We start from the raw sequence: 56,394 nt of genomic DNA, 5'->3' as shown, positions 1-56,394 counted from the left end.
CCAGTGTTGGCATATGAAGGGCAACTGAGAGTTGTCCGGTCCCCGCAGGGCCTGGGCTGGGGCTCCTGTCAGGTGAACACGGGCGCCCCGGCTGAGCCCCCCGTCCTGCTTCTCGTCTCTGGCGTGGTGCAGCAGAGGAAGGGTTTACTGCTAGGAGAAGAGCCCGAAGGCTGGGAAGATGGCCTTCAAAGGGCAAGAGTCTTTAAGGCAAAAAAGCTGACAGGAACTGATTATGGGAGCTGGGGGCAAAGAAGAAACACAGCTCGTAATTCTGGAGACCCCTGGGTGGAGACCACCCACAGGGCTGTGTTCTCCCAGCCCAAACCTAAGACGGGCGCGAAGGCCCGCAGGCCCGCTGTCAGGAGCTGGAGTCAGCTGCTCTGGGGCTGGGGAGAGATGTAGGGTGGGGGTCTAGGAGGACTGGGAAAGGCCTCACGGATGATCCCAGGGGCAGATCCTGTGTCCTCTCAGGGTGCCGCTCAGGGCCCAGGCTCCCTGGGAAGGGGCTCGGAAGCACCAGCCATGGGGGGAATGGATGAAAAGGTCCAGAGGAAGAGAAGAGGGGGTGGGCGGGGGGACACACACGACACACAGGAAGTCTAGATGCGGTTTCTCAGGCCCTTCCTGGGAACCTTTCTGGTTCAGTGGGACCTGCCGGCCTGCAGCATTAAAAGCACCCCCGGTGTCTCAACAGAACCACCCGGCCCCTGGCCTGCAAGGGGAGGTGTGACATCTGGACAAGGGGGAGGGGCGGTGCCTGCGCCCTCCGTCAGAGGAGCCACGCTGACCCGGACCGAGGGTGCTGGCGCTGAGCCTGGTTGCTCCTCTTACACAGAGGAACCTGAGTCAGTACCGGCTCCTTGCTGGCGGGTGGGAGAGGTTAGGGGCAAAGAGCCAAGCTGGCCCTGAAAGGGCAGCCTTGTCAAAGGAAGGTGTTCAGAAGTTGCCCGGTGCTGTGGTCACGAGGGCCTTCCCTGCAGAGCGAGAGGGCTCCAGCCCAGGCCGGGGGCTGCATCGGTTCCACGGCCACCTGCTGACCAGAGGAATACAGGAGGGCGGGAGGGTTTTGTTCAGCTGCTTCCTTTATTAGAAACAAGTGAGATGTACCAAGCAGAACAACAATGCATTTGGCATTTCTCCCCCCACCCCGGAAATGGATGCCCCTCCCACAGCCCGGAGAAAAGCCAAGACAGAAAGGTGAAGCTTCCCACTTCCCTGTTCCCCGATGTGGCACCCTGCCGGCCGGCAGTCAATATTTTTGCACTGAATTGAGTGAAATTTCCCCCACGGCGTCCCTAGGGACGGTCTGTTTGCAGGCCTGCCGTCACCTTGCAGTAGTAAACCACAGCCCCAGCTCTCCTCTGGTTCTGGGGCAGGCGGGCCAGGCCTCAGGAAGGCTGCCCCTGGGTGAGGAGGCACCGGCCAGAAATACGCTCCTGCCCTACACCCCACCCCGGCCTGCCACCACCCTCTCCCTGGCTGTAGCTCTGTGAAGCTATCCAGGCCTTTGGGCCATCTTTGGACAAAGAATTCAAGACACCCACCCCGGGCTTCAGCAAGTATGTGACGGCAGTTAGAAGGGAGCTGCAGCAAGGCCTGAAATTTTCCATAAACCGAGGTGTTGAAGTGGCTTGGTGTGGGCCGGCCTTCAAACCAGATGTCCGCATCTTCGGAAGTGGGCACGCGTGGGGGAAACGAGCCCTATGTAGTTGACCTCAGTCCAGAGCTGAGGCCTCCTTTCTCCCCAGCTCTCTCCTTACAGAGTGAGGAGGCCGTGGGAATGTGCCACAGGGTCAGGGGTCAAATGCAGAGTCAATCCAAAGGCAGGAGTGAACATCTGGAACATGGAGTCCGAGAGCCCAGCGCTGGAGGCAGAGGTTAAGGGCCACACCCGGGAAGCCCACCAAGAGGAGCTGCCCAAGGCAGGTCCCCACGGATGAGTATGGAGGCCCCGGGCCTTTCCCTCGTTGGGTTCAAGCCAGCCACGGGTCCACCATCCTGCAAGGCCCCAAACCCCAAGCACTGGTTCTCTCTGAGCTCTCTGACCTGAAGTCCTGGAACGAGTCGCGTGAAGAACCCAGGGGCTGTTTGGGCAAAAAGGAGACTAACAGCAACCACCGAGCCGACTCCCGCAGACCTGGGCGGCGGCGGCGCTGAAGGCGGCAGGGTCCCTACCAGGAGACAACGGCAGAGTCCAAGGAGCAGTCGCAGGGTTTTGGAGGGAGACACTGGGGCCTCTCCAGGAAATCTGTTTCTTCCAGAACAGGCACGGGCCTCACAGTTTCCATTCCGTGACTTCAGTCACCAAGGCAAAGCTCACTCCCGGCGCTGTCGTGCACCTCAAATTTCAGAGGCAGCTCGGGCTGGGACCTGGCCCCGAGCTGACCAAGCCTGTGACAGGGAGCTTTTCCAAGTTCCAGGTCCTGCCCAAGGTAGGAGAGTCGGGCACTCTGTTCTTTGACATCCTTAGAAGCCTGCACAGGGCGGGCTGCTCTGGGCCTTGGGGTGTGTCCGATGGCTGTGGGGCGAGCCCTGCCTCTCCGACTCCCACCGTCTGTGGAATGCAGTGCACACCTTGCTAAGAACAGCAGCTTCTTTGGTCTGGGCATCTCGGAGTCAAGGAGTCAAAGGTCAGCCATGATCAGTGCCTGCAGTTTGCAGCACGGGGACGACAAGGAGAAGGGAGGCCCCTAGAGGCCTCTGATGAAAAGCCAATCAGTGGAGTTGCTGGCTCCAGCAGCCATCTGCGGGAAGCTGGCAGCACCCCTGCGTGTGCAGGGGCAGAACAGCCCCATCCCAGGCACACGATTCCCTCCAGCTCTGGGGACCCTGCAGAATCAGCCTCTGGCATAGCTCACCAAAACCCACAGCCTGCAACACGGCCCTACAGGCCTGCGAGCTAAGGCTTCCTCCCCTCTACAAGTAGCTGAGAGGTGAAAGCAGCCAGGTGGAAGCACCCCACCCCACACCATTTACCTCCTCCTAGAGCAAAACTTACATACAAGCCTGGACATGGGTTGCTGCCGACAGTTCACAGCCCGATCCTCCCCAAGCCACTGGGCTGAGCACAACTGAGGGATGCCTACACGACAGCCGTGCGACCAGAAGCTCCATTATTCCGGGGGCCACCAGCAGCATCAGCAACCATCACCACCACCACAAAAATCCACAAAACACCATCAGTGAAAATCAGACTCAGACAACGACAACAGGAAATCATTTCTGTCGCCAAGTCCAGATCAGCGTCTAGCCACCACTCCTTGCCGCTACTCGCAGGCTGTGTGTCTCGGAAAGGAGCATGAGAGATGGCTAATGGGTTGGAAGGCACAGGCCAAGGGCTGGTGGCTGGAGGTCTGGGTATCGTCGGCCCCACGCCATCCTTGCCCAACCACCCTGGGGGCATCAGGGTCCTCCTGGCTCTTTGCTCTAAGATGAGCTAAGCAGGATTTGCACTGATGTGGTCTCCACAACGATCCAGATGCTACAAGGAGGTCAAAGGTCCCCTTCAAACTGCCAGTCACCCCAGGCAGTGGAAAAACATCATCTCACAGGGGACTGATCCCCGTAACATACGGTTGGCAACAGCTGGCTAATGAGCCCTGATTTAAAACTCAGTTGGCAGGATGACTTCCTACAGGGAGCAGGCCAAGAGGATTGCAAGAGGGACTTGATTCATGAAACCCGCTTCCACAGCTCATCCCCGCTGCCCAGGTTCAGGATGCAGAAAAGGCGCGGCCCCTGCAGGAAAAGCTCCGAGTTGAGTCAGCCCCAGCCAGGACTCCCCCTGCCGTTCTAAGAGAGCCGAGCTCTCCCCAAAGCTTGCACAGCCCTTCCACCCCAGCCCGCCTTCTCGAAGCCAGTATTCCAGCTGATTCAGAGGGGAACTGGATAATATTCCCCACATCCTCTTTCTCCTGCTCCCCCAAGAAAAGTCAATGCCTGCTTTCAGAAGGAAACAATTCACTGCACCAACGTGTTTGTCTGGCACTGGCCTGAGATTCTAATTTTGAGGAATGATCTGGATTCAGTTTTTCATTAGAGACCAAACATCCTTGTACATTTGGAACATGAAAGATATTTAAAATATTTATATATATATATATAATATATATATACTTTTATTATTCACCCGTTAATTCCATAATATGCCAATCACGAGCTAGTTTTCAGCAGTTACATTCCCTTGACCATGGCTGCATAATGATGTGATTAATTGGAAAACAGGGAGACCAGAGACACGGCCAGAGGTGACATCACGCAGCCTACGCCATTGCAATACAATCATCAAGTTCAGTGGCGGTTTGTAAAACCAGTTCAGTTCTGGTCCCTTTGCCAGGGATTCTCACGTTTGTGAAAACTGGACCAACAAGTGGTGGGGCTCCATTTCCTGGTTTGAATTCTCAGTGGCTTTATCCAGAATCTCACTGGCAACTGGTTACTGTAACACCAGCCCAACCTAGGAGAGCCAAGGGGGGAGAGGCAGAGTTGAGGTGACAGCTGTCCAAAGCCTCTCCCACTCCCCCGCCCAGTCCTGCAGTCCCAATGACTGGTGGAGCCCGCAGAGCGCCACCGTGCTCAGTGAGCAGGCTCACAGCGAGCCCGGGGCTCTCACCCAACCTCCTCTGATGCTTTATACACCAGATCTTTTAATGAAAGCAGCTGCGGCAGCCTGAGGACTACTGGGCACAAGGGTGCCCTCACCTGTCAGTCATCCCGTAAACGCCAGCTACCCCCATGGCCCTGAGCCACCTTTTGGAGCTGGCAGGGGAGGGAGGGCCACACTGGGATAAGGGCAGCAGCCCAGCAGAGGAAAACCCCCTCAGGGCCTCAGACTCTCCCTTCCTGCCTGACTGGGGGCACGCGACTCGCACAGTGTCCTGAGACGGTCCTGAAGCCCTGCCCCCAGTTGGATGCGGCAGCTCACCGGGTGGGAGGAGAGGCTGGAGACTACCTTCCTGCTTCTGCGCGGCTCTAGGGCCCATGCCCTCCGCCACCCTCACATCAGCCACTGAAAGGAGAATACGGACCCTCCTAGTCTGGTCACCAGAGGGAGGGACTTTTCAAGGGTCCAGATTGATGCTGGATCCCAGACCCGAGGTCCTGGTTCCGTTGGAGACGCCAATTCCCTGACCCACACAGGCCCAGCCGAGGGCCTGACCGCGAGGGAGCTCGGTGGGAGGCGGCACCTAGCGCGTACGTACCTTCTCTGCCCCCATGCTGGGGCACTTCCAATTGTAAAGGTAATACTGTAGGTTGCCGTCCCCTATGCCAAACTTGAGCTTCTCCAGGAAGGTTTTGTTCTCCATGAGATCCAGTGCATTGAATACGTCAAACCCTTTCTGCATGGCAGCAGGGAGAGACAAGAACAGGTGAAGACAGGTGAAAGCTACCTCACCTTCCTGCCCTTTTCTATCATATCAAAACCATCCACAGGCGGCCAGGGGAGCAATCTTCCTTCAGAAGCTCCTGCTGCTTCCATGTTATATCCAGACTGCGGCCAGCACCCCGCTCCCTGGGGGTGGTTCTTATGATGCTCTGAGCACCCTGCCCGGCCTCTCCTCGGCGTGCGCCTCAGTACACACTTGTGTACTCAGTGTCCAGGCCACCGCTCCCACTGTTCCTTGTTACACTTCCCTGAAACACTCTCGTAATTTCCACAGCCCTCTCTGGAGACCAAGCCCTGAACCTTTTCCTCTGAAAAGCTGACTCCCATGAGCCACTGGGCATTTGCACTGCTCCCTCACTCCCTGACATTCCAACTCCGAGGCCTCTGTGCACCGAGGGATTTTACGACATTTGATACGCTGCTTTGAGGCTGCAACAGACACTTCCTAAATCTCACCAGCTTGATCAGAAGCTCTCCCAGGGCAGCGACTGGCCTGTCATTGTTCAGCTGGCGCACAGTGGGCTGGGCCAGGCGCAGGCAGAACCCATGGGGCAGGACTGCCTGGAGACCTCTCCAGTGTAAGAGAAGCCCGGGCCCCTCCCCCCATGCTCTACTGTCAGCCGCTCCAATGACTCACCGCAACAGACACCGATCTCCCCATTCCCACCCTGGGGAGGTCGTAAGGAGAACACCTCTACTCCCCGAGCAGGCCTGGCTATTCGGGCTCCTTGGCAGTGCCTACCGTGAGAACAAAACTCACTGAAATAAATCAGGAGTTCAATGCCTTCACTTAGTGTGGGCGCTCCTTGCTCCCTCCTAGTTTTGAGCTGCTGGCTGAAAAGTGCTAGGCTGGTGGAGCACGAGGGGGAGGAGGCCTCAAAGCTCCCAGCCTGTGGGCAGCTACCTGCGAGCCATGCTCACCACCGCCCCACGGCCCCTTCCCTCTGATCTGCTGCTTACCATTTTGGCGAGAACGAGGGCGTCGCTCATGAGGTCTAGAAGAGGGGTCTGGGTGTGAACGTTGTAGAAAGAATAAGCAGCCTTTAGACTCTTGTGGGTCGGGTGATTCATGATGGTGGACGGAAGTGTATAAAAGCTCAGGAAATCGGTCACCTCACCGTTTGCATTCTGAAGGGCAGACAATAGGAAGAAGGCAGTGTCACATGGGCACAGGGTTCCTGCAACCTGGGAATAAAATGTTTTCTACTGCACTCCACCACCCTCAGGCAGCTCTGCCGCTCTAGATGAATGGGTGGAAACTGAAACAGGATATGCACGGAGGAGAAAACACATGGCCGGGGGAACTTGAGGACAGAACTGGAAGGAAAATCCAGGAGGGGCTATGGGCTGAACCTGCCATGATCCTTCCCCGCCTGTGGTGCCAGGGCCTTCTCACAGCTCCCAGGACCCAGCACACCCGGCCGGCACCAGACCAAGCGGGGACAGACAGGGAGTTGAAGGCTCACCTGACCGAGAGGGGCTCAGCTCTCTCTACTGGGAGTCACCAGTGGGGGTGGGGGAGGGGGAGAGGAAGGGCTCATCTTAGCCAACGCAAGCTACAACTTCCTGTCTTTAGTGGGGACCAAGCACGGATGGTCAAGGAAGTCTAGGGTGCCAACACTCCCATCAATCGCTCTTCAGTCACCGAGGCTGGGGACTCCAGCCACTTAGGGAGGACGCCTCCCCGCCAACGGGGCAGAGGCCCAGAACACCCCTCCCCACTCACCTCCACCACAAAAGTGTCGATGATATTCTCCTGGGGGTAGAACCAGTGTTCCACCTCCTCTTGGCTCATGACTGGCGTGAGGTGAAACTGCTTCAGGTACTGGGTGAGCAGCTTGTGCACTACTGCAATGTCCTTTTTTTCCATTGGTCGCAGCCCAGCTGTCTTGGGAGTCTGGAAGAAAGAACCAGAGAGCATCAGGTGTGCTGACCATGAGCACCTTGGCTCCCTCTCAAGTCCTACATGAACCAAAAACCTCACACTGTCTCCCTTCCTACCCCGACCCTGAGTCTATCCACCCAGGCCCTCGAGAGAGACTCCTCAGTTATCCCAGGCAGCTCCCTCTCACCCACTGTCCACATCCACTCCGGCACAAGTCCTGCCCCTGCAGTGTCTTTGGCCCTTTCCCTCGTGGTTAAGGCTGCCATCCTTGACTAAGGCTGCGTCAATCTCTTATCCACATGGCCCAGGCCGGCTTCCTAAGAAAACACAGCCCGTCACACCCCTCCCTGTTCCAAACTCCCTAACACAGAACACAAGACCTTCCACCCTCGGGACCAGTGGCTGTTCTGGCTGTGATCTTCTGTCTCTCTAGCCCAGTGGCTCTCAGCAGGAGCAATTTTGTCCCCAGGGGACATCTGACAATATTCAGAGACATTTTTGGTTGTCACAACTAGAGGGAGGGGTGCGATGGCATCTAGTGGGTAGAAGCCAGGGATGCTGCTAAACATCCTACAACGCACAGGACGGTCTCCGTGATGAAGAATTACCCAACCCAGGGACTTCCCTGGTGGCGCAGTGGTTAAGAATCCGCCTACCAATGCAGGGGACACGGGTTCGAGCCCTGGTGCGGGAAGATCCCACATGCTGCAAAGCAGCTGAGCCCGTGCGCCACGACTACTGAGCCTGCGCTCTGGAGCCTGTGAGCCACAACTACTGAAGCCCACACACCTAGAGCCCATGCGTCACAACAAGAGAAGCCACCGCAATGAGAAGCCTGCGCACCGCAATGAAGAGTAGCCCCTGCTCGCTGCAACTAAAGAAAGCCTGCATGCAGCAACGAAAACCCAATGCAGCCAAAAATAAATAAATAAATTTATTTATTTATTAAAAAAAAAGAATTACCCAACCCAAAATGTCAATGGTGCCATGGTGGAGAAACCCTGACCACCCCATGGATGTGCTGGGGTAGGCCCAGCCCGGTGCTACTCCTGGGCCTCAGTAAAGCCTTTCTTGGCCCCTCTCCTCCGAGCCTCACAACCTTTTCCCACTGAACTGCAGCTCATCTCTTCCTACACTGCTCACTCTCCTATAGACTTAGAGCACTTCACAGACAGCCTCCCAGCCACAGGCACCATGGAAGCCTGGGCCTGGTAGAGCCTACACTGGATGCCCGCCTTGCCTATCCACTTGGACACCACTACCCCAGTACTGCCCCTGGCAGGACACTGCTGCAAGTAAAATTCAGAAGAAAAGCACAGAACTCCCAGGATTTAATCTCATGCCAGAATCCCACCCCACAGCTGCTTCTCCTTAGAAAATGCTTCAGTGGAATGAACCCATGTGATGCTCTGGAGTAAATACTGGGGCTGAGGGAACATTCCCAAAGGCTTAATACACAAAGGTGGGGTCAGCCGAGTCTGAAATCAGGGTAGAGTTAGTTTATATACCTCAGTCACTGCCTGACACAACTGCTTCCTAATGCAGGAATTGCTGCTTCTTCTTTTTTTTTTAATTTTATATCAGAGTATAGTTGATTAACAATGTTGTGTTAGTTTCAGGTGTACAGGAATTGCTGCTTTTTTTTTTTTTTTTAACATCTTTACTGGGGACAGGAATTGCTTTTAAAACTGCAGTTCCGGGCTTCCCTGGTGGTGCAGTGGTTGAGAGTCCGCCTGCCAATGCAGGGGACATGGGTTCGTGCCCCGGTCCGGGAAGATCCCACATGCCGCGGAGCGGCTAGGCACGTGAGCCATGGCCGCTGAGCCTGAGCGTCCGGAGCCTGTGCTCCACAACGGGAGAGGCCACAACAGTGAGAGGCCCGCATACCGCAAAAAAACCAAAAAAAACCCTGCAGTTCCAGGGGACTTCCCTGGTGGCACAGTGGTTAAGAATCCGCCTGCCAATGCAGGGGACATGAGTTCGAGCCCTGGTCCGGAAAGATCCCACATGCCACGGAGCAACTAAGCCCGTGCGCCACAACTACTGAGCCCTGGCACCACAACTACTGAAGCCTGTGCACCTAGAGCCCGTGCTCCGCAACAGGAGAAGCCACTGCAATGAGAAGCCCGCGCACTGCAACGAACAGTAGCCCCAGCTGGCCACAACTAAAGAAAGCCTGAGCACAGCAACAAAGACCCAAAGCAGCCAAAAATAAATAAGTAAATAAATAAATTTAAAACTGCAGTTCCAGGACCTCTAGCTGCCATAATTCCTTGCTAATCCTGATGTCTCTAGGGAACACTTAGTGACCTTGTTTCTACATGGTAGCTCCCCAAATGACACCTCAAATCCTGGACTGAAAAAGCAGCCATGCTGGGGTTCTCACCCACAGGCGGGGAGATCCAAAGACATTCTTCCAGCTGCTACACTTTAAGAACACTCTCCAGTGGCCCAAGGGGACACTCATCATGGCTCCCTAAGCTGGTTTCCTGGGCAGTGCCTAACTATGCTGCAGCGGGCTCTCAAAGCAGGGCACTAATGACCCCAATCCAGGGGTGGATCAGCCCAATCCCAGGGCGATTAATCCAGTTTGGTGGCTGATGAGTCCAGGCGGGCAGCCCTCTGATCAGCAGGCATCCAATAACTGTGCTGACACTGCCCGGAAGAGCTCTGAGGGAAGAGAAGGGATTTTAAGATCCATTAGGCTCCTGAAGACAGGCACAACAGGAGAACAAGGAGCGTCTGTCTCACTGGCAAACTAGGCAAACCGAGGCCCAGAGGAGAAAACCAGCTCACTGCAGGCTGCCTAGTCCTTCGGCGGCAAAATCTGGGCGGGAGGATTGGGACTGGAAATCTGGGCTCCCCTCACAACCTCAAGCCACCTCTCCTCCACCTGACTCGGCAGAGGGAGCAGCAGATGCTCTGTGGCTCATTTCCGCTGGGTCCTGGGATGTGCTGCGTACCAGTGAGTGGATTCCTCTCTCCATTATGCTTCACTTAGGCTAAAATTACACGGAATAGGTGTTCTCTGAGTCTGCCAACAGATGGCAGAGAAACTAGCCCAGGTGTAGGCTCAGGAGAACAGAGGAAGTCCAACTAAAATAAAAACCTTGCTACAGATAACAGAACGACAGGATGGAAAGGCTAGGAACCCAGAAACTACGGGTTGAGTTGCTTTTCTGGTAAGAGCCCCCTCCACCCCCCCCCCCCAGGCCCCGCTCCTTTCCTGCTGAGGGCAAGGCTCTCCTTGGCCTCCCTCCTGCCCCTGCCCAGGGCCCCGAAGCACCACTGGCCTCTGGAAGTCGGTAGAGCTTCATGGTGCGTTGCATGGTCATATTTCTGCTCAAGTGGGAGAACTTCACTTCAATCAGCTTCCGTGGGTTTAGGGACCGATGCCAGTACCTGTGGGGACACAATGTCCTGTCCTCAGAGGACTATGGCAAGTCTCATTAAAAGGACAACAGCGGAACTTCCCTGGTGGCACAGTGGTTAAGACTCCGCGCTCCCAATGCAGGGGGCCTGGGTTTGATCCCTGGTCAGGGAACTAGATCCCACATGCACGCCGCAACTAACAGTTCGCATGCCGCAACTAAGGAGCCCACGTGCCGCAACTAAGAACCAGCACAACCAAATAAATAAATATTAAAAAAAAAAAAGGACAATTGCACAGGGATCTCAAGATGGCCGGCAGGTGGCGTAAGAGACCCGTCGGGCCCCACTTGAGCCAGTGGCGTCGCCCCAGATCGCCAACCTCCCCACAGTGAGTGCAGAGTGGCCACAGCGCTTCCTATATTTTCTTTGTCAAGTTCACAAGCCACTCCTCTGTAACAGTATTTGTCTGGGAACAGCGATCACCACTCCTGGAATCAAGTCAATGGAAAAGACTTCTAGTTCTCTGAATGTTTAGCCTCTGCCTCCTCCTTTCCAGCATTTGTCTGGTGTTTTCACTTTTGAAGTTCTTAAGGCAGAGTATTCAATTGTTTCAAAGAACTTTCGAAGGCAGAGGTTGTGCTTGGTGCACACAGGGATGCTCTTTCGGCCCACATAATATTCAAAACAAAATTGAGCCAACCATTTAAAACTTTAGGACATTTACCATAAAGATCCAGATTTGGCCTCATCCTTAAAAACGAGAACAAAACCCCAGCAGACTGACCCCCACCATTTCCAAATGGAAGGAATCGGCGGGACCTAAGAAAGCCTAACCCCTTTGGGCAGGGCACGCTCTGTGCACACTGCTGCTCCTACAGCCTCCCACCCGGCTCCTGTGGGGACCACCGCCCACCTCATCAGACACCAGAGCAGGAGACGCTCTAGGGCACACGCGGAGGGGCAGAACTGTGACTCACAGTGACACAAGCTCCTCAAACTAGAGCAGGCATGTCGCCGTTTCTAGGACCTTGCAAAGAAGAGATTTTTTTACCTGCAGGTGCCAACAGGCTTTGGTAATACGACCCCGGCAGTGTAAACAGCTTGGAAGATGCCCTCCAGGTGCACCCGCCGGGTTATCTCACGGATCAGGACTGGAGCCACCCTCTTGGAACGCAGCTTCTTGTGGACACACAAGAAGTTGATCTCTACCATCTTCTTCTCTCTGAAGAGGAAGGAAAAAACCCAGGGACAAGGCTTTTAACAGGCAAGGTAATCCTGTCCAGCACATGGAGCGCCCTGCAGAGACCGGGGCCCTCAGCACAGGCTTGTGCTCTGCCTCTGCCTGCATTCAGCAGTCGGGACTCGGACGCCCTCCCACTGCCCTGCTCTGCTGCACCAGGCAAGGGGCCCACTCTCTAAGGACTCTGCCTCCAAAGGTAAGTGGCACTCAAGCAAACTCCTTTATTTAAGGCACCACAGCATCTCCCTGGTGAAGCCCCAATAGTAGGCTGGCGGGGTCCCACCTTTAGCCGTCAGGAACCCCACAGAGTAAGTCAAGGGTTATTCTAGGATTGCAGGGGTTCTGACTCCCCCAAGAACCCACAGCCTCTAAGCCCAGAAGGCTGTGGTAGATGGTTCGGACATTTCCAGGGAAAGCAAAGAGCAGAGCTTGAAGGCCCCGTGACCGTGTGGTGGTGAGTCACACCCGCCACTTCTGAAGCGGCGGCTTGAGTGTGTCAGTCCGTGAGTGGCACAAATGCAAATGCTGAACTGCTGGTCAGGGAGTGCACCGGCCCTCAGGGTGGGCTCCTTCCAGCCCAGGCCACAGGCAGGAGCACCAGCAACAATTCAGAGCCAGACAGGTGGTTCCTATGATGAATTTCTTCCCATGACCCAAGTTCCCTCCCTTCGTGGGAACTTCCCTCTTTCTTCTACGGTAAGTATGTGCGTGTTTCCCCCCCACCTTCCCAGACCAAGCAGGATGGTGAGGATGCGGGGGGTAGGAGTGGCGCTGGTGCTTACGTGTCATAGATATGGATGTTTGCCGGGATGGCGCTGATGAACCCAACCAGTTTCCGACTCGAGACCACTCGAACCCCACAGTGCCACTGGGGGAGCCAGCCAGGCGGCCGGAGAGCCCTAGAGGAGAGACGGGGGTGTAGCCGTGGTGCTGCTCGCCAGCGGCCTTGGGGGACTGTCTGGGCTGCGCCGCCAAGTCTGGTTCTAAGCTCGTGCTACCGCCTCCCTGAGTGGGGTGAACAGCTCAATTCTCCTAATTCTCTTTAGGGCCAAACCCTCCTGGACACCAATGGGATGGAGCCACAGCTCGCTCTTTCTGCTCAGTCCACTTGGCCTACTTGCTCATCCAACCCAGGGCTGTCACAGTGAAGATTTCATCCTGATCCGGTTTCTTTGTGCTCACTTACTCTGACAGCCCGAGCCGGAGCACCGGCCTCCCTGGCTTTGAGTCCAGTGGGTCCCATGGTCGGGAGCTGGCTGTGGAGCCTCTGGAGCTCTGGGCTCCACCTCCCCAAAGCACCATCACCTCCTCTCTTTCCGCTTGGCCAGTCTTCCTTTCCCTCCCATTTCAGGCAGGCCCCCACCGTGCTGGCCTCATGCCTCTACCTTCCCGGATATTAAACGAGGCCCGGGAGGGTGGGTGGCCCAGCCAGGCGAGGTCATTTTCATACTACTGAGCATGCTCAGGACATGGATAGAAAACGACCTCTTTTCTTTTAAATCTTAGCAGGTCTCATCCCTCCCTCCCTTCTTACATAAAGTCACTATACAGTAGACGATCTTTTCTTCTGGGTACCAATTCCATAAAGAAATCCCTCACCCAGTCATTCTGTCTTAAATAAGGTTTTGATTCTAAGCTCCACGAGAAGCAAGTCTCCTTCAGATGCAGAAACTCAAAAATCGCATACTAATTTGTCATTAAAAGGATGGCTCTTAGCAGGGATGAAAAATCTGGTGCCCTGTCGTTGTTCTGCTCTATGCCTGGCTCTGGAACCTTAATAAGAAAGCCCTTACAACTCACCACAAAAGAAATTCGGGAGAATAATCAAATCGGAACATGTTGTCATCATCTTCCACGTAATTCTCATTCAGGAGGGTGTAGAGTTCTTTCAGCTGCAGGGAGGAGGAGCTGCCTTAGAGGTATTCTGCCAGGGGTGGGGACGAACTCCAGTACCCTGGGGCTCCAAGCCTTTCAGGACAAGGCAAACTACCAACAATTATGTTTCATCTCCCAAATCCTTTTCATGGCAGGGACTCCTGGAACAAGCACCCTAGTGCTTAATAGGAAACTGAGCCACCAAGGGTAGAGTGGCAGACTTAAGTACATGAAGGGGCAGACCAAGAATGTCATCCAACTAACCAACCACTCCATCGTTAAGACAAGGGACTGAATAAATGGATGAACAAGAAAAATGAAAGCATGAAGGAAAGGTATCTGCCTCGGGGAGTGGCAGGGGTTAACTCTCAACCTGCCAGAGAAGCCAAGAGCTATTTATGTGGAGTCGTGGGCAGGCCCCAGGGGCAACAGATGGGGGCTCTGCTCAGACCTGCTTGGCTCAGCTCTTAAGACAGCCCTTGAGGAAGGCCTGAGTAGAAGCCGTCTCGATGTGACTGCAGGCCTGTTAGTGAAAGTGGCAGCCGGTCCACACTCCTGGCCCACCCAGGCCTACTCACCACACCACGGTCCCCCAGGTCCAAGGCATCCCAGGCGAAGTCCTGGGGCAGTGTGTAGGGCTCCTGGCGGATGCTGTCTTTGTCAGGTTCCACGGGACCATGTGTGTTCACGACTTCCCCTGGAAGAAGAGCACAGCCATAAGCCTCACCCTCGGCTTCCTAGGGAAGGAAGGGGCTCAGCTCAAAGACTGACCTCAGCAAATTCCTCCTATCCCTAGGAGCCCTCCATCTCAAGGACACTCTGTTCCTGGCAACTGCAGACCATCTCTCCAGCTGCCCTTGGCCCCTAGCTGAGGGCCAATTCATGGACAAGCTTAAGAACAATCAGCGGGATCCAAGGTGGTTGGTTTCTTGGACATTCTTTTAAATCTCCCTTTGGTTCCTGAATGACAAACATTTATCTTGACTAGTTTGGCTCCCTGCCTCCTGGTTGGTGTAGAGTGCTGTCATGGCCCTGGCCCAGGCCCATCGACCTGGATGGATTTGTAAGGAGTTGCAACAAGGCCGCTTTTGTGTCAACAGCAACAACAACGTACTGGGCCTATTCCTGAGCTAGACAATGGCGTCCAGGCGCCAGGCTCACTATGGGCCCCGCCAGCCTTGGCTTTGAACAACGTGGGCCAGTTAACTGCTGCTGCCAGCTCAGGCCCTCGGTGTTTACAGAGCCCTGTGAGCGCCTTCAGGCTGAATCACTGAGTCTACACCACGCTGCTGGGAAGTTACCCCCCGATGGGACATCTCCACCCAGGACGGACACCCTTCCCCTGTGGAGTACATAAGAAGTGAGGGGGGTACTGAGAAGACAGAGCCCTGATTCCCAACCCCTGCCAAATCAGACCTATCTGATAAACTCAGACAAATCAGCCACTTAACTTTGGCCCCTGGAATTATTTGGCCCTGGCAGATTCTACAATTCAGAGCTCATTCATATTCACAACTTAGAAGAATGAAATGTTTAGTACATTTTGAAAACAGTCTTTTCAGGGGACCACTCAGTACACGGCTCCCAGCACAAGGCTCTAGGCACTCAGTTCATGCTTTTACTGACATTCGGACTCCTGGCCCAAACACACCATTCTAACGCGTAACAGGAAGCTGTGGACCCTCCCAGTGACAGATCTGTGGGGCAGGTGTAGTGGAAACGGCTGCATCCAGCCGTGAGCTGAGCACAACACCATCAGGACTGACCGTCTAACTCTCGCCCGGCACATTTACTGAACACCAGTCAGACATGGCATACCAGGACAGAGCTGAGAAAAGACAAGGTCCCTGGCCTCACAAGATACACCATCTTCTGGGGAAATATTCAAGAAATGAGTCATTACCAACGTGCTAAGGGTCACAAATTGCAAAGTACAGGCAACAATGGGGACACAGCAGGGAAGAATCCAGCTAACTCTTATTTATAAGCTGCTCCCAAATACGTTTCCTTGGGAAAGCGGTTATATATTTTTTCCCTGGTTTAGAAATTGGCCTTTTGATTAATTCATAAAGCAGCCCTTGTGACTTGGTTTAATATAAGTCAATCCACTTTCAATTCCCTGCCACGTATAACTTTTTGAGCCTACCAAGCCAAGGGCTGGACCCTTGGAAGGTACCAAGGATTTCTACTCTAGTCTAGGTGCTAATCAATTTTCCCTATCTTGTTTTGAACTTATACCCTTTGCAAAAGACGTTTTCACTTATCTATCTTTGGTAGTGTTGGGTCTTCACTGCTGCACACGAGCTTTCTCTAGTTGCGGCGAGCAGGGGCTACTCTTCGTTGCGGTGCGTGGGCTTCTCGTTGCAGTGGCTTCTCTTGTTGCAGAGCACAGGCTCTAGGTGCGCGGGCTTCAGTAGTTGTGGCACGCGGGCTCAGCAGTTGTGGCTCGTGGGATCTACAGCACAAGCTCAGCAGCTGTGGCGCACAGGCTTAGGTTGCTTCGCGGCATGTGGGATCTCCCTGGACCAGGGTTCGAACCCATGTCCCCTGCATGGGCAGGTGGATTCTTAACCACTGCACCACCAGGGAAGCCCTCCAAAAGACATTTTTAAACTTCAGAACTTTTTTATCAATTTTTTCCCCCTAAATGATTTCATGGACAAGACACTGGTGGTCTTTGCCACTACATGACCATAGTCTCAAGGCCAAATCATTTCATTTAGGCTGGTTACTAGGTCCTGCATGCACCAAGCATTTCCATTTGCGCCTTCACCATGTGTTCACAGAATCCTAGAATGCTCCAGCTCTGGGGCAGGAGCTGGCGAATGAAATGGACGTAGGTCCTCATCATCATGGGTACCAAAGAGACAAGCAAGCAGGCACCTGTCACTCAGTATAATGAGAGTCCACGACAATGAAGTATGGTAGGAGGGGGAGGGGTCAGGAAAGACCTCTCAGAAGAAATATCTAAAGATGTGATCTCAAGGATAATTAGGAATTAGGCAGGAGTGGACTGGGTGGGGCAGGGAGGGTGGGTACACTGAGGGAACAGCACAGTCAAGGCCTGGAGATGAAGTGGGGGGAAGGAAGGAAACTAGGAGAGGAGGCTGAAGAGGAGAGCGGGGACCAATCGTGGAGGACCCTGCGAGCTACTACCGAGGCTGGACTTCATCCTCAAGGCTGTGGGACATCCTGAACGGGTCTTTAAGGGGGAGGGGAGGGAGGAGTGACATCCTGAGATTTGAATTTTACAAAGAGCACTCAATAAGTGCTCGTCAAGTGACATTACTGAGTGAACTTTTATACAATATTCAATTGGTAAGTCTTCATCTACGTGTTGACAAACCAGCTCTCACAGGTTATCTCAAGGCTGTGTGCCATCTGCGAGACATAGCTGGCGAGGCAGAGTCAGAGCAAACACCGCGAAAAGCAGCACTCTGAGCAGACTCGCGGCTCGGGGCGCCAGTAAGGCTGAGAGCGGCCCAGGGCTCCTGCCTGCCACCTTCCAATGGCTCCTGAGCGCCTCTGGCTGAGTCGGTGCGGGCTGCTCTGCAGAGCACGGCAGGAATGCAGCCAACTGTCTCTAGGCCACCATGAGCCAGCGAGCAGCTGAGGAGGACACTGGGAACTCTGAAAGAAAACCCTGGACCTTCAACAGGTTTCTTTCTGTACACTCTACCCCCAAATGCTCTCTCTGCCTTCCGACACCGAGATCCAAAACCAAGCGCCACGGTGCACCTGTGAAGGACTTGGGAGAAAAGAATGTGAGATCTGGGAGACCTTAAGCCTAACGAGCAGGACAAGGGACAAAGTGGGGAAGCTTCTCTCTCAGGGCCCGGGGCAACCAAGTACGCGTCCGCCTTCTCCCTTTCTTCGGGAGAGTTACTTTTTAAACTAATCTAACAGTGGCCAGATTCCACCCCACTAAGGTCAGGCAAAGTAAAAGGATTCCTCACCACCCCCCGACTAGCGCAGGAAAAGGGGTGACTGAAAAAGGAGAAGGACATGGTCTGAAAAGGGAGATCAAAAGTTGATCTGGGAGCACAAAGAATTGTTATACAGCTGAAGACACTGGCTGTTTACAGGCCTTTCAATGGTGAACTTAGGATGATTTTTTAAAAACAAATACATTTATTTATTTATCTGTGGCTGCGTTGGGTCTTCGTTGCTACGTGCAGGCATTCTCCAGTTGCAGAGAGCAGGGGCTACTCTTCGTTGCAGTGCGCAGGCTTCTCATTGCGGTGGCTTCTCTTGTTGCAGAGCATGGGCTCTAGGCGCGCGGGCTTCAGTAGCTGTGGCACGCGGGCTCAGTAGTTGTGGCTCATGAGCTCTGGAGCACAGGCTCAGTAGTTGTGGCACACGGGCTTAGCTGCTCCGCGGCATGTGGGATCTTCCCGGACCAGGGCTTGAACCCGTGTTCCCTGCATTGGCAGGAGGATTCTTAACCACTGCGCCACCAGGGAAGTCCCAGATGATTTTAAACTCCTAAAGAATTCTAAGTCTTTTGAGTGAAATGCAATCTAACTCTCACCACAAGTTGGGGAGTGCTGCAAACACAGTACACTTGATATGCTTGAGTCTCACAATTATCAGCCCCCAGTTAAGTGGAAAAAATTAAAGCAAGAAGCTGTAAATCACTCTACCCTAAGGACAGTCAGAAGCAGAACTGGGGTGACACCTCAGCCACGTGGACCAACTGATGCCTATAATGTGGTACTTTCTATGTGCTGACTCACAGACACAAAGGAATCCTTTATTTGGACCTGACTGACCGCGGACCTGAAAGGCAGACTGGCCAGAAGCTTGGAGTGATCACTCTTCCCCAGAGCCCCACACCACACACTGCCCAGAAGGCACATCGAGGAGAAACAAAACAGCCCCATTCCACCTTCCCGAGGCCATCTAGGTCCCTGTGAGCAATAGTGTGGCTTTGTCACGAGCTTTCTGAGAACAAAACGGGAGTACTGTCTACATACAGGTGGAGAAACTGAGGCAAACATCAAAGAGTAAATGAGCTAAAGCAGAAGAGAAGCCCATTAATCCCAACTGGCCTCTTCACCAGGTTCCATGTCTATGAAGAATGGAGCAAAGTCACCCATTTGCAAATTCTTAATGAAAAATAAAACCAAACCAAGACCCCATCTGAAAACAGCCAAGGTGCACAGCAGCCCCCCACCCCGGATGCCTCTTCGTGCAATTCACTCAGAGGTGGAGCGTGTGGCTCTCGATTCTTCCTGCTGCTTTGTGGGGGAGTGGTCGCCGGGGCCCGTTACCTGTAATACCCTAAGAATAGTATTGCTGTGACCCAAAGCCTTGTTGGAGGGCTTAGCCAGTGGCCTGGGACCTGGCTGACCGGGACAGCTCAACAGACCTGGTGGATGGGTGAGGGCAGGGTTCTAGAACAGTGCCTGCTGCTGATTCACGACTCACAACCATCCAGGCACTGCCTTGCTTTGCACCCTCTGGGGGGCACGTCTCAGCTTGCTTCTGGATTGGGACTAAGCTGTCTACAAACTGCATCTGCTCCAGAGCAGAGCTTCTCAAACTTGCAGAGTGGACACAAATCCCCTGCACGTTCTGATTCTGCAGGTCTGGGGCTCGAGATTCTGCATTTCTACAAGCTCTTAAGCAATGTCCATCCTGCTGGCCGGAGGGGCACACTCTGGAGTAGACGACTCTCCTTGGGCACAGCTGCCCCTCTCCCCTCACCAGGCTTTCATTCTGCCCTCACCCCGCTCTTCCCCACCAAACACACTGTCAAACCTCACGGTGTCACTGGAGGGGAGCAGTAACATGGACAGCCTGAAGGTCACTCATGTTTGTTGTTAACACACGTTTTTCTCAACATACCTACTTTCCCAGTCACACAGAAAATAGGAACTGGGCTATCAATGGGTCTAGGGGCATGATGCAACCCACTGCAAAAACGTTCTGTCAGTAACACCCTCTGAAGTCAGCCGTCAAGGTGAGCTGTGGCTCAGTCTCAGCAGGCATCTCTAACTCTGCTACGACCAGTCTCTTCCAGAATCCTTTTATTTTCTGCCTGCCCCGCTCCTTTGAGAGTTCATCATAGCTTTCCAAAGAGGTGCCGACCAAACCTGCATGCGGTATTCCAGGTGGAATTAAACTATCACTGGGAAGCAAAATGTCAAATTATTTCGCATCTATGAAGCACGCACTGTCTGAGAGACAAGGGGAAGAGGCTGGGGACTGGTCCACTCCAGATTAAACACTGCCCAGATAAACAAGTCTCCCCATAAAACCTATGTGGGAAGACAGGTCCATGAGCGCACATCCCCACTCACCATGTGCCAACGCCCTGTTTTTCTTTGTAGATTTATACTGGATGATGATGCACTACAAGGACCATTACTTGTTCTCAATATGTGTTACTGTGAAATGATAAGGTCCCTGGACAACAGCCTTTTCTGAACTGCACTGTAAAGACTATCCTCTAAAAACCACCACCAAGGAACAACAGAACTCTCTCGTCCTCCCTCACAAATCCAGCACAGAACCCTCAGCACGGCTGAGGCACATCCCTCGCCCCTGCCCTTGCCCTTGCCTTTGCCTTCGTCTGGGGAAGAAAGCGAATACATACCCAGTTTGGGGACGGGCTGCGTGTCCCAGAACTGGTAGCTTCGTTTGCTAGCCTCCTCCATGGTTTTCGCAGGTCCCTGACCTACTGAAAAGAGTTCAATGGCCTTCTGTATTTCCTGGATCCTCTCTGCTGGCAAAGAGTTCATCTGAACAAGACAAAGTTGGGGAGAGAAAAGGCCCATTATATTAATAAACACTTTTGATTCATTCAAGTCCAAGAGTTAAGGGGGTACAACTCAAAGAAGCGGTGTGGTTCCTGAGAGATCAGCTGTTGAAGTACAAGTGGAGAAGGAGTGGTCGACGACGAGCAGTATGATAGGGAGGTGCTTCCTACAGGGTTTCTCCTCTTCTTAGTCTTACGGTGGTTGACGGCAAAACGTGGCTTAGCGTAAAATTTCAAACAATGCAGAAATGTAAAAACACACAGAAGATAAAAAACCCAACAGTCCCATCCCTCAAATATAATCCTTGTCATCAACAGTCTTAAATTTGGGAGGTAGGGTGAGAAGAGGCAAATATAATTTCAGACTTTTTTGCATGCAAGTTCCAAACACACACACAATTTTCAAAGACTCAAATTGGATCGTACAGTATTATTTTACTGACTGTTCTTCTTCAAACACTATGTCTTAGAGACCATTCCACGCAGTCACATGGACCTGCCCATTCCAACAACTGAGTCCCCTGCGTGCACAGACTACAATATATCTGGCCAACCCCCTACCAACGGCATTTTGGTGATTTGAGTCTTCAGTTTTACAGACAATGCTGCAATGAACTTTCTTCTACATCTATTTTTGCTCACTGAATACGTATTTCTACAGGATAAAGTCTAAGAAAGGAGGCTTGCTGGGTAAAAGGAGATGCATGTTTGAGATTATATATATTGTCAACTTACTCTCTAAAAAGAGAATATCAATCAACCCAGTGAACAGTGTATGGGCGTGTGTTTCTCAAGACCCTCATCATCAGATTTACCAAATCTTAATCTCTGCCAATCTAGGGGAAAAAAAATGTTGCTTTAATTTTCATTTCAAATTTAACCATCTTTTCATATAAAAACCTTGATTTTTTTCTCTGTGAATGGCCTACTCATTTCATTCTCTTAAATTTACTGATTCATGTATTGCAAGTATTTGCCCAGTTTGTTGTTTACCTCTTGACTTTTACAGAGAAGTTTGAAATTTGTCACTTTTTCTTTTATGGCTTCTGGATCTTATGTCCAACTTAAGATTATACAAATACCCATAACTTCTAACACTTCTACTTTCCGACATCTTTTTTTCATCTAAATTGTGAAGGAAAGAGAGAATATAAACCAATATATTTACATTGCTTATTCCTGGGAGGTAGAACTGGAAATGATTTTCATTTTCTTCCTCTTGCTATGTTTTTTTCTAATTTCTTTACTATGTATTCCAACACTCTCATAAAGAGAAAAACAGAACGGCTATACAAATGGTGTTTTGTTGAGATTTTCTAATCTCAAAGTGAACCATTTTGATAAAGGTTTCAGTTCAAACCCCCCTGGAGTCATCCAAACACCCACCCCCAGACAAACAAAGAAACCAACAAGAATCCCTAAAGCCAAAGCATGGGCTTGGGCTAGGATTCCTGACTGAAAGACCTGGGTAAACCACCGCCTCTCGTCTTTAAAATGGGAAGACCCCCACCTACCCTGTAGAGAAATTGAAGGTTGGGGTTAATTTAAACCATGTGCCTGGCAAGAACCCAGCTGGCCAGCATGGTGGTCAATAACGGTAGTATTTTTTTTTTCACAGTGGGTTTGGTATTGAAAATATCAAAAAAATGACTTGAAGCCATATCTCAATAAGGTAGGAGATTCAAGTTGGAGTATGCCTTTGGAGGCAAGAAGCAAGGGGCGGGTACACTGGAATGATGAGACTGGACTTCTCGTGAGGCCTGTAAACTGAGGCAATTCTGAAAGAATTATGGGTATGTTTCGAGCTTCCTCCAGGGCCTACTTGGAAGAGGACAGCACTTACCTGAAATAAAAGCTTTTCTTTTTTTAATGTGGCTTTATTTAAGAAACAAAACAATCCTTACCCATACTTCTGGGTTTTGTGTCGGTGTGTCAGTCTCAGAGGTAAGCTCTAGGCCAATGGTTCTCAACTATGGAACTCAGAAATGGGCTCTGTGGGAGTCTCAGTTCTCATTACAATAACTGTAGCATCAACAGAATGCTTGCAATATATAAAGGTCCGCCTTAATAGGAACAGGCCTTTCATTCTCATAGTGGTGGGGACTGAAGACAGAAAGGCCGAGAACCACTGCTCTAGGCCACAGGGGCGGTCACAAGGGAATCGCTCTGTGGCACGCGGCACAACACCCCATGCAGGTACGCACCTATAAATTCTGAGGGGGCACCAGGCTTGGGAGTCAATGTCTAACGTGCTGTGCCTTTTAAGGTAGGATAGCAGTTTCATCACCTAGGTCGAGGGCAGCAGAGGGCAGCAGAGGGATCCAACTCCTCCCTCTCGAAGTAATACCAGTGGGGACTGTCAATCCACACTGTTCCTATACATTTAGCCCAACACCCTCTCATCTGAAAAAGCGACTCTGTCACCAGAAAACAGAGACTCCTTGTTACCTTCACAGGCTGATCCTGGGCTGAATCTGTCTCACTGCCTTTCTCTTTCTTCTTTTTTTGTTTCTTTTTCTTCTTTTTGGCTCCAGTGTCATTGGCTGGACTCAAACCACTGTAAGACAAAGTAAATACTGATGCAGGGTTTTTAAAAAATCATCTGTTTTGAGCTACACTGACAAAGAGCTTTCTGTAGAGCCAGACCCTCCTTAATCAAGCCCGTTGGCTTCAGAAGCAGACCAGAGAGTCCAGGGCCCAGAAGGGGCACTTGGAGGACACCCGCAGACACAGCTCTCCTCTCCACTCCCACCAGAGCCCAGGGAGGGAGCAATGTGCAAAGGATGGCCTATTTGTTTGAAAGGACCTTTTCTGTTCTTGCTTTTATTTTATGCGGTTTATTTTCTTTCATTTTTGGCCGCACCACGTGGCTTGCGGGATCCTAGTTCCCCGCAGGGATCAAACCCGGGCCCACAACAGTGACAGCGTGGAGTCCCAACCACTGGACAGTCAGGGAATTCCAATGGTTATTTTCTTTAGATTGCCAGGTTGCTGGCAGCAAAGGCAAATGATAATTGTTAACAGGGCATTCATACCACCAACACTTCCTTAGAGCCTGGAATTTAAAGGGATGACAGCCCAAAGTGGTCTTCTGGAAACTCTCCCTCGCTTCTGCTCCCACCCTCCTGACGCATTAGGTTTTCTGAGTTGCCCCATCTGGACCTAAAGCACAAAGCAGTACTGGAAAGGGACGAAGGAACAAGGAAAAAGGTAGTTTAATGTGGCTGTGATCTGTGTCCAAAATAGTCAAACGCTCATGAGAAATGCCTAAATCAGGCCTGTAGGACTGAGAACAACCACCAGCCGGCTCAGACTGGGTGACCACCACCAGCAAAACACGGCACTAGGAATCTTGGGAAAACAACAGCAATGAACAACCAGCCACCCCTGCTAAGAGGAGATTTACATGAAACGTGTGTGTCTGTGAACCACAGTAATGGGGATTTCTCATGCTGCTTTCCCTCTGCATGAGTCACCCAATGAAGGCAGCAAAAACAGTTTCTTAGCCACATTTAACAGTTTCCTACAGGCTTTCATTATCGTTTTCTGTATTGTCTCCCAATATTTTTGAGACACAAATCATATATTATACTGTGTTTTGCTAACATTTTCCATTCATTTGCTCCCAAATGTTTTTTCCCAATTCCTGTTGATTTTAGGATAATAGTTTTGATTCTGGGTTTCCTTCATTTTATTGATGAATTTTAAGGTTCAGCTTGCAGGCTGCTTTCCTAATTACTGGTTTTTTAATAGATTTATGTATGTATGTATGTATGTACTTATGGCTGTGTTGGGTCTCCATTGCTACATGTGGGCTTTCTCTAGTTGCGGCCAGTGGGGACTACTCTTCATTGAGGTGCGCGTGCTTCTCATTGCGGTGGCTTCTCTTGTTGCAGAGCACGGGCTCTAGGTGCACGGGCTTCAGTAGTTGTGGCTCACAGGCTCTAGAGGGCAGGCTCAGTAGTTGTGGCGCATGGGCTCTAGAGCACAGGCTCAGTAGTTGTGGCGCACGGGATTAGTTGCTCTGCGGCATGTGGGATCTTCCTGGACCAGGGCTTGAACCCGTGTCCCCTGCATTGGCAGGCAGATTCTTAACCACTGCGCCACCAGGGAAGCCCCCTAATTTACTGTTGTAGTTGGTTTTTGCCATGTCTAAATTGATTTGGGCATTGTCAGACTGGGAGTAATGCCGGACTATTACTCTGCCATCCTCCCTTGAAATCTTCCATTAAAAAGTCTAAATTAGGAGTCGAACACAAGGGTACAGTGAACCCTAATCTGCAGAATCAGCTAAGTGCAGGGTTTTATTTTAGCTGTACAGTCTAGATAATCAATTTTTCAAAGAATTCAAACAGTATAAAATACATTTTACATACCATATGGTAAGTATCATTTAAGCTTTATTTTATAATTCAGAAAGGCTTCATGGTCTTAAAGTGCCTTGGAGTTATTATGAATATTAATTATCATCTCATAGCACGTGGTACTGTACAGGGAGAAGGTAGCGTGCTGCTATTTCCCGTTGCAGAATGTCCTAAGATTTCTCTTGTCCTAGTCTGGTTAGGAGTGCTTGCATCCAGACTTCACAACCTTGCACTTGGACTAAAGTTATCTCCAGCCTTTCCTGGATCTCCCTGACATCACAACTTCTCTGCCTCCTCCTAAACGCTACATAACAGTGGGACTCACCTCTGTGAAAATGGCTTTCCATGAGTCCCTCCCACGCTTGAAAGCCTACAGTGACAGCAGCTTCTTATTCTGGAAGGTATCAAGCCCCGCTTTCCCCTCGGCCCATCACATTCAGTTCCCATCTAGCTCATCCATCCTTACTTCCCCTGCTCGGGAATAACTGCGCCTGCACCCGTGGGGCCAGGCCTCTCACCAGGCCCCTGTTGCAGAAAGACTAAAGCCAGGGAGAGCAAGTAAGGTCCTGACTTTAGTCGAAGTGTAAGGTTCTGACATCCAGATGCAAGTGCACCTCCTAGATACCATATTAATGGGACACACAAGGCATAACACGGAAGGAAGACCGATAACATTCAGAGGGGGAATAAGGTAAACACCTTAAAACCAGATGCTCAGCAAAACCCCCAAGGCCATGGCAAAGAATAGGAACCATAAAGCCATTTACAGACTGAAGATAAAGCTTTCCTCTTATTATCTCAATTTTGTTATTATGCACAGGCCTGTTCGCAGCCTATGACAAGCCTGTGTGGTTTTCTGATTCCAGAGACAGTCTCACTTCAGTCTCCGGATTGTATGCAGCATTATAAGGTTTAAAAGCTGGTTGATGGGGACTTCCATGGTGGCTCAGTGGTTAAGAATCCACCTACCAATACAGGGGACACGGGTTCGATCCCTGGTCTAGAAAGATCTCACATGCCACAGAGCAACTAAGCCCGTGTGCCACAACTTCTGAGCCTGCGTGCTGCAACTACTGAAGCCCGCATGCCTAGAGCCCGTGCTCCACAACAAGAGAAGCCACCGCAATGAGAAGCCCATGCACCACAACGAAGAGTAGCCCCTGCTCGCCGCAACCAGAGAAAGCCTGTGTGCAGCAATGAAGACCCAAAGCAGCCAAAAATAAATAAATTTAAAAAAACAAAAAGCTGGTTGATGGTAGGAGACAAAGCAGCATTCCACTGTTGATACAATTTATAAGTCCTTATTCATTTCAGCTTATGGAATGAATTATCTGGTCCCTGTATATGAATTACCATAAGAACTGTTTTTATGGAAAAAAGAATCAAAAAGGTTAAAGTGAAGAACTGCTGCATATTAACTAACTGAATACTTACTAAACACAATTTCACATAAGGAAAACAGAAGAAATTACTTCCTCCGACTGTAGACATCTTCACAAATAGGCAAAATCGCTAAAAACTCCCTTCCTGCCTTTGCTCTTGCAATTCAGTGGAGCCACTTCCGTGTAGCCATCTCTTTCTGGACCCCATTTTTGTGGACAGACCCTGGGTAGAACTCTTGTTCTGTTTTATGCATTATTAATAAAAGTGCCCAGCAAACTCCAAGACCCAAACTAAAACCAAAGAGCTACTTTCATTTTCCTTGGATTGGCTTGAATTTGCACATGCAGCTACTGAGCAACGATCCTGTCTCAATTTGTACATCAAGAATACGGAGACACCTGAAGAACAAAGGAAAGTTTAAAAAAAGTCACTGTCACTGAGCTACCAGGTATTGAGCCATATTCATGAGAACACTATGAGCTCAACATGGTTTGACAGTCAACAACCCAAACAGGAAGACAACTGACTCGGAGAAGAGACTTCCAAGGAGCACAGTAGGGTTAGCTCTCCAGGTGATTATAATACCGTTAATTATCCATAAGAAACCAAGCTCAGAGGCCTTGAGAGCAGGTCTTTAGGAAGCCAATACCATTTCACAGGATGGCTTCAATCTGGATTTGGGAAGAACCAAACCAAACGACCCCATGGAAGCTAGGCTGGTCCTTCTCAAAAGAATTTGGCTTCATTTTTAAAGGGACCTGGAGTCCATACCCACTGGGTGAGTATCCCTGGGCATGCTGGGACTCCGCAAATTAAAACAGAAATCTCTCAGAGATCTCTCTAAACCTGCCAGTCACCTTAACATACTTCAAAGGGACTGGCCAAAACCTTGGAATACAGCAAATCAAAGTCTAACTTTGGTTCATTTGGTTCCAAAATAATGAGCAGAGAATTAGTGAAACTTGCCCCCTTTTTGGGGGGGGAGGGGTTGCCTGCAGTGGAAAGGGAGATGGGAATTCACATAAAAATTTTGAAATGTACATTCTAAAGTTGATCAACTCAAGTCACTAACGACCAACCTAGTGAATATGGGATGAATGAGCAGAATGACAAACCAGGAACAGAGAAGTAAAGTAATCAAGAAATGTCATTTTTAAATGAAGGTCAAAATATTCTAAGTTCAAACATATAAGAAATCCTATGGATGCTCTGGTATAAAGTCAGGGCTGGGGACTTCCCTGGTGGCGGAGTGGTTAAGAATCTGCCTGCCAGTGCAGGGACACGGGTTCGAGCCCTGGTCCGGGAAGATCCCACATGCCGCAGAGTAACTAAGCCCGTGTGCCACAACTACTGAGCCTGCGCTCTAGAGACCGCGAGCCACAACTACTGAGCCTGCGTGCCACAACTACTGAAGCCCACACGCCTAGGGCCCGTGCTCTGCAACAAGAGAAGCCACCGCGATGAGAAGCCTGCGCACCGCAACGAACAGCAGCGCCCCGCTCGCCGCAACTAGAGAAAGCCTGTGTGCAGCGATGAAGACGCAACGCTGCCAAAAATAAAATGTAAATAAATAAATAATAAAATAAAGTCAGGGCTGGGGGAGGAGATGGAAAATGAACTTCAGTACTTATTTCTAGAAATAGAATGCAGCACCAGAGTGTGTGCTGGTGGGAGGGAAGGGCAAGCTGACAGAGAGCAGCTCGAGCTGCCAACCTCCAGATAACAGCAGCAGCGCAGGTCCATGACACAGGCCTCCTCTTAATCCTACTGATAACAAAATCCACTCAAAGGTGCGTGGCTGAGGGACAGAAGTTGTTTTCCTGGGAGCTAAACCACCAGAGCTGGAAGGAATCTCAGGGCCATCTGGCTTAACCTGTTGTTTACAGAAGAGGAAACCAAGGCCCAGGGACGTGAGGCATCAACTAACCAACTAGTACCCAGGGACAAGTCACCAATCTAACCACTTGGCCCATTCCTCCCCAAACACTGAAGTCTCATTCCCTGTGAGAATTTATCTGAGAACCTTCGAAAGCCCTAAAACAAATTGTTGCGTATCAGAGGAGCAGACAGTAAAGGCAGTGAGGAGAGGGAGCCATGTTTTATCCAGAAAGCCTCCCTGACTCCTCCAGCTCTCATTCTCATTGATGTCTATCTGTTTTAAGATTATGATCTCCCACACAATTTAATACTTTATATATATAATGTGTTGCTGCCTGGCTTCCCAATGAGATAAAAATTTTCCTGGTATAGGGACCATATCTTTCACAGCTGTTTCCCACAGCATCCCTAGTTATGCTGAGCACACAGTTGACAGTTCAACAAATATGTGCCTGACTGATGCTTTCCAGGCATAATAGACTAAAATAAAACCCTGAAAAGCTAGAACCCAAAAGAGGGTCAGCAAAACATCTTTAGCAATGTTTCCATAGGACAGCTGTGTTAACATTCTATGAAAGCAGTGGCGATGCTGTGCTCTTTTGAGCCACTGTTTGAGATTTTAAATTATCAAATTTCTTATGAAATTATCAACTTTCTTATTCATTGTCTTCTCCCTCCTTAGGACCTGTTCTATTTCTATAAGAGTTAAAACAGAAAAGCTCCACTTTAACGACTTCAAACGGTTCCAATGTCTTAAACACAGACCATGGTTTAGTTTTTTGTTTGTTTGTTTGTGGTACGTGGGCCTCTCACTGTTGTGGCCTCTCCTGTTGCGGAGTCCCGATGCGCAAGCTCAGTGGCCATGGCTCACGGGCCCAGCCGCTCCGCGGCATGTGGGATCTTCCCGGATCGGGGCACGAACCCGTGTCCCCTGCATCGGCAGGCAGACTCTCAACCACTGCGCCACCAGGGAAGCCCCATGGTTTACTTTTGATTATGAGATCAAAAGAAAAAAAGAGTTCAGAAAATAAAATTCACGACTTTTGGTTACCTGTTTTCTACCCCTAAAATCTGGAAGTTAACTTTTTAGGCTAAAATTCAAAATTTCCAGAGAAACTTAATAAATCCTAGCCTCTAACATCCTTTTGATTCTACTTGTAGACATCAGGAAATCCTTCTGCAAATCAATTTTTTTTTTTTTTTTGGCCATGCCAGTGGCTTGCAGGATCTTAGTTCCTGGACCAGGGACTGAACCCGGGGTCACAGCAGTGAAAGCACCAAGTCCGAACCACTGGACCGCCAGGGAACTCCCCTTCTGCAAATCAATTTATTCATGAGGTATGATTTACCAGCAATCCTATCGGTACAGTATTCAGAAGGCCCAAAGCCAGGTGAATGCAATGGCATTTACAAGGGGGCCCAGGTAGAAACTACATGGCATGAATCTGTATCAGCTGCCGGTCCTCGTGCTGAGACTGCAGGATCCCTTAATGCAATCCCCCAAACTTTGCAAACTCCCACCAATCAGTTATTCTTATAAAAAGCTGCTAGTGAGTCCTAAATTACTGTAAAAATAAAAACACTCTACTACTGCCATCAAGGTACCCAGGAGGCCTGTGAAAAGAACGGCAGTTTGTGGCAAGGATTACTGCTTTTACTGCCACCCTCTGCCCTCCCGGGGATGGTTAGCCAGAATGTTGAGCGCGCACAAGCCGATTCCTGTCATGAAGGAAAATTGGTTTTTACGGGTCACAAAAGCTCTGATACACTAAGTAGTTTACAGTGGGAATGAGACAGAAATGTAAATTCTACATACTCTGGGTTGGTTTGGTGAGCTAGACTGTAACCTGGCAACTCCTAGGTCAAGTCAAATGCGGTTCAGAGACCATTTTCAGTAATTTTCAGAGCAGTGACTCAATGCTGGCAGCCATTTCACACACTGGAATGAACTCTGAAAAAGATATCAGTCTATCAAGGACGGTTTAAAGGGGCCAGTCACCTCCATCGCCAACGGGCTCCCTAGTTTGGGAAAGTCCGTGGGTTATTGAATGCATCCAAAGACAGGACTCACACTGCTGGCAGAGTGAGGAGGAAGGAGTCAAGGTAGGAGGGAAAAGAAATCCAGCAAGTTCAGAATGGATCCTCCTGGGTGTCAAAGGGAGAGGTGGATTTGCAAATCCCAAGCCTCATTACAAAAGCTAAATCAGTCTTTATAAGGGAAGTCTACATGAGATAATCCATGTAAAGGGCTTAGCACAGTGCCCAGCACATAGTAATGCTAGCAACAGAGAACATTTATTGAACACTTAACAACAGTGAATCCTCCTTAGCTCCCTCTCGAAGAAAGCAGCAGTAGAAAAAATTCTGAAGCAAGTACCGACCCTGTTGAAGAATATTAGTTTCGTTTTGTTTTGTGCTCTCAAGAGAGAACATAGTGTTTGTGTGCCTTAAATGCAACAATCACAAGAGCGCCGTCCTTGGGGAACTGGAAGAGAGGCTTGCAGGGCAGAGATTTCAGATAAAAGGTTAAAAGGAAGAGCTAAAGCAGCATCCTCCTAAAGTTACTAAATTTATGGTCCCAAAACTTATGGACTCTGCGGGGAAAGGGTTAATGGCAGACTTAGTAAAGCTGGGAAATTTTAGAGCGAGCACATTAAACAATGTGAAAAATCAGCAAAACTGGTTTGCCATGAACAGCAGTCTCCCTGAAATAGGCTCTCATTTACTTTTCATTTCTTCTGCTCTCCAGTCCCTTCTCTCTGAAGCAGCTCTTGATTAGTTTCTTTTTAATTGCCACTTAATTGGGAAATAAAATTAGAACACTTATTTGATATCAGTGATGAGGTCTCTCTTTTCATTTCTGCTTTGATCTAGTTTTGAAAAACCAAAAGCTGAAGAGAGAAATTAAGAAAAAGGAACTAAAAAGATTTCTTCTTCTAAGAGCCAGATACAGCTATAAGCTGTCAAATAAATGTGGAAAGAGCCACTCTTGGAGAATCTGAAGAATAAAACAGAAGCAAGTAAGGATAGCTTTATGGAATTCCATTCAAAAAGACCTTTCTTTTCTCTTAAGTTTCTTCATAAAGGATAATATCTCATGATTAGGAAGTGAAGAAAACTTTTAAGAACCCATATTAACCTGTCCCCATGGAGTAAGAGAACAGAATGGGAAACAGACATCCCTTATCTAAGCATTCTTGATCCATGGCTTCCCAGCATCTCAGTGCTATCGATGACACTGCAGAATAAATTCTAGGAACGAATCCTACAAACAAAATAGTCTAAAAGTTTTCCCTTTCCAAAACACCCAGATAAACTTTACTTGTTTGTTATCGCACAATTAAAATCTACTGCCAGCTGATAAGATTTATTCTTTAGCGATAAGTTTCTCACTAAAAACAAACAAGAAGCAGAAACTAACACAACACTGTAAAGCAACTATACTCCAATAAAAAAAAAATTTTTTTTTTAATTTTAAAAAGGGGAAAAACCAAACAAGCAAATTAAACCCATAGGTGAATCATCACCTGCAGGGAGATACAGCATAAAGATGATCTTAGTCTGACTCTCCACTCAATTGCTCACGGTAACTTATGCCAGGCAAGTTACTGGGGAGGGGGGAGGGGTGGAACGCTACCCCTCTTTCTTTCCTCTGTTGAGTGGATTTAAAAAAAAAATAGCAGATAGAAAGACTGCAGGCAGATACATACACACACACACACCTATATACTATATGTGCACACATGTGCACATGTATGCTTATATGTATACATAAAATTTATACTCACCAAATATTTAATTATGGAAGAAACACATGACTAAAAAAATCAAGAACTAAACTTCTACACAAAGAAGGGATGTAAGAACTAGCAGAACTGTATTTCCTATTATTCCAGTACATGAACGCATTTCACTTCATTAGTGTAAAGCACTGAGCCCATCCTGAAAGGCCCAAGAGAACCAGGGTTAGTTTGAACTATCATTAACTTTTATTGCATACTGTCTTTTAGAACTGTTAGCATGAAAAGGAGATATTCCCCTTCAATTCTTTTATCACTTTTGAAAACATTTAAACTAATATTAAGTAAAGGCAAGAAAAATTTCAAGAAGCCAAAAAACAGTGGAAAACTACCACGAAAAATTGAAGGATCCTTGATATCTGTGGATTATTTCACTAAAACTGTAGTAAGGCTTACGAGACTTATTTGCGAAAAGGAAGTGTACATGTAAGAAAATATGACATCCTTCCTTCCCCTCAGTGAGGAGAAATGAAGCTCCACTAACACTGGGCTACGAACTTCAACATTTGTCATTCATTCATCCAGCAAACACTCATTAACACCCACTAACTGCCAGGCATCTCAAAGACAGGATCCCTGTGCTGAGACCTCACAGTAGGTAAGACATGGACTGGACATGAATGTTATTTAACTACTGTCATGATAAAAGCTACAAAAAAAATACAGTATGTGATGGGGGGGGCAAGCTGGGGGAAGGAGAACAGGGAAGATTTGAAGAATAAAAGGAAAGGGGAAGGCTGCTTCAGATATTATGTCATTTAATCTTTACAACTGGAGGCTAACTAACTTTCCCAAGGTCACAGGACTATTAAGTGTCAGAACCAGGCTTTGAACTCAGGTTTGAATGATTCCAAAGTCTATGCTTTTCCCATCATACCACACAGCTTCTTCCCAAAACTGTCTCCTCTGACAACTGATGGAAAAATGTTGACTCCATCCCAGATTCTAAGTGTCAGAACTAGACCCTGTCCTCCAGGCTGGGTCCTCTGTTTTTCACCTGCCACCTCCAAACTTATTTATACAGATATCTAGATTCGGGTTGCTAAAAAACTGAATTTGTTCACCCAGACCATAACCATGTACAACAACAACACACCTCCAAAGGTTTTTTTTTTAGGTTACCACTTTGTTGTACTTTAAATAAAACACAGAACTTTCCGCCAAACAGTCTTGCAAAGTGATTCATAGACTATAAACCAATTAACGAGCTACAGACACTGGTTAAGGCGACAGTTTAGCATTGAAAACTAAAAGCAACTACACACACAGCAAAGATGAAGCCATACTTTCACTTCTGAAACGAATTTCAAATTCAAGAACTCTCACATGACTGGAATCTCTACTCAGAAGGGCTGCACTTTCCCTCCTTCCTGTTCCTACTTCCTCTTTCTCAGCTCTTCCTTTCTCAGGAATCTCACACTTCCAAACAAGGCGTTCATTACATGAGATCTGTGTGCAAAAGAACACAGTCCTATAAAAACCAAATTTGACAAGCTTCCTTTTCCCCTACATTCTTCTTGTGGTTTTTAAAGCTGATTGAAGAACATAAAGCTAGATCTTTTAACCTAAGATTTCATCACAAGCCACTTATAAACCACTTAAATAATCCTTTGTTCTCCCGCTGCCTTAAGGTAGCAGAATTTCTCTTTAAAGTTTATCCAAAGGTCTCAACCTTCTACTTTTTCCTCCAGAACTACCACCAACCGATACAGCAAACGACAGGATGGCTATGAAAATCAGACTACCAAAGACTCAGCCAAAGTTATACATCCAAAACAGCCTCTCATGACTTTCCGTTAGAAAACACATATGTAAATATAGACAGGGAGAGCAAGCGTCAGCGCCAGCCACTGTTAACAATATGGAGAAAGAGAAATGATAGGGTGTGGCTTGCAAGACTGAACACTGATTTGAAAGCTCAACACTCAAACGCCTGATGCATTTATTCTACCCGAGGAACAGTTACCAGTAGGCAAGACCCTCAAGTACAGGAGATGCAGTATGAAACCCACTTCCAAACACTGTCCAAGGAAGCACCATCACTCAATTTCTAGAAGCGCCAGGCTACTTCGCAAAGTTAACAGAGCAAAGATACTGGAAGACCTAATTATGTGCTGTTCAGGAAACTTATGGATTATTTGGAGCAACAGACACGGTATACATCCAAACATTATCATACAGTAATTACGCAGGGTTTATAAGGTGAGTTTATATCCTGGGATTCTCTAGTAGTGATATTTTACAACATAATTATGGTTGGTATAGCCTGATGAATTTCCTCATTGAAGGTGAACTGCAGTGAAACGTTTTATTATTCGTTTACTGCTAATCACGTTGTTCACACACCTTATAAGAAACGTTCCTTTCGAACTGCACTGTTAGATTGACCTGTGTTGTGCCACTGAAGACCATCGTCCAACATGCTCTTTTCCTCGGACGCGCCTGAGCCACACGAGTGGAACATTACACAGAAGAACTTTTATATAATAAAAGTATTGAATGTCTCTGGGTCTTAATATACTAACCACCCACCCCTGATAAATGACAAAGACAGCAACGAATCGCCAGGCAGGATTCCAATGTCTCAGCCAATAAGAAGGTGGGGGTGGGGATACACTAAGCTCCCGATGACTTCCCCGCACCCCAGAGACCCAGGTTGTGGGGGACTGGATAGGAATTGGACTCCGAGGATCTTGTTACCCCCGGTTGTAGCTGTTGTCCTCCTCGTTCTCGCAATCGCTGCAATGCTCATGGCCGTTTCCGTTCCCTTCCATCATCTGCGGCAGCGGAGGTACCGGCGGCTTCACTGCTGTATCACTCTCGTCCGCCATCTTGAGTTGCGAGAGCCGGCCTCCGCGCCTCACTACATGGGGGGTTCCTATTGGACGAGGGGAACTCGCGCGACACTCTGGGTTTTGTAGTTTTTGTGGCGAAGGTATCCGTAGCTAGGAGAAGGTCATTCCCAGGAAACCGGAACAAGATGGACTACAATACCCAGAAATCAAGAGGGGAGGCTGTCGTGGGTGGGAAGACAGCACTACCCGGAAGTTCTGGGAGTTCGGCCGCGCGGGAAGAAAGAACGGCCCAAGGTTGGCGAGGCCCACGCTCTGCCACCCGGGCGGCCGCGTGGCATGCTGGGAATTGTAGTTCAATGCAGGTCTAGGGTTTGGGGCGTGGGCTCCAAAATCCAAGGTTTGACCTCATCCCGCCCTTGCTAGTGTCTGGGCCGCAGGTGAGCCGTTATTGGCTGCCGTTAAGGACTGTTACCATTCCCAGGTAAGTAAGAGGCCTTGAAGCCCGCGGCAGTGCCGCACTGGGAGCCCAAATGCATAGGGCCTTCTTGAAGAGCCCTTACTGCAAGAAGCCAGGTTGGCTCCTGGTCGCGTTTCCTCACTCGGGACTCTGGGCAGCCCCTGGTCGTTGGTAGCTCGAGGCCTCTTGAGAGGCGGTGAATTGTGACGTGCGGAACAGTGATCCTCAGCAAGGACATCTGACTGCTCTGTCAGGCCTTGCTGCTTAATTGGCCGGAAGATACTGAAGCTCTTCCACACCCACAGTCCCTTTCATTCTCCGCAACAACCCTTCACAATTAATCTTAATGAGCACTTACATGCCAGGCTCTGTGGTAAGGCTTTTAGTACATCTCATTTAATCCTGTCAACAAGCCTAGAATGTGGGCACTGTTCCCGTTATTCACAGACAAGAAATGTGGCCCAGATTGGTCGGTAAATTGCACAATCACATAGCTAATAAGTGGCAAAATCAGTGTACAAATATGGATCTGTCTTAGGCCCTCTGAATTTTTCACCACCACAAAAGTCCCATTGTCTGATACATCTACCCAAGGAAATCAGTTATTAGAAGGTAATTTTGACATCTTAAGCTATTTTTACCCTTGACTGAGTGGTCCACTCCCTTGGGTCTCACTCCTGTGACTGAATAATCGCACCTGATTCTTGAAGCAAAGCCCAGAGACAAGGGTCGCATTCCTAGAGATTTCCCATTCAGGTTGGGTTATGGTGGGTGGTGAGGGAAGGACAAATTCTTATCATCAGAGAGCTCCAATGGCCAAAAAGGGAAATAATCTTTGCCTTTGGGAAACTCTCAACGTGGGAAGAGGAATAGAGTAGGAAGAAATAGTTCCCATCTGACTCAGGGAAACAAAACAAATAAAACAGCTAAATATAGTTAACTTTTGGTTTTTATATCAGTGGCAAGAGCAGAAGTAAATATGATCCAAAGCAGCAGATAGCCCCCAATCATTTATATTTAACTTTGGGAGGCAAAGACACCCACTCAGGCTGGGAGCTGTTACGCACACTCATCTCTCCAGGGCCAAGACTGCTGCGATGCCTTATATGCAGTGAAGGCAAAGGGAGGAGGTCAGAGATAATAATAAAGCCTTACATGTGTCAGATGGATTTAACTTTTCTAAGTGTTTCACCTATTATACCTCATGCGACTTTGTGAAGGAAACTTGAAGAAAATCGTGCTTGCAAAAAACAAAAAAATCACAGTGATACCTAGTTGCAGACCTTGGGTCAGAACCCACTTCTGTTATTCTAATTCCCAGCCCTATATTTTCTTTTCCCACAGATTCATAGAGGTTAAACAAAGGCTAATGAAACATGACTGATGAAGAGTGATTGTAGAGGATGATGGTGCTGGTGTCTGTGGCCCCTGCCATTCTTGCAATTCGAAGCTTAAGTAAGACACTCTGCATTGTATTTCACTGCAAACTGAGCAGTTTTCGCTCAGTGGAGAGCCTTTCTGGGAGGTAGGCAGGCAATGTGACTGTTGTGACCAAAAGGGCTCTAGAGTGCAGACTCAGTAGTTTTGGCGCACGGGCTTAGGTGCTCCGTGGCATGTGGGATCTTCCTGGACCAGGTCTCGAACCCGTCCCCTGCATTGGCAGGTGGATTCTTAACCGCTGCACCACCAGGGAAGCCCCAGCAGGGCTGGTTTTATTCCTGTTTTACAGTCAGAAAACAAGAAGTGCAATGATTTGTCCAAAGTTTCACTGCTACCTAGGATGAGTTTGGACTTGAACCTGGTGTTTTAACACAAAGTCTGGTGTAGTAACTAAATTGCCTTCCTCCTTTGCCTTTCCCAGGGGGGGAACATATGGTGAGACATATGGTGAGACATATGTCTGGAGAGGTGATCAGGGGCCAGGTTACAGAAGGCCTTAAGTTTCAGGCTTATCTTCAGAGTTTGGACTTTATCTCCCAGCTGGGAAAGTTTTCTTAAGCTGTTTAATAAAGGATAAATATTAATGATATTTGTGAGGGATGGTATAAATTTAATTGCATATTAATATTTATTTAAAATAAACATATGGAAAGTAAGTTTAGTTTTAAGAAGCTAGTCAAAGACCCAGGAGTCAAAGGAGTCATCTCTATTGGACTCATAAGGTTGTTCACCAAACACAACTTGATGCAACTCTGTAGTCCAGCCACTACGCTAGATGCTAAAGACACAGGGGTGACTGAGATGCAGGTCATTGTCAGGATGAAGTGAGATTGTGTAAGCAGCCAGAGCCAGCTCAAAGTTTATTATTGCCATCCCGAATAACAGAGGATATGTGTTTGAGCCAAAAAAGCCCTTGATGGCAACACCTCAAAACTGCGAAGTTGGGGGCTCCCCTGGTGGCACAGTGGTTGAGAGTCCGCCTGCCGATGCAGGGGACGTGGGTTCGTGCCCCAGTCCGGGAAGATCCCACATGCCGCGGAGCAGCTAGGCCCTTGAGCCATGGCTGCTGAGCCTGCGCGTCTGGAGCCTGTGCTCCGCAACGGGAGAGGCCACAACAGTGAGAGACCACGTACCGCCAAAAAAAAAAAAAAACTGCAAAGGTGGAGCTTCAGTTCAGAGGAGGTTCTTGGGTTGAAGCCCCTGCAGCAGCCCTTCAGCCTTTCTTCCCGGATCATCCCAGAGCAGAGAGGCATCTGCTGTTGGCAGATTGGACCACAAGGATGCTTACTTAGAAAACAGAGCCCCCACTTGTACATCAGTAGCTCACAATACTGTAAGGCAGAATCCGGGAAAAACAGGATCATCTTGCAGGGGTTTCCTAACAATGTACCCCAGGAAGAGCTTTATACCTTGGGGGAGAGGCAGGCATCTTCCTATTCCTATCACTGCCATGGCCAGCCATGGTTACTGATGGGAGTCTGAGTACCTCTCTGATGTGTCAGGAGTAGGGAAAAGGTGGAGAACCACAAATCGAGGTTATCTGAAAGTTGTTTGGTCCAGGAAGGGAACTGGGCCATTAGATCTGGCGCTATGGAATAGGAATTAGAAATGTTTTAGTATGACCCTATGGATTAGAATTAGGAGAGATATTACCTAAGGAAAAACTTTCTAACTGCCAGGACTGGACTTCAAAGATAGCATGAAGGTGTCTCGAAAGACAGTGAGTTTGCTGACTCTGGACATGTGCAAGTAGAGGTAGCAGAGATGATCTAGACAGGTGTTTGGACCAAATGGTCCCTTTGATCATGAGATGCAATCCTATGTATTGGGTGATGTCAGCCAGTGCTGTTGATATCAAGGAGAAAGGTTTCAGGGACTGGAGGGATCAGAGAAAGATGTTGGATTACTTCATCCTTCAGTGTATTGGATCCCTACTATGATGGGCACTGTTCTAGGCACTGAGGATACTAGTGGTGAGGATAGACAAGATTCCTACCTTAAAGGAAGCGGAAAGCAGAAGTACAGTTAAGGGAGAGGGAAAGGAGGTAGAGTAGGAGTTAATTAAGGACCACCTACTATATGTGAGGCACCATTAGATGCTTTTATGTATTTCCAATTCTTTCAACAAGCAGCACAGTAGCGATTATTTGCACTTTGATTGAGGAGAGAGAGTGAGAGGTAAAGTGACTTACTAGGCTTGTATGGACATAATGAGCTCTGCGGCCAACGTACATTTTAAGAGACGGCAAACGGATTAACCTTTAAATGTCAGTTTCCTTTTGTGTAAAATGGGGATGACGGTGTCTACCTCAAGGACTGTGAGGATTCAATGAGATAATTAATGCCTACAGAGTGCTCTTAAGACCTGGCAGGTACAATGTGCTTAGAGGCTGCACAGCTAGTGATGGCCAGTCCTGAATTCGAAGCTAGGACTCTCCGGATTGTCTCCCCCAGCTTGGAAAGGCTTTGGTTCGGAGAGAGGAGTAACCCTGCGGTCCCCAGCGGCCCAGCGCTCTAGGGCTGCGCGTTTTCCCGATTCTCCTCTCCCCGGTCCCGCCCCGCCTCCCCGGTCCCGCCCCGCCTCCCCGGTCCCGCCCCGCCTCCCCGGTCCCGCCCCGCCTCCCCGGTCCCGCCCCCTTCCGCTGGCCGGACGTCCGGTCCGCGTGCGCGCGCTCCTGAGGCCTCGACTGCCCTCCGGGAGCCACCCAGTGAACGCCTGTGGGACTGGGCGAAAGGCGGCTTCCGAGGTCGGGTCAGAGGCCCCGGGTACGTAGAGCGCCGCACGGGCAAGTGGGAGCTGCCGGGCCCGGGGAGGGGCGGGCCGGGCGGCGGCTCCCGGCGGCGGCTCCCGGGGTTGCATTGCTCTCTTGGGCGCTCAGGCCACCCCGGAGAGCTGGGTCCACCCCGGAGGTATTGTGTCCCGGTGCCGGGCTCTGGGCGCACCAGTCGTGCTGCGTGGTGTAGCGTAGAGTACGCGCCTTTCTTTCAAGCCTTGGTTACAGTTTATTGAGCACATACTATTTTGCCTCCATGGCTCATTGCCTTGACAGCAGCCCTACTAAGAAAGGTGATGTTTTACCTGTTTTACAGCTGTGGAAACCGAGAAAGGTTTACAGCTAGAAGGCGGTGGAAATTGAATTCAAACTCTGGTTCAGTCCAAAGCTACTGCACTTCAGACCTTTGTGGTCAGATATAAGTTTGATTTTTGAATCCAGCGTCTGCCACTTATAGTTGTGTGATCTTGGGTACCTTTCCGACTCTGCTCATGTGAAAAATTGGAGGCATGGAGTTCCCACTTATGCATTGATGAAGAGGGCAGCCTGACCCCCTGCTTTTCTCCGCCTCCCAGCTTCGCAAACGGAGGCTTTGGCGCTTCTGGAGCTGAGTTTGTTTACGAAGTTTTCAAAGATGTTTCTCTCCCAGTTATGCAGAAATTGTCACCCGAATGAACTTTGACGTTAAGTCCTAGTTTTAAAGTTGAGGAAATGGAAGCCTTTGCATATGGTGTCTTTGGGGGCCAGCTGTGCAGATTTTGCCTAAATGAAGCAGATGGATTTGGCAGGATGCAGACAGGCCTGGGGACACGATGAAATGCTAGAGATCTGGCTGATGACGGAAAGTGGACAGGCCAGTTGGGGTGGTTCTTCCTTCGAGCCCTAAATTCCCACCAGATCCTCTTCTGTCTTTCGAACAAGGTCTGAATGTGTCCTCCTGGGTAATCTGGTTAAAGGGTTCAGAACCTCACTTAGTACCTGTGCCTTTAGGGCTGAAGGCAGGCCAGCAGTAGCAGTGAGCTTAGCTTTGTTTTGAAAACTACCCACTCTCCCATTTTTAGATTGCAAAAATTTTTCTCTGAAAGTTTCAAAGGATATGATTTTTGGTTAATTGTAAATATGGACATTTAAAAAATAAAACTGTTACATTAGGCACTTAAATCTGCAGTGGAATCTAAATACCATAGTGATTTGATTTCCCTCATTCTTTGAAAAGAATACATGAACCAGTTTTTTTTAATATATAGGGGTTTTTTTAATATATAAATTTACTTATTTATTTATTTACTTACTTTTGGCTGCGTTGGCTCTTCGTTGCTGCACGGGGGGCTTTCTCTAGTTGTGGCGAGAGGGGGGGGGCTACTCTTCATTGCAGTGCGCGGGCTTCTCATCGTGGTGCGCGCACTTCATTAGTTGTGGCTCATGGGCTCTAGAGCTCAGCCTCAGTAGTTGTGGCGCACGAGCTTGCTCCGCGGCATGTGGGATCTTCCCGGACCAGGGACCAGGGCTTGAACCCTTGTACCCAGCATGGGCAGGCGGATTCTTTTTTTTTTTTTTAATTAATTAATTTATTTATTTTTGGCTGTGTTAGGTCTTTGTTGCTGTGCGCGGGCTTTCTCTAGTTGTCGTGAGCCGGGGCTACTCTTCGTTGCGGTGCGTGGGTTTCTCATTGTCATGGCTTCTCTTGTTGCGGAGCACGGGCTCTAGGCGCGCAGGCTTCAGTAGTTGTGGCACGTGGGCTCAGTAGTTGTGGCTCACAGGCTCTAGAGAGCAGGCTCAGTAGTTGTGGCGCACGGGGCTTAGTTGCTCCGCGGCATGTGGGATCTTCCTGGGCCAGGGCTTGAACCTGTGTCCCTTGCATTGTCAGGCAGATTCTTAACCACTGCACCACCAGGGAATTCCACCAGTTTTTATTCAACGGTTGAAATTTTACATTGTTCCTTTTTCCTCCTTGAACTCGTATTTCCACTATATTTCCTCCACAGAATTTTTTTCTAGTAAAATCAATTTTATGCTCGAAGTCTTTGGTTTGCTGTCCTACTTCTCTGCAACAAAAATACGTACAAAAATTAAAACACTTTTGAAAATTGTATTGTCATAATATTAAACATTTTCTTTTGGATTGAGTTCAAAAATTGTAAAATACCCAATTGACCACAACAACTAGTTTTGATCATTGTTAAACATAAGTTTTATTTAAAATGCTTCTCTTAATAAGCCAAATGGAACTTTTTAAAAAATTCATATACGTATCCATGTATATTTGCTAGAAAGAGCAGAGCTTTTTTTTCTTTCATGCCCGTAAGCATTGAAAAAGTTGGTTCTTGTAAATAAATACAGAGGAGTTGAAGACATTTCGTTGTGGCAGTAATACTCAACTCTTTGAACATCTTCTGAGTTATGGGCCAAAAAATCACTGTGATGTCAATTACTAATGACTTGTCAGCTGACAGTTCTTTTAGGTCCTCCTTTAACTTTACTGAAGGCAAAGGTTTAGAAAGCACCGGACTCAGCAGGAGAATTTGTTACGTGGTCACTATAAACAATCACATTCTTGGCATGAATACTTATATTTTGAATTACCCCTTTGGGGTGTCAGGGGTATTTTGCACCGTGGAACAATGCACCTTAGTAAAATTTGGCATGGGTGGGTAGTTACACCTTTCTGGGAACCTGGGAAAAGATAGCCCGCAGCATGTTCCAAGTCTGATCTGTTCTCATAGGGAGACACTTGGCAAACTGAGTTGAAATTTATTCCTCTTAAACCATGTTTTTGTGTCCCTTGGAAAATCTTCATGCCTCCTCCAGTACGAAGACCACTTGGAACTACGGTGGGCAAATACCTAACTTCTTTTACCTTCCATTTCCTCACCTTTAGAATGGGAATAAGTAAGAACTGACTTCTTTGGGTCGTTGTGCTGATCAGATGGGATCCACGACGTCCAGGCACACAGGGAGCAGCTCAGACGGTGGATGGCAGCTCTTACACTCCAGTCCCTGCCTGCTGGGACACTCGGCTTCCTAGGCACTCCATGCCTCGGTTTCCTCATTTGTGAGCCCAAGATATCTCAGCCCAGGAATGTGGGGGTGGGAAGTGATGTGGAAGAGGTTTTGTGATTGTCACAGTACGTTTTCTGGAACAGATATGTTCTTATTTTAAAATAGTTACTGTTGAGTTCCTGCTGACCCATGAGCTGGACATTTTGCTGTGAGCTTTATGTACAGTATTCAGCCGATATTGTCTGAGGCCCTGCTGCTCATCGGGCCCTGTTTTAAGCACCTTGAATTCAATAGTGCTCAGATTCTAGGGAGAGAGGAAGATTACAATAAATAATCACATAGACATAATATTTGAGGGGTGATAAGTGCAGTGAAGAAAAGTGAAACACGAGGGAAACGGTGCTATTTTACATATTCACGGCAGTCTCTGATAGGGTGACAACTGAGCGGAGAAGGGGGTGAGCCGTGAGACCCTTGGGGGAAAGGACCTTGTGTGTGGAGGGAACAGCGTGTCCACAGGCCCGAGGTGGGAGTGCTCAGCACGGTCAAGGAGCAGCAAGGCAGTCAGGGTGGCTGGAGGGTCTCATTCAAGCGGGGGAGTGGTGGGTGCCTGGAGAGGATGGAGCTGTGTCTGTCAGGAGGCCCCTACGGGACTCTAAGGACTGGGCTTGAAGTGAGACGGGGACCTTGGAGGGTTTTGGCAGAGGGATGACACTATCCAACCACACTAGCTGCTGTTATGACGAACAGACTGTCGGGGAGCAAAGGTGGCAGCAGATCACTGGGAGGCTGCTGCAGTAATCCAGGAGCAAGACGGTGGGCGGGGTTGGCGGGGCTGTCGGGGGGGGGGGGGGGGGGGGGGGCGGCGGGCGTGTCTGTCTAGGTGGTGAAGCTGGAAGGTAGAGCTGGCAGGGGGCGCGGGGTGAGTTGGATGAAGATTGTGAGAGAGGAGCCAGGAGGGTGCCGAGGGTTTTGGCCTGAGCAGCTGAAAGGACGGAGGTGCCCTTCAGGGAAAGGGAGTAGACAGCAGTCACCGACGTGTCACACGTTGAGTTGGGGAAGATGAGGTGATGGGGGCATATGGTACCTCATTCAGTCCTGACGAAACCCCTGTGAGTAGTCATTATTAACCCCGTTTTATATGCAAGGAAATAGAAGCCCACAGCTCTGAAGTAAATTGCCCTAGGCCACGTGGCTGCGTTCACAGACCCTGAGATTTGGCATTCCCCGTGATCCTTTTTTCTGCATCAACACCAGTGTTGTAGTCCCGTCTAAACGACCTCCCTGTCCACCCATGAAAGCTCCCTGGAGTGATGGTGTGTGCCTGGAGAGGGCTCTAGAAGAAAGACCTGCTCCCTCCCTCCCCCCCTCCCTCCCTTCCCTTGGTGTTGGTGAGGGCTGAGGGAGAGGGAGGCTGACCGCCAGCACCTGCTCTGGGGCCTCCCTCCAGGTCATTGGCAGCCTGGAGAAGGAGGTGGTGACTTAATAGGCCCAGCAGACAAAGAGAAGAGAACTTGGACCCAGGTTTGAACAGCAACCTCTCACCAATAATGAAAGATCAGGAGCCAGGAAACTGTAGATAAAAATAGCACTTATCAGTTAATTGGAAAACAATATATTTTTGCAACCACTGCTTCCACAAGAAAATAATTGGGTCCCAAGGCAGGGAACAACTCGTTTTCATGAATGATTATATTGATCATTGGAGCAACGTGGATACATCCCCTTTGGAAAGCAATTCAGAGGAGAAGCGTGTGGCTGGTCAGACATGTCCAGGGTGAAATCCTGAGAGGCTGCAGAAGGAGGAGGAAAGAGGCTGGAAGTTCATGAGGGAGCGGGCCCTGGCTGGGCAGGCCGGTGTGGGGCTGTTGACTGGGAGATGCAAAACAAGAGAACTCGCCTCCAACCCAAGTCCCGAGCTCTCCCGAGGGAGGAAAGAAAGTGTGTCCATTCACATATCAGTTCCTTATTCTTTTTTGTTAAAAAACCCACATTATTTACTTATTTATTTATTTTTGGCTGCATCGGGTCTTAGTTGCAGCACGCAGGCTTCTCTCTAGTTGTGGCGTGCCATGTGGGATCTTAGTTCCCTGACCAGGGATCGAACCCACATCCCCTGCACTGGAAGGCAGATTCTTAATCACTGGAGCACCAGGGAAGTCCCTCAGTTCCTTATTCTGCTTGAACCCATTGGGTGTTTTGTTTGTTTGCACTTTTCTCCTGGAGGGATTTACTGGCAGTGAGCAGCATGTTCTTATGGAAAGAGGAGCAGGCTGGGAGCCTCTCCTTTGCCACTGAGGGGAGAATGTGACCCCCAAGTATTTCCCATTCCCTTTCCTGCTTCTGGAGTCATTCAGTCATTCATTCTACGCATAGTTATCAAACACTGTCAGAACAAGAAGGGAACATTGGTTGAGGGTTCCTTGTGTGCTAAGTACTGTTCTAAGTGCTTTGCATGTATGAACACATTTACTTTGCATGGCAACCCAGAGTAGGTGTCCTCAGCTCCATTTTACAGGTGAAGAAACTAAGTCAAAGAAAGCTTAAATAACGTGACCAATATCACTCACCTGGTGAGCGACTGACAGTCACTAGACACCGGGCTAGATGCTAGAGACAAAAGGGTCCAAACTGGACACAGCTTGTGACCTTGTGGAGCTTATTTTATCTAACACGTAGTCACACAAAAGTACAAAGCACAGTGGGCACAAGGGAAGGAGAGGAAATGAAGTGGTGAGAGATGTCAGAGGCCTGATTTGGGTTTGGGGGGTGGACGAGGCTGCACCGGGAGAGGTGGCCTGCTTCCTCGCTGCTTTCAGGTCCTCACTCAGAGTGACTGCTTTGGTCCCTCGTTTAAAACAATGACCCCCGTCACTCTTGATGCCCTCTCCCACTCAGCACCGCCACACATATCGTGAGCTTTTCGATGATTTTTGAGCCAGATCAAGAAGAGGATATCAAAGGTGGTCACTCTTCTGGTAGGTGCCTGCAGAGGAGCTACGGGACAGGTCTGCGTGGATCTGGGTGCCTGACTTTGAGGCAGCTGGGAACCTAAACCTTCGTTACCTCCCTGCTGAGCCTTTTTTTTTTTTTTTTTTTTTTTTTTTTTTTAACATCTTTATTGGGGTATAATTACTTTACAATGGTGTGTTAGTTTCTGCTTTATAACAAAGTGAATCAGTTATACATATACATATGTTCCCATATCTCTTCCCTCTTGCGTCTCCCTCCCTCCCACCCTCCCTATCCCACCCCCTGCTGAGCCTTAAGGGGACAGTGGGCTCTCGGTCAGTGCAGCTCTTGGGCAGACCCATCCCCCACCCTCCCCAGGCCCAGGGTGAGTACCACGTGATCGCTCTCGCTCACCTGTCAGTGCTCTGTTATTGGTTGGTTCCATTTGTTACTGTCTGTCTCTCAGAATTTTCCTGTGGGGCAAGACCTGTGTTTTCCTTTGGTTGCTGCAAAGCCCAGAGGAACTCGTTCAGCGGTTCATGAAGGAGTGAGCGATGGAGGGGCTTGTCAAATGGGAACAGCTGTTATTTGTCCAGCCCCTTTAAGCCAGGGGCCCACAGCTTCCCTGGGCATGTGCTCCTCCATCCCCTCGGCCTTCCTGGCAGAGGCCAAGCAGCTGTTAGTCTGTTTCTACAGATGGTCATCCAAGGCCCCGAGAAGGGAAGCTCTTCACTGGGTTACCCAAGGAGGCTGGGGCAGAATTGAGCCTGGAATTTATCTCTGTGCCCTGGTGGTTGTCCGTAAGATCCGGCCCCCTATTCTGCAGAGGGAAAACACCAGTGTGATCATCAAGAAATAATTTTTCTTTGGCCCCAAATTGATTTGCCTACAGACGGATGCGCCATCCTTATTTTGTCTTAATCTAAATGTAAATTAAGTTTCCATTCCCGGGGTACATTAAGGCAGGGGTCTAGACTTGGAGTTAGGAGCCCTGAATTCCATCCAGGCTCTGCTTTTAGTTGTGGTCCTGGGCAAGTCCCTTCTTCTCTGGTCCTCAGTCTTTACCATCGTAAACAAAGAGCCCATCCCAAGCCCTGTTGCACAGCAGAACTGCCTGGGTACCTCCACCCGCCAACACCAAGATCTGACTCAGTAGGTCTCGAGGCGGATCCTGGTCCTGTGTACAGGAAGGAGGTGAGGTCTGTTTGGCCACATGGTCTTACAGGCCCCCTTACCCAACTCGGCAAACCTGGGTGACCAGGTGACAGTGGCTTGCTTTCATCGATGAGGGGTCAGGGCCTTGTGGAGAACCAGCCCTTGCCCGTTCCCTCAGCTGAGGCCTGTTTTCAAGATGGGTCTTCCGCAGAAGAGGACCCAGTGCTTTAGGGACAATAGGACAGAGTTTGGATTTAAAACGCTGGTGCTGAATATCCCATTTCAAAGCTTCACCAAAAATAAATAAATAAGGAATTCCCTGGTGGTCCAGTGGATAAGACTCCACGATCTCACTGCTGAGGGCCTAGGTTCAATCCCTGGTCAGGGAACTAAGATCCCACAAGTCGTGCGGCCCAGCCAAAAAAAAAATTTTTTAATTTTTTAATTAAAAAAATTTTTAAAAGCTTCAGCTGAGTGGATGAATTTTTTTTTCCCCCCGCAAGTGAACCCTATCCTTAATTCCTCTTTTGTAAGCTGGAGGGAGACCTACCTGGGGGCAACTCCAGTCTCAGAGAGATTGTAGAGAAATGCCTTGTAAACGGTTTAATAATTTAGTTAGATCTCTCCATGTGGATGATGATTCTGGTGGATATTTTCCTCTCTCCTCCCTGGCTTCCCTGGGTGAGAATGAGCGCGGGCAGATTTAAACATCTAGGTTGGTCCCCCGCTGCCCCAAGCCACCCATCCACTCAGCCCACACCCGAGCGGCTGCCTCCCCCTGTCGTTTAGTGTGTCCTCAGGGGAAGCAGACTCATTTCAGTATAAGCTCAAGCAAACTGTAATTAGGACAGTAAATCTGCTGTTTAACCAAAAAAAAAAAAAAAAAAAAAGTCCTAGGACAGGTTTCAGGGTCCTGGACATCCTTCCTTTGATGCTGAAGGAAGGATGGGAGAGACCTGGCCTTTGATTTAATTTCTCCCAGTTTGGGAACAGAGTCCAGGACATGGTAACCATGTTTACTGAAAATGCAACACGGCTTAAAATCTACTGTGAGATCGTCTGAGGCTGCAGGAATGGGGACCTGACCTCATGAAAGTCTTTTTTTTCTTTCCATGCCTTGCAGTATGACTGACCACAGCATCCGTCCTGCACCAGCACCCTCACCTCCTTTCCAGGGCATTTACCACGTCAGTGGCAGTGCACCAAGGGCTGTAGATGTGTTTTCTCAGTCAGTCTGCGCAACAGCCTTAGGAGGCAGGTTCTGTCATCTGCATTTTACCCCCATTTTATGGATGAAAAAAACTGAGGTTGAGAGAGGCAAGTGACTTTCCCCGGGTTGCACAGCATGCAAGTGGAGCAACTGGATTTGAAGGGTGTGTGCTCCTAGCCTCTGTGCTGTATTGCAACTGCTCAGTCGGAGAACCGCAGATCACCACGCCAGGCTGAAGGCTACCTCCCCACCAAGCCTGTTTTCCTTCCCTCGTTCCTTCTTGGCATGATCCACACTTCTGTAAACCTCAGGCTTAGTGGCCACTCAGCCACTGCCTCTCACTGAGCTCCCCACCTGGGCTGCTTCCTAGATGAGAAGGAGGGATTATTACTCTCAGTGTACACCAGTCACCAGGCCTCCTGGTGCCGGTGCTAGGGTGTGGCAGGCAGGCCATTTCCTCCCCGTGAGCCTCAGTGTCCCAGACTAGAAAGCGGAGGCTGGGGCCATCTGGAGAGCCCCTTGGGTTCACCCCAGAGGGACAGGTGTCCCTTTCCTATGGGAGCTTGCCCGCAGTGGGGTACGGCAGCCTCCAGAAAGCTCTCTTTGCTTAATAGCACCCGACCTTGCTCTGCCTGCTCAGCGTTTTGATTGCTAAATTTATAGTGTTAGTTTGCCTTCTTCATGAGTGTCTTTAAAAGAACACCAGAGGCCTCTCCTGAAAGAGTTTTCTGTCTCGGGTGGACCCTGAGCTTCCCGAGCACAGGGGAGGCTCTGCCTGGCCAGCTGTGTCTCCCTCCCCCGCCTTTGCCTTGCTGTCCCCCAGCCATTTGGCTCCACACTGACCAGGCCTGCTCTGTGCCACAGGCAGGTCCTTCCAGCTTTCCTGTGCGGGACCATCGCAACCGGGGAGCTTGGCCTCCGGTGACCTCCCTCTTTCCTAGGAAGATGTTCCTGGTGGGCCTGACAGGGGGCATTGCCTCAGGCAAGAGCTCGGTGATCCAGGTGTTCCAGCAGCTGGGTTGTGCGGTGATTGATGTGGACGTCATCGCCCGGCATGGTGAGTTGGGGGGGCGGGTTGTACACAGCAGATGCCCTGGGCTCCCTTCCTTCCATGAGGCCTCACCTTTTTATAAGGCTCTTCAAGCCCTCAGAGGAGGGGGGGGGGCCTTCCCATCAGCCCTGGTCTCCTGCCCCTTACTGCCCCACCCCCACTCTTCCCTCCAGCTCCCCTCACCCTATGACCAACACCAGGGATTCTGTGCACTCTGCTCTCCTCTCTGCTTTCCCTCCCATCATCTTGTTTTTGCTGCAACTGAAAGAAGAACCCCTGGGTTCCGCCATCATTTTGCCTCTGGTCACTCAGAGTCCCCTGGCTGGGCTGGAGGCTCCAGCGAGTGACCCAGGCTCCTCTTCATGCCACAGTCGTCCAGCCAGGGTACCCCGCCCACCGGCGCATCGTGGAGGCCTTCGGCACTGAGGTCTTGCTGGAGAATGGCGACATCGATCGAAAGGTCCTGGGGGACCTGATCTTTAACCAGCCCGACCGGCGGCACCTGCTCAACTCCATCACCCACCCTGAGATCTGCAAGGAAATGATGAAGGAGACCTTCAAGTTCTTCCTCCGGGGTAAGACCCGGGGCCTGGGACGGGGTGGGGCCCAGGCCCTTCTCCTCTGCAGAAAGGTTGGCGGGGGTGGGGGTGGGAGCGGGGGGAGGAGCTGGTTATCATCCAGGCTGTTGAGTTCACTCTGCTCATCGGCATCCTCCGTGCAGCCCTGTACCAGCCCCAGAGAGAAGTGATGTCCCTCAGCTCTTAAGGGGGCTGACAGTTTAATGAGAAGAGACACTTGAGGCTTTTGAGCCATGAACCCCAGGAAGCTGATTTTTCTAATAGGGTGGGAGTCATAGTAGCTGGCGAATAATGGAGTCATAAGACCTGAGTTTAAGTCCTGGCCCTCACGGTTTCCAGCGGTGTGACTGTTGAGTGCACACACACACACACACACACCCGCGCCTGTTTCCTCCTCTGCATAGTAAGGCTGATAATGCCAACCCAGGCAAGTTCTTAGGGAGACTAAAAGTCTACGCTGTGACTGTCAAACACCACGACAATGTAAACCGTAGTCAGTCAGGTTTGGTGCTGGTTGAGCCGCCTGGGAAAGTAAGTTTGCAGAGTGTAAGGTGGGGAGGCTCCGGGATGGCCAGGGCCGGTGGGGGTGGGTTCTAAGTGGAGGATGATCCTTGGGGGCTGGGCCTCAGTGGAGAGAGCTAGCCTGGCGTGCTCAGGGACGGCCAAGTGATGCGGCAGGACTGAAGGAAGGGGAGAGTGTTTGAAAAGCTGGGGTCTGTGTCAGCCTTTCCCAAGCCGTACGCTACAGTCCAAGCACGGTTCTTCAGGATGGCGTTGGGCAGGGGTGACCTGATCTTTACTGTCCAGGATGGGGTCAGTCCCCAGGAGAAGGGGGAGAGCTGAGAGCAATGGTTTAGGATCAGGCGAGAGGCTGGCCCAGGGCCCCTACAGAGCGGCCTGTCAGCCGCTGGGCCCTGGAGCCTCCAGCCCAGGCTCCGGGTTGAAGGCCTGGCTGATTGTCTCCCGTCAGTCACGAGGCTGAGACTTTGCTTCCTGGAGGGTATGGGGGAGGCTTCTTGCTTTTCTTCGGGCTTTTGCACTGTGATCATGGCCAAATTCTCCCATGCGTCAAGTTCTCATGTACAGAGTGGGGACCCTCTCCCCACTGCTGTCCCCTCTGGCCAGTACCTCCCTCCAGAAGGAAAGGGATGACTTGACAGACATCCTTGATGTTGACCCTCCCTTCCCCGCCCCCCAGCTCTGGCCAGGCAGGAGCTGGCTCCCAGCATCCTCCCTGCTGGACCAGCTTTTGCTCCCCATCTCAGTACCTTGCCGCAGGCCTCCTCCCTCCTCCCTCAAGGGCAGTCTCAGGACTCTTGCTACCTTTGTCCTGCCTCTTGTATCTGTGCCAAGACCCCTCCCGTCACTGCCCACCCCCGCCAGGAGCGAGGCCTTCTGCCTTTCATTCCTGCCCTTTCGCGTTCGCTCCCAGGCCAGGCGCGAGTACATCTATCTGCAGGGCTTTGAGGCAGCAGTGGCTCTCCCCTTCTGAAATTAAGCATCGGATAATGTCACCCGCTCCAAAGTTCTCCCGCTGTGTCATCCACCCAACTTCCCCTCTCCCCAGCCACCACCACTTAAATAAAAGCTAGAAAGCTCTTTTCAGCTCGATAAGGTGAAAAATGGGGACGACAGCTGTGGCTTCCACAGTCCCAGTTTTCCCCTGATGAGTATAACAAATACAACTGTCAGAGTTGGTATAATCAAACGTCAGATAAGATCACCAGCTGTTGGGAGGTCTCCGCGTAGGCAGACGGATGTCTTAATAGAGTCAGGGTGGTTTGCAGAGCTTATCAAGCAGGAGGGATGTGACAGCTGAATAGCCCTTTGCCAGCGAAGCATAGAGCTGTCCGCGAGCTCCCGAGAGGGGCCGAGGAGAAAGGGCCGAGGAAGGGACGGGAGTGGAGCAGAAAAGGGAGGTAAGAGGCCCAGTGAGGACCTGGTCTCGGCCCCTGTTCTGGGCTGGACAGGAGTTGGGGAGCCAGCACTGCCAGCCTCCTTCCTCCAGGGAGCTGTAGTAATAACAGCCAGCCATCATCTGTGGAGCAGTGAGTGAGGGTCTGGGTGAGGGGCTGCTGAGGGGTTTACAGGCATTTGCTCATGTAATCCTTACCGTCTTCCTGTGAAGCGGGCCATCTGTTCACTCATTCACACAGGTGAGGTTTGGTAAGGGGCCCAAAGGGAGACAGTGGTGGCGACAAACCAAGGCGTGTCATCTGAGCCCATCTCATGACACACACACACACACACACACACACACACACACACACCCGCTTCTCACTGCTCCTGGATCCCTGCCAGCTCTTCCACACTTACACAGCGGTCACATGCCTAAGAGAACTGGGAGCCCCAGGTGTTCCTGGGCGAGTAACCCAGGGACATGCCCGCGCACAGTGGGTGAGGTTGCACCCACTTGGCCGGCCTTGGCTTGCAGTGGGAGGGCTAGTCGGTGCCTTTTACCCCACGGGAGTTACTTCTGTAGTATGAGTCATAACCACTCCCACCCCCCAGAGTCGTACCTGTAATCCTTGGCTGGGGGCGGCCTCTGACGCCGAGAAGCAGCTGCTTTCCCTCTGGGGCTGCTGCGGCCACCACCCCATAGGAGTTTCTCGTGGAGAGTCGGCAGAGAGCGCCGTGCAGGACCTGGCTCCTGGTGGAGAACCTATCATTTTTTTTTTTCTCTTTTTTTGAGGAAAAGTGGGTGAAGTAGGGCAGAATAGGCCCACTTATTCCTGGAAACTCTCTCCAGTCTCCTACAGCTCTGGCTGTGTCACCTCCCTGTTCAGAAATAACAACTCTTTGGGTTGAAGATCAAGTGAACCCAGCCCTTTGTGACTGCCCCGACCACCTTGTCAGCTCCGCCTCACTCTGCTCGAGGCCTCCACTTCCGCCAGAGCTCTTCCCCTTCCTGGAACCCTCACCTCCACCTGCTCGTTTTCAAGTATCAGAAGTCCTACCCGCTCTTCAAGGCCAATACAGATGCCATCCCTTCTGTAAGGTCTTCTTGGATCATCCACCCCAAAATGACTTTCTGCAGCTTTGTGTTCTGAATGGCATTGGAACTGGCTAGCATTCAGGTTATGCCTCTCCTCGGAAGGTCTCCCCCTCTGCCGGGCAGCTCCTGATGGTAGGGGGCGGTGGCTTGGACGCTGTTCCCACACTGAGCACATAGTCCTGTGTGTGCTTGCAGAATTGAACTTGTGGGTTTCCTGGCCTCCCCCCAGGATACCGCTACGTGATTCTGGATATCCCCCTGCTGTTTGAGACCAAGAAGCTGCTCAAGTACATGAAGCACACGGTGGTGGTATACTGGTGAGTGTGTGGCACGGCCTGGCCTGGCCGAGGCTGGAAGGGAGGACCCCTGGGGGAAGGCGTGTACCTGCAAAATGGCCCCCTGCATTTCGCCCTTTCCCCACAGGGTGGCCAGGAGGCCCAGAGGTTTTGGGGAGCAGGGCCCAGAGCCTATAGAAACTGACCTCTGTGCCTGACCCAGATGTGCCTGGGAGTAGATGTGGGGGAGTGATGGCCCCCAGGTCTCTCTAGTGCTTGGGAAGGGCTCCCCCTGCTGGCTATTGGAGGCACTTCAGCCCAGATGCCGGGCCCTCCCCTGGGCGACCGTGTTCTTATTCATTGGTTCCCTTTTCCCTCCTGCAGCACTTCTCAACTTTGCAAACATTTATTACTTCCCTCAGTTTACCTCTCAACGTAAGGTAGTCAGGACAGGAGTTGATATTTCTGAGTTATAGAAAACTCAAGGCAGGGAGTTACAGAATTTGTCCAGGGTCACCCATCGGCAAAATCTATGAACAGAAAGTTGCCGAGAAGGAGTTGTCAGAACCCAGCTAAGGAAGGAGCTTTATTCATGTCCCCCAGGACATGAAGCAAACCAGAATCCAGGTTTGGCAAACAGAGGAGGATCAAGCTGTCAGAGAAAATGAGTCGTAGTCCCAGCGGAGTGAGAGTGCAGATGAGGCTTCAGGGTGTGTCTGCCTTCCAGAAACTTCCTGGATGCCACCCATAAGTACAGCAGACACAGAGGTGGACACTTGGCTCTGCAGGTACTTTGGGCACAGGGTTGCTCTCAACAGACTAATGGTGGGGGAGTCTCCGAGCATACTGGAGGCGGGGCCTGGAGCGCTCAGTGCCCTAAGCATCACCCTGCCCTCTGCCCCAGCGCCCTGCTGTGGGTTGGCATTTAAAGGCAGCCTGAATCTGCTGAGCCTGGTGCAGGGACTCAGGCATCCTCTTCGCTCCCCCACTGGCCCGTGTCTCGCCCTGTAATCCTGCAGCCTCTCTGGGTTCTTTGTTCTCCGTTTGTGAAGTACTGTCAACTGAGGCCAAGCCAACTCCAGGAGGACAGAGTTCTCTTTGCCTTGGAATTTTAATACAATTGAAACTTTGTACCAAGGGATTCAAAAAAAAAAGTCTTATTAGAGTGTAGGTGAGTAAACAAGACGGGGGCTGGTTGCGTCTGCAGTCACCAGGTGACTCCACGCTTTCCCTGCCACCTTCCTCATCCTATGCTTTCCTTTTGCTAAGAGCAGAGATAGCTGTGGCTCCTGGCACATAATTGCAGCTTTGTAGATTCTGCCTGCTCCCCAGGAGATCCTCCAGCCCCACTCACCAGCCAGAGCAGCCTTTCCCAGGGTCTCGGGTACCATACATGCCCCACTTTTACCACATGTGGTTGTATGGCTCTTGAGAGATGCCCAAGAGATGAATGAGTGATTATTTGCTTTTCATAAAAGGGATCCACGCTTTACAAAAATAAGGACCCCCTCATGGACTCCTTTAATTGGCATTTGAAATAATATGGGCGTTTACCAAAGTGTGATTATACCAAAATGTGATTATTCACTTTTTCAAGGAGCTTGCCAATTGTGGGATAAATGTTTGGGCAAAAGTTCCCTTACCACAAACAACGTCAGTCTTTTAACCTTCTGGGACTATCCCTGAGCTCCAGGAAGGGCTGTCAGAGAGTTCTGCCTTCACACCCCAGGAGGCCCCCGGTCACGGCCTCACCGTCTGAAGGGTGTGCGCTCACTGGTGGCCCCAGGCCATCTCCATTCTCTCACCCAGACTTTCCCAGCCACAGATCTGCAGTGTCCCTGACTAGGGTTGGCTATAGTCCTTGTTCTTAGCCAGGCAGGGATTGGCCCCATGACCTTGACAGTATGCTGTCCTCCTAACAAAGGAAATCAGAAGTCCTACCTACTTTCCAAGGCTAGTGCAAATGCCATCCTTCTACAGGGTCTTCCCTGATCAGTCAGCCAGAAATGACTTCCTGCCACGTTCAGTTCTGAATGGCGTTAGGATTGGCTAGTGTTCAGTTATGTCTGTCCTTGGAAAGTCTGCCTTCACATCCCAGGAGGCCCTTGGGTCTAGGCCACAAGTAGGAGGGGACTAAACTGTAGTCATCAAATCCTCCCATCTTATAACCAGGAAAATTCAGGCCTAGTGGCAAAGCAGAGAGACCCCAGATGGCAGAAAACAGCTGCTGCAGCCCTTTCCCGCCTTGTTCCTATTGAGGGCTTAGGCATTCACAGAGATGACCCCATTCCAGAGGACAGCTGGGCAGTTCCTGTGTAGCCAAAAGCAGGACAGGGAGTTTGCCGAGGAAGGACCCAGGTGGTAACATCAGAGCGCGCGAGAGGCATCCTTTGTGGCGTTGGGAGACTGGGCGTTGCCTGGCTTACTGTGCAGTGCTCAGTCCTGTCCCAAGGACCGAGGGGATCCAGTTCTCAAGTCCTTGCTCCTCTTGGGCTCTGTGCATCCCACTTCATCGGTGGCATCAAGCCCAGTGGCCACCGTCTCAGCCCAGTCCTTTTGCTCTGAATGTGCGGGACTAGGTGTGGGGAGACAAGGAGAGGGCTCTTTGTGGTGGACCGGGAAGCTGTTTTTGAGGCCGCAGGGCCAGGCCCCCAGGGGAGCTGAAGGGAGTGTTCAGCTTGCAGACACAGGTCTTTCAGTAAAGCTTATCCATCCAGGGATGCAGGATGTAGCTGATTCCAGGTGATCAAATCCTCCCATCTTAGAACTGGGGAGTCTCGGGCCTGGTGGCAGGAAACAGCAGCTGCCCCTTTCCCTCCACATTTACACTAAGGGGCTCAGGTAGCCCACAGTGCTACCAGGGTGCTCACAAAGAGTGGGGTGTGGTGGGGGAGCCCAGGAGCTTCCAGGGCTGTCCACCCCTGTCACGCACCATTGGGAGGGAGGCCAGGACCTGCGATGTCTGAGCAGCCCTTCTGCCCGGTCCCTAGTGACCGAGACACGCAGCTGGCCCGGCTGATGCAGCGGAACAACCTGAACCGCGACGACGCAGAGGCCCGGATCAAGGCCCAGCTGCCCCTGAAGGACAAGGCCCGCATGGCCCGCCACGTTCTAGACAACTCGGGCGAGTGGAGCGTCACCAAACGCCAGGTGGTCCTCCTGCACGCCGAGCTGGAGCGCTCCCTGGAGTACCTGCCACTGCGGCTCGGGGTCCTCACGGGGCTGGCCGGCATCGCCAGTCTCCTCTACCTGCTCACCCACTACCTCCTGCCTTCCCCCTAGCGGGACCCTGCAAGGCAGGAATTCCTGGGTCTCCATCTCCTCAGAGGCTGAAACCAGGTAATGAATGCATCCGGTTTCCTCCCAACCCCTCAGCACACACACTCTGGATCTGGGCTGGAGCCCTGCACTGGGCCGACCCTTCCTCGGAGCACATCCTGTCCAAGGCAGAGAAGCAGCCCTCTGTCAGCAGATGCTCCTTCCCACCTCCCCCAGTGCCCCTCCCTCTGGAACAGTGACCATCACGGGCTGTGGAAGCAACAGTGGTAGACTCTTGTAACTTTCTTGTGGGCGGGGGTGAGGAGCACCTTCAGTGAACGTCACCAGTGTTTAAAGCTGGGAGGGTCCCTGGGCTTGAACCCTTTCCTAGCATGTGCCCCGTCACGGCCAAAACCCCCTGTGTGGACCATGGGAAATCAGTTTAGACCAAGGGCTGCCTTCAAGCAGGATTCCCCTGTAGATTGAAGCCCTTGGCCAGGAGGCAGTA

The 56,394-nt window shown here is 50.3% G+C and overlaps 2 protein-coding genes across 2 annotated transcripts; one reads left to right on the top strand and one right to left on the bottom strand.

Moving 5' to 3' along the window:
• Positions 1-922: 922 nt before the first annotated feature.
• NMT1 (N-myristoyltransferase 1) lies at positions 923-34,784 on the bottom strand. Its single transcript, XM_079905833.1, has 12 exons — positions 34,647-34,784; positions 22,970-23,078; positions 20,360-20,504; positions 14,337-14,455; positions 13,684-13,775; positions 12,666-12,782; positions 11,695-11,865; positions 10,565-10,673; positions 7,113-7,283; positions 6,347-6,514; positions 5,202-5,339; positions 923-4,456 (listed from the first exon to the last, which is right to left on the bottom strand). Exons 1-12 carry the CDS (start codon positions 34,775-34,777, stop codon positions 4,436-4,438), a joined length of 1,491 nt encoding a protein of 496 aa, XP_079761959.1. The 5' UTR covers positions 34,778-34,784; the 3' UTR covers positions 923-4,435.
• A 4,231-nt stretch (positions 34,785-39,015) lies between these two features.
• Positions 39,016-56,042, top strand: DCAKD (dephospho-CoA kinase domain containing). The gene is made up of 5 exons (XM_079905951.1): positions 39,016-39,404; positions 47,643-48,786; positions 49,152-49,355; positions 52,583-52,670; positions 55,619-56,042. Exons 2-5 carry the CDS (start codon positions 48,411-48,413, stop codon positions 55,908-55,910), a joined length of 960 nt encoding a protein of 319 aa, XP_079762077.1. The 5' UTR covers positions 39,016-39,404; positions 47,643-48,410; the 3' UTR covers positions 55,911-56,042.
• The last annotated feature ends 352 nt before the right edge of the window (positions 56,043-56,394 follow it).

Source organism: Stenella coeruleoalba (genome assembly GCF_951394435.1).
Source record: "Stenella coeruleoalba genome assembly, chromosome: 19".
Classification (NCBI taxonomy): Eukaryota; Metazoa; Chordata; class Mammalia; order Artiodactyla; family Delphinidae; genus Stenella; species Stenella coeruleoalba.
The sequence above is the reverse complement of the archived record's forward strand: the minus strand, read 5'-3'. Positions and strand labels throughout refer to the sequence as shown.

What these genes read in the sequence shown, in the direction of transcription:
- NMT1 (XM_079905833.1), bottom strand. Translation starts at nt 34,777, where the DNA reads ATGGCGGACGAGAGTGATACAGCAGTGAAGCCGCCGGTACCTCCGCTG. An exon ending in AACATCCATATCTATGACAC is followed by an intron (nt 11,866 to 12,665) that starts GTAAGCACCAGC and finishes CTTCCTCTTCAG; the next exon opens with AGAGAAGAAGATGGTAGAGA. An exon ending in CCCTCGTTCTCGCCAAAATG is followed by an intron (nt 5,340 to 6,346) that starts GTAAGCAGCAGA and finishes GCTGCCATGCAG; the next exon opens with AAAGGGTTTGACGTATTCAA.
- DCAKD (XM_079905951.1), top strand. Translation starts at nt 48,411, where the DNA reads ATGAGTGTCTTTAAAAGAACACCAGAGGCCTCTCCTGAAAGAGTTTTC. An exon ending in CTTCAAGTTCTTCCTCCGGG is followed by an intron (nt 49,356 to 52,582) that starts GTAAGACCCGGG and finishes GCCTCCCCCCAG; the next exon opens with GATACCGCTACGTGATTCTG. An exon ending in CACACGGTGGTGGTATACTG is followed by an intron (nt 52,671 to 55,618) that starts GTGAGTGTGTGG and finishes CCCGGTCCCTAG; the next exon opens with TGACCGAGACACGCAGCTGG.